Source organism: Epargyreus clarus, unplaced genomic scaffold (assembly GCF_041222505.1).
Source record: "Epargyreus clarus isolate Ecla_fem2 unplaced genomic scaffold, WU_Ecla_fem_2.2 ptg000007l, whole genome shotgun sequence".
Lineage (NCBI taxonomy): Eukaryota > Metazoa > Arthropoda > Insecta > Lepidoptera > Hesperiidae > Epargyreus > Epargyreus clarus.
Window position 1 is genome coordinate 21,681,546 of NW_027332215.1, and position 72,089 is coordinate 21,753,634.

Here is a 72,089-nt window from a genome sequence, read left to right on the forward strand (position 1 = left end):
GAGGTTCTTACTCGACCACTATGTATGTAAGTAATAGGTATGTACGAGTATATTTGTATGTCTGCGATTTTCACAAAAACAACTCATCCAATTTGGATGGGTTTTTAAATAATTAATTTAATAGTATTTGCATATTATTAAATAAGTGTGCACGTTTCTTTGTGACTTTATTATATATAAGAGTAATCCCACGTTTTAATAAATTCGGTTTGTCTTAGATCTGTACAATGTACAAGCAAAGTTGCTAAAACAATTTGGTGAAGTAATGCACAGCGGTAAAGTATTTTACAAGGAAAAAATAAAGGCAAAATTTTACCCAAAACAAAATTGTTCTATCGTGAAATTCGAAATGAAAACGAGTCAATTCGAATTGAAAATTTGAAGAACAGTGAGTGAGGCCCACATTCCTACGGTTAAGCTCGTAATTATTGTATCGTAGTTTCATTATCACGTTATCATTATACCCTTTGGAAGTGCCGAGTATTCGATCATAGTATTAAAAAATATTTTTTTGCAAGTTAATTCACGACAGGCAGGTGTAATCTGATACATATAATAAAACTGTATTTGTTTGCTGTCTGTACGTGGCAAATATATTTATAAATTCACAATGGGGTTCATTTATATACGTAAGAGAATCCAAAATGTTTTTTTTTTATTTTGTTTCTGTTTGTCTGAATGTTCGTGCTCGCTAATCTCAGAAACGGCTAATTCGATTTGAATGTAGTTTTTAAGTATATATTGTGATGGGCTTCACTTAACATTTTTTATTTAAATCGATTAACAAATAAAGAAGTTATGTCAATTTATCAAGAGGGTTATAAAATTTATGCGGTATTCAAAAAACAATTCCTACTAGAGTGTATTATAAATAATTAATCAAAAAATCAAAAACCCGACTGCACTAAAAAGGCTCGAGTAGAACTTCCAAAATCAGTAAAATAGGCGTTTCATTATTTTTATCCACGAAGCCCGATACAAAATTTCATAGTGTTTGCTTCAAAATTGACAGTTATTCAAATTAACTTTTAACCCTTATTTTACCCTCTACGGAGTTGATTTTTCGGAAGGGGATAAACAGGTGTGTCCTTGTTTCTATCCAGAAAGTCAAATACAAAATTTTATAGTAGTTGCTTCAAAATTAAAGGATTTCAAAAAAACTGTCATCCCCTATTTTGCCATCTTAGGGATAGAATTTCCAAAAAGCCTTTATTAGTACTTATTAACGCTATATAGCGAACCCATGTGCAAAATTTCAGAACTCTAAGTTGAGCGGTTTTGGCTGTACGTTGATTTCTGAAAAATGAAAAAGTAATTTAGTTAGTCAGTCAGTCAGTCACCTTGCTGTTTTATATATGTAAAAATATGTTTTTATAATCTCCGTTTAATTTCCTTTCATTTGATACCCTACTCGATAGGTTCGGTTAACTTTTTTTTTAAATATGTTAGTATTTTGCGCCAAAATTCCGCTATTTTGATTGTTTTTCTAATACCTATCTAAGGACATTCGGGTCATTGAGACGAATGAGACAATGAGACACCTTAATTGTCGACATTCATCCAGCCGTTTGTAGATGCGACCAAATAAAGAAAGAACGAACGAAAGCGGTCGTCATTTGCCGCGGCGTGACTTCGCCGCATGGCGCAGGGTCTACGGGCCTCGAGGGATCCCTCCTTACCCGGGAAATCTCCTCAGTGGGTTCACTGCCCACCGGTGTTGGGAGCTGCCGTGAGGCAGCGGTGCAGCTATCGGTCCTCTACGTGACCTCTGCTAGGCTGCGTGTGCAGATTTTCAGTCCTCCAGGTCGGAGGACACCTGTCCCTCGAGTTCACGAGGGAGCGGGCGACCGTCGGGTGGTCGAGCGTGGAGGGGCGCGAAACCTCTCAGATGGGCATGTGGCCCATTGTCGGCGCATGCGTACATACGATGCGCCAACATGGCCACAAACCTGTCCAAGGCCGGAACCTTGAGGTCGCGCTCCAGCACGTCGTTCCTAACATAGCGGCCCGCCCCCACGATCGTTTGTAGGGCCTGGCTCTGCACAGCACGGAGACGCTTGCGGTTGGACTCTGACACCAGGGCATACCATGCTGGTGCCTCGTAAGTTAGGCGTGATCGGACGTACAACTTGTACACCCTTAGTTTAGTACGGGTCTGAAGATGAGATGCCAGCACTGGTCGGAGCATCGCTCGTGCAGCACGGGCCTGTCAGATCGCGTGGTCCACCTGAGGCCTCATGTGCAGCGAGCGATCAATGTGACATCCCAAGTACCTAATTGTGGGCTGCCAAGCTACTTCCCGATCACGGAAACTTAGCGGCGGCGGCATAGTACGCCTGCGGCTGAAAAGTATCGCGACCGTGTTACCGACGTTGACGGCCAGACGCCACTTGTCCAGCCACTCTGGGAGCAGGTCCAGCAAGCGCTGCATCCTGCGTGTTGCTAGCACAGGATCACGAGAGGACGCGAAGTACGCGCTGTCGTCCGCGAACAACGCGAGTTCCACGTCCCGTTCCCATTCCTCGAGGTGACCTTCGAGTGTGGGAATGTCGTTCGTGTAGAGTGCGTAGAGCAGTGGCGAGAGGCAGCTGCCTTGCGGCACGCCCGCACGTATTGGGCGGGGGTCTGAGGTGACGTTCTCGACCGATACAAAGAACTGCCGCCCATCTAAGAACGACGCTATTAACCGCACCAGCAAAGCCGGCACGGGCGACTCCAACAGCTTAAAAACGAGACCAGGATGCCATACGCGGTCGAACGCCTTCTCGACATCGAGAAAGACGCCGACCGTGTGTCGTCCGTAGTGGGCCTCGCTTGTAAGATAGTGGATCACCCGTGTGAGCTGAAGCGTTTTCGGGTGACCGGCGCGGAAGCTGATCTGCTCGTCCCTTAAAGTAAGTGACGGCTGCAGTCGCTTCAGCGCCAGCCTCTCGAACAGTTTGAAGGTGGTAGAACCCTTTGTGGTTCGACTCCGGCGGCACCACCGCCACACCTATTTCTACCTAATAACAGCAGTGTTAGGCGCTGCTGTGTTCCGGTTTGAAGGGTGTGGTAAGGGAGACAGACTTTTGCGAGGCGTTCCAGCTTAGTCCTCAGGGGTAGCGGCGCATCTGTGGCCGACCTCAGGTAGGAATATCTTAATCCTATCTGCGGTTGATTACAGATGTCCATGGGCGGCAGTAGCCACTTACCATCAGGTGGACTGCATGCTCGTCTGCTACTCTTATATTATAAAAAAAAAAAAAAAAAAGTTTCGCTATGGTGGGTAATAGCGTGATGGGACGGTAGCTAGCCGGGAGACGGCGGTCTTTCCCCGGCTTCGGGAGAACTACCTTCCAGACTCCTACTTCCCTTCGACGCTACTTCCCTTCCAACTTCCAGATGGAAGGGAAGTAGCCCGTGCGGAGTATGCCGTTGAAGAGCCTACTCATAGTGACTATGGCTCCTCTTGGCAGCATTGCCAACGCCATATTCGGCACACCGTCGGGGCCTGGCGCCTTGCGCTTCGGCAGGCGCAAGGCGACCTTCCGCGTCTCCGAGAGGGAGATGAACTCCAGACCCTGGGGTGGCGGTATCAATGGGACTCGTCTGAGGGAATGTGCGTAGGCGATTCTGGCCCAATCACCTCGTAGCCCATCTCCTCAGAGTCTTCGTACAGCTTGCGTCCCACCTGGTTGGCGATTCTGGATCCCCAAGCCTTATGTTTGGCATTGAGGTCGCCGGTCAGTAAGGTCGCAGCACCATCGTCCAGGATGGTATGGATGTCCTGCGGGTCAAAGATGGGTCCAGGCGGTCTATAGGCTGCAAACAGCCGCAGCTCCTGGCCCGCCGCACTCACCACCGCCCCTATGGAACGTGTGTGAGTGAACGGCGGGAGCGGTAGTACATCGCGTACCACGTCGCGACGAACCGCTATGGCGGTGCCTCGGTAGGCGTAACCCGCCGGCGATACTTCGTCGCGACGGTACACGAAGTAGTTGGGCAACCGGAAGTCTTGGGCCGGGCGCAGCTTCATCTCGCCCAGGAGCACCACGTGAACGTCCTGCTCCTGAACGAGACGCCTGAGCCCGTGTTGTTGGGTTACGATGCCTCCCGGGTTCCAATACAGCAGTCTAAGTTGTACTGCCATATTGGAACCCGAGAGCGTTCTAGATGACATTTTTAATCGCTCCTACAAGCTCTGGGTACCGCGCAATAGCCTCACTGATGGTGGTGATTGCCTCTACCAGCTCATCGGCCGGCGTGTTGATCCCCAGAGCCTGTAGGGGGCGAGGAGCAGGGGTCGGCAAATATACCGACCGTGGGCGAGGAGTGGACCTCCGCTGGTGCCTTTTGGCCTTCCTCCTGCTGCCCTGCGCCCTCGTGCCGCGCGGAGCAGGGAGGTTGGCCGGCGCCATGAGCGATGCGCCCTCGGTGGGTGCGAACTCCTCGACGACTCGCTGGGGTACTGGCTTCCTGATGGCGGCCGCGGATGATTTGCGTGCAGATTTTGTTTTGCGGAGGGACGTTCATTCCTCTCACGCGCGCCATCTTCTTCAGGTACACGACCTGTTATTGGCCGTTTGCGTCCCGAGACAGTTGGCGCACTTTGGGGTCGCGTCTCCGGGCAGTCCCCGACTAGGTGGGACCCTGCGCAGCGGACGCATCTGGCCGGCCGGTGGCAATTCACCGAGGAGTACCTCACTGCCTGGCAGCGGTGGCACTGGGGGGGGGGGGGCGAAACGATCCCTCCACGCCTCGATAATGACCCCCGGCATAAACAAGAGCTCGCTTATCCCATAAAGGCGCGCGAGCTCTGTTTCGGCCATCCGGTCCAGCTGCACGTAGTACACGCAGCCGGGCTTACCCCTCCTCGGTGGTATGTGGCGGGCGAATCGTGCCGGGAATCCAAGCCTTTTGAGAGCTTCGCTGACTCATTTTAGACACGCTGTTTACATCGTTATCCAACGTAATATATAGAGCGCCGACTTCAGAAATATGTACTAAACCAACATTTATTTGAATTATTTTTTACTTTGTAGTGACATAAGTAGTAGTCGGTTGTATTTTTTTGTTAATTTTTTTTTTAACATTAAAGTGATAATAATCTGTATTCAACTCCTTACAGAACCAGGTCCTAAATGAAGCTAATCACTGATTCGTTGCCACTCCTTAAGACTAGATGGTCCCAATCAAATACAAGACGGTTTCACGGTAGAAATAGGTATCACCATACTGCCCCCATACGTTTAAAAACCTACCCACAAGTTCAAGTATTACCATCCATACTAAACCATGTATAGGAGAACGTGTGATACACATATTTTCCAGGGTGTATTTATTTGCCTAGTTGTGATTACTCGTATTATAAGGCACAAATTGTGAGTCAGGAGTAGGCACTGGCTAGTCATTCTTAAGTTGTGAAGGTTGAAAACCCCAGTAGGTAGCTAGTTAGGCATAAAAAATAATATATTAAGAACTTTTTATGTCTTTATGTCAGAATTTTAGTTCCGATACGGTCCACGGGGGCGCTGCATGTGCGAAATCGTAAACGTTGAACGTTTTCGAGCAAGCGTAAAAACTCATACTAAGGGTACTGATAGTAACTGACTCGTTTGCTATATATCTTTATATATGTATTTCTTATGTGCGTGTGTATGTCACTGAACTCCTCCTAAACGACTGGACTGATTTTGATGAAATTTCTTGTGTGTGTTCAAGGGGACTTGAGAATTGATCAAGTGATGATCTTACAAAAATTATAAAAATCATTTTGGGACTTTTCATCAATGAAAGAGGGAAAATATTTTATAATAAATATTAAACTGTAATTAATTCTCTATTCAAAGGACTTTGTCGATAAAAGGAAAATGTTACAGGCGTAAATACCTTTATTAGATAGAAAGGTCTTAGAGGACTTATGCTGAAATTGGTTTAAATAGGTATTTATTGAATATAATTTGAGCTCTGAAAGCTTGATTAAATAGTATGACTAAGAAATATTTCTTTGACAAGAGAATTAAGGTATTTCGGTTTTCTTTACATTGTTTTTTCTTGTATATTTGAGCTGAAATTTTGCGTACACGTTTGGTTTCATCATCAACCCATTATTGTCCCACTGCTGGGCACGGGTCTCCTCTCAGAATAAGAAGGTTTAGGCCATAGTCCACCGCGCTGGCCAAGTGCGTATTGGTAGACTTCACATACCTTTGAGATTTTTTTTAATAAATCTCAGGTATGCGGCCAAGGACATCTGTAACAGACTTTACATAGAACAGGGGTTCTAACTGGAGCTGCTTTGAAGGTGGTAGAACCCTTTGTGGTTCGACTTCGGCGGCACCACACCTATTTCTACCTAATAACAGCAGTGTTAGGCGCTGCTGTGTTCCGGTTTGAAGGGTGTGGTAAGGGAGACAGACTTTTCCGAGGCATTCCAGCTTAGTCTTCAGGGGTAGCGGCGCATCTGTGGCCGACCTCAGGTAGGAATATCTAATCCTATCTGGGGTTGATTACAGATGTCCATGGGCGGCAGTAGCCACTTACCCTCAGATGGACTGCATGCTCGTCTGCTACTCATATATTATAAAAAAAGCTGACCACTACGTTGCCATTCCTGAGGTCCAATATGGTAGCCTCATAACTATACTCGTATAATAAAGCGGACATCCACAGTCTCACACCGAAACGTAGAGAGCGGTCTCTATGTTTCTATGTCTCTATGTTTCATGGTATAAATGAGTGTGGCGAGTGCACCTTGACGATCAAACTATATTAATTCTACCGAATTTCAGGTTTTTGTAATCTCTTCTGTGAGTGTCAATGATGTCCGTATCCAGGATTAGCAGCTAATGTAGACTGACGGTTTACAAATGTCCGGCAGTAGGACAATTACTATAATTGATTGACAAATAATCTTCCTTTAAATATGAAATACTTACGTAGCCAATAAAGTAGTAGTTCATCTAATAGAACTAGTTCTAATAAAGTTGATTAAAAAGCTATGCTTCTCCCATGGTCTCCTGTGGTCTGAATTGGAACGACTTTTGTAAGTATGCCATATCGTCATGGCTATCGTTATTATATAGAGATGCGCCGAATATTCGTTTGATATTCGGTATTCGGCGTATTCGGCAATTTTTTTTGCTATTTGTATTCGGCCGAATTATTCGGTTTTTATGCCGAATATCTTCGGTTCGAGTATTTCTATTTTATTGTATACATGGTACAGAACAAAAACACAACACTTCATATGTAAGACTTATGTTATATTATAAGTCAAAGTCAAATCCTATGAAGAATGTGTTGAATAAAGCTAATAAATTAAAGCAATTAAACTTCAAATAAACATTTATTTGAAACCTCAAGTCAACAAATTTTTACTTAATCTATGGTTAGTATAGTCAACATTTATTTTAAACCTTAAATCAATATTTAGGTATTTTTAAAACCTCAAATAATAGTTTAAAGTTTTATTGAACACACATACCTGGAAAATTGACAATAATGAAATGGTGAACCGAATAATTCGGCCGAATATCCGGTTCGGTAAAGGCTAAACCGAATCCTCCGAACCGTGAAACTGTTATTCGGCGCAAATCTAGTTATTAACCTATTACTGTCCCACTGCTGGGAATGGGTCACCTTTCAGAGAAGTCTTTAGTGGCGTGGATTGGTTGACTTCACACACTTTTGAGAACCCCTTTTTAAGAAATTTCAGGCGAGCAGGTTTCCGCGTTATAGTTTTCTTTTACCCTATAAGCAAGTAATAATTAATTACTAATACACACAACTTTAAAACATGGCTGGGATTTGAAGCTCGAACCCCCGGATCAAAAAACTGAGTTTCTAATCACTACGCAATCTAAGTTTTTTAGTCCTTTTTAAATTAATTTCCAGTTGAAATAATGTAGACCATAATACCTTCAGACTGCTGTTAATAACAGAAATAGATGTCTTCCCAATAGAGCCACAAAGAGTTTTACCATATTTCAATTTTAGGCAAACCGAACAAAGAGAACAAAGGAATTGAAAAATGGTGATAATTTCGAATTTAATAGATTATATACAGAACAAATCTTTGTTATACTAAATATGTACCTTCTTTAGTGGTTTTTAATGTATTTTTAACAAGTACATGTTCCCCCAAAAACAAAGGTGGAGTTGTCATCGCACATCCGCATAGCGTGGAGACGAGTTGTGGATCGATACGGTCTCCATGGCAACGCCTCGGTGACCTAGTTTCGCGGTATAACTCGCCCTCATAGAGGATAGATTTTCTTATTTTTGTTAGTGACCGATCGAAAGACGTTACAGTCGAAACTGTTGTATATGTATACTAGTGGTGCCCGCGGCTTCGCCCGCATTTTAAAGTAATAATATGACATACATAAAACGGAAAATTTGTACCTGCATTGGAATGGCAATGGTGCCATCTGTCGAAAATTGGTCTTACCAACTCTTAACAACTTTGCTAAAGATCATCACTTGATCAAATACATAGTTTCCGATTCTATAACTACTTACGAATTAAAAATTAATTAAAAAAAAACCTTTTCCCACAGACTAAATTGTGAATCTAAACCATTATCGAGTCCCCTTGAACACACACAACTAATTTCATCAAAATCAGTCCAGTCGTTTAGGAGGAGTTCAGTGACATACACACGCGCACATAAGAAATATATATATATAAAGAATTGATATAAGAAAATATAAACAAAATGCGGACTTAGCAGAAGCGCTTCCTCGATATACTGCAGGTGCAATTGTTTCGGTCGAGTCGAACGGTCGGGCGTTTTCTGGTCGAAAACGAAACTTCGACCGAAACCTCTCTCTTTTATTGAAATTAACTCTTGGGTATGGGATGATATTTTTACGCATTTAAAAAATATAGAGTGTATCTTTAACGATTTTTTCAGCCAATGTTACGCGTAATATTTTATAAGTAACACTTTCCATCCTTTACTCCTTGCCCCATAAGAAATAAAATCGTAAAAGTATTGTTTACTTTACAAAAAGAAAATAATATAGATATTAATATTATGTCAATAGGAATTGACAGTGTTAAATACACTGTATTATGTGTATGTATATGTAAATACACTGGACAATATGTATGCTATTAATACATTTTGAACAGGCCCTAAATTTATCGATTTTATAAAAATTTGGAAACTGTACCGTTAAATTTATAAAATTCAATTTATCCAGCTGGGAATTGAACTGTTTAAAAAATCATTCTGTATTATTCCACCATAAAATAGTATCTTATGATAATATATAACAAACTCAAGGAAAAGGCACATACCACGTTGAGCAATTGGCATTTTTTTTATAATATAGGAGTAGCAGACGAGCATGCAGTCCACTTGATGGTAAGTGGCTACTGCCGCCCATGGACATCTGTAATCAACCCCAGATAGGATTAGTTATTCCTACCTGAGGTCGGCCACAGATGCGCCGCTTCTCCTGAGGACTAAGCTGGAACGCCTCCGAAAAGTATGTCTCTTTTACCACACCCTTTACACCGGAACACAGCAGCGCCTAACACTGCTGTTATTAGGTAGAAATAGGTGTGGCGGTGGTGCCGCCGGAGTCGAACCACAAAGGGTTCTACCACCTTCAAATGTCATTTAGGTAAATTTGAGGAATACATAAAGACAACATAGTGGAGAACTTATTCACAAGACGATGTCTTTTGAATAAGTTCGCCATTTAGATAAAGCATTATTATTTTCATAAATATTTTTAGAATTTGTATACAGTTAAGTTACTTTTATTTAAATTTATTAGTAAAAGCTTTACATTTAATCTAACGCCACAAATTTTAATTTAACAGCCTAGTTTAGTTTATAAAAAAAAAACGATACCGGCCGAATTGATAACCCCCTCCTTTTTGAAGTCGGTTAAAAAGGACAAATCGAGATTCAAGAAATAGATAAGGTACCCATATATATATGCTTATCGAAACGACTAGGAAAATCGAATTGCGAATTACATTAATTATTCTGCTTCAAATATACTACGCCTGTTATTCAGATACAACACAATAGTTTAGTTAAAGATTAAAAAAAACGATAGCAATTAAAATGTGTAAGTTTTTAGGAATGCGCTTGCATATTGCGTATACTAAAGTTCACACGTTAGTGGTGTGGTTCATACAATGCCATCCCCACTAACCAGCCGAATTCCTTATCTGCTGCCATTCCGTATTAGATAAAGTGAAAAAGGAATCGTGATTATCTGCGACTAAAATTAACTATTATTTAGGACGTACTACTTTACCTATGTACGTTTTGTAGGTAGAACCCTTTTGTTCCTGTAGTCCCGGGACTAGAATAGGGCTACGGTATCCCCTGCCTGTCGTAAAGGACGATTAAAAAAGGGCTTCCGGGGTCGGACGGCAAGAGGGGGAGCTCGGACCGTCCAGCAATGTGGTAACGTAACAGCAACGAAGGTGGTAGAACTCTTTATGTTTCGACTCCGGCGACATTACCGCCACACCCACTTCTACTACATAACAGTAGTAAAGCGCTGCTGTGTCATGGTTTGAAAGATGTGGTAACGGAGACATTTCCGAGGCGTTTCAATTCAGTCCTCAGGGATAGCAACATATCTATGATCGACTTCGGTTGGGATCTAGTCTTGCCCGGGGTTGATTACATTGTTCGTGGGTGGCAGATGTCACGATTGAAGACTTGATTTATTGTAATTACTATCTACCTAAATATCTGAGTATAACTGATAATTCAGACATTCTCTTCACCTAATTTCATTGCAATCACGCCCCATGGAACGGCCCATGTCGTCTAAATGCTACCGCAATCAAACTACGACAAGTTCTCCCAGATGTCTTATCAAATGTATATTTTTTAAATTAACACTCTTTCATTATCTAAAAATTTGCAACATACAGGCCAGAATCATACTTACTTTTTAATTTTTTTAACTCGCTTTTATTATTTATAAGATTGTACTGGCAATCGAACATTGAGTCCACGTGACGTTAAGTGGTTATAATCCTCGTATAGCTGCTAGTCTGCTCTGAATATAGAAATTAATAGCATGGCCATAGCAAATTTTATGACTAAATCTGCTCGCAACAACTTCAGAACGGACTAGCAGTTTGGCGCGGACTATACTACCACAGTATAAGGATATATCCTTATACTGTGATACTACTATCCATGAACATCTATAACCAACTCCATAAAGAGCCTCGGCAGTATCTAAAATCAATCACGGATGCGCGGCCACACCTGAGGACTAAAATTCTGATGATCGCAAAAACATTGTATAATTTTAACGTGACTCTACCGTAATTTTAAGGTTTTTAGCCACAACGAAACGGAGACAGTATATGCGTTTGAGTTGAGAGAATGTATGTGCAAACCAATGTTATAATTTCTCTCCAAAACCACTGGTACGATTTTAATTGATTGCGCGGTTATTCATGCAAAGCTTATTCAGCTACCCACACCCTTCTACAAACAAGTTGGATTTTCTCCACGCCATAGGTCCAAATGTCAAATATATTTTCGACATTTCACGCCAATATTACTCATAATTAAATGCCAATTATCATCGCTAATTGGCATTCAATTAGTGTTTTCATTCCGAGCCCGTGATCAAGAGGGCTTATGGTCCATTTCGCCATTTCACGTTACATTTGAAACATTTGTGACTGCCACAGACTTTAATTTATAGATACGCCATATTACAGAAACTATTATAACCTGGCTTTGAAGTAGGTGTGTAGATTGAAAAAATAGAAAGCCTAGTCGTTTGAATCCAAATGTCCCAAATTACCATCAATTTATTTACACGCTGTTTTCCCGAAGATAGATTTACGGTTAGGTATTTGTTTAAAGATATGAATTTCTAAAAGGTATTATTTTAGTGTGGTAGAACTCCGGCAGCACCACCGCCACTCCTATTTCTGCCTCATAACAGCAGCGGTAACCGCTGCTGTGTTCTGGTTTGAAGGGTGTGGTAAGGGAGACATACTTTTCCGAGGCGTTCCAGCTTAGTACCTACTCAGGGGTGGCGGCGCATCTGTGACCGACCTTAGGTAGGAATATTTAATACTATGTGAGGTTGATTACAGGTGTCAGAGGCTGTAGCCACTTACCATCGAGTGGACTGCATGCTCGTCTCCTACACCTATAAATAAAAAAAATACGTGTGGCACTCGGAGACTGCCGCGGTAAAGCTATTGCATAGCATTTTTTATGCTATGAAAACGCTCAGAAGGAATTCCAGAAATACAATATATTCTTCCATAATCATCAACATTTACATTAATACATCTTTATCCACTATTTTATCATATCTCCATTATATAAGACATTGCAAATATCAGCTGACATTTCATAACTCCAAGCAAGACTGAACATTCTAAAATATAAAATAGAAAAGTATTTAATAAGTGACGTAAAGTATTAACAACCAGCAATATAAATGGATCAATGCGATGTGCCTGTGACATTTGGCCGAATGTTACAGGTACATCGCATTTTTCATTAATAAATGCACTTTGTTTATTCATATTTAAAACACTTTGTACACAAATTATTTGTACCATAAATCATAATGGCGTTTTGATTTTGTGCTGTCAAGTCTGTCAGTTGTAATTGTACGTTTAAAAATAACAAACACTCTTTTACGTTATTTTATCAATCCAGAATTCAACATAGCTTATGTTGATAAAACATATTATTTTGATAATATGGTAATATAATTTTGAATTTTATAATGGGAATATAAAATATACTTCACGCAGTTTTAAGATTTCTGCACGGATTATAAAAAAATGTGTATTACTGCCATCTGTGTTCAAGTTGACGAATTAAGGTTATCAAATAAAATAATAAGGAATGTAAAATAATACTTTATTCAATTACATATATCCATATTTTTCTATTGACAGTCAACAACTCGGTTGCCTGGAGACTTGATATCCAACAGTCCTCCACCGCTATTTTCACTTACACCACCAGGGGCGCCGGCAGCATTTGGTCAAGGTGACGGCGCACCAGTATGCCATTTTCAGTTCTGACTTCATAATGGAGTCTACCTAATCTTCGGATGACGACTCCGAACTCCCATTTAACTCTTGGGTTGGTGTAACTGCGGACTTGTACCTTATCACCTTGTCCGAACTCCTGCGTTGGCGGTGCATTGTAATGTTATCTGGATAGTGGGGCGGATTTCTTAAATAAGGCATGCATATAGGTTCTTACCTCTCTGCCGAACATTAACTGATAAGGTGATAACTCTTTTGTATTAGGTGTACGTCTCAAGCGTGCCTTGACAGTTAACAGTTTATCAAATAAACTTCCGCTCTTGCTGATATAAAAGAACATTCAGGTATTAGCCGATTATTTTCTTTTTGTACATTCAAAAATTTAAATTTTAGCTTTGTATATATTTCTTCAAATTCGTACCTGTATTTTATTTCCTCTTCTCAATTTTCTTCTTCTGTAAGCCATTCAATTTTTTCTTGAATCGCGTAGAATTTGTTCAAATTTTCTTGTAAAGAATTCAGTCGTGTATTTTTTTCTTCAATATCAATTTTTTCTATTCCCGAAATGTAATTTTCGGTTCGTTTCATTAACCCACGTAATGTGGCTCGTATTTCCTTATTGTTTTTTAGTTCATTCGACATCTCGTCGCCAATATCAAATAAAATAATAAGGAATGTAAAATAATACTTTATTCAATTATATCCATATTTTTCTATTGACAGTCAACAACTCGGTTGCCTGGAGACTTGATAGTTGGATATCAAGTCTCCAGGCAACCGAGTTGTTGAAAGGTGTTACTTATTTTCGTTACGGAATTTCTCGATTCGGTCGCCGCGCTCAAAGCCCGCGATAAAAGCTATGCAATAGCTTAAAAATAACAAGCCGTCTAACGCGATTAAACCAACTCCAGACTAGGTTAAAGTCTTATCTGAGATCGGTCACAGATGGTGTGAATTCCGACTGAGGACCGAGAAGAGTTGTGTCTATCTCTTGCCACAAACAGCCACTCCCTTTAAACCAAAGCACCGCAGCACATCTAAAAAGTGTTTTCGTCCGGCGATGCTTCTTCAATCGAATTGCAAAGATTGTACCGTCATAATATACTATTATCATAGATTAGTAAAGATTACTGACTCCTAACAAGAAAATGTAACCAGTTTTGACAATTGAAATTATCACTGTCATCTATTTTCGTGATTGATAAGTATTAAAAAAATGTATCTTTTACATCATTTACGAATGAAACTATATTTCTTCACACTTTTTCTTCGATTTCGTGTTTTTGCACCACTTAACTGCGTATGTCGGCATTGTTCTGCGTAAATTACACCATGACAGCCATTAAATGGCAGATAGAATTGTCAGCCGTTTAAGCCATTTAATGGCTTCCTTCAATTGAAGGAATTGTAATTACAAGTCGGTGAGATCTATACTTATCTATGACTATTATTTTAGAAAGTATAAACGGTCAAAAAGTTAAAAGTGTGCGGCATATCTATTCGTTTCAAGGGTCAGTTTTATCCGTATAGGTAGTGTGAGCACGATCAACCGCAATCAATGTCGATATGCATATATATATAATATGCATATACCAAGGTATGTGGTACGGTGAATGTTAATTAAATGTTTGTTCAATCACTGCGGGGAACCAACACCATTTGAAATGATGAGAATTTACTAATGAATTCACGATTAGTTAGTTCAAAGTTTACATTTTCGTTTTCAGCTGCCATTAGCGAATTAAGATCGAATTCAGGCAATGTCATGATGGATTTTAGAAATGTAAGAGGGCCATATAACGTCTGAAATTATTATCGACGATCTGCATAAGCATTTCTTAGAAATGAAATTCTCGCTGAATTAAATGATAAATAACAAGCTTAAATTCTCTATCAGTAAAACATCTTATTTTATTATAGTTAATAGCAAACATTTTTTAAAAACAAAATAAACAGGATAAAAAATGTCGTGTACAAGGAGTAATGGAAATAAATCCCCGTAAATCCCCGAATTTCCCCAGGCACCGGACAATGTCAATAAAGAAAGTAATCATGAAATACCAATAGGTAGTAAGAATCCTACACTATTAGAAATATTATTATCTAGCTTTACTTTAGGGTTCGGTAAACAAATGGCATAATATTACAATTTCGTTCTATTGGTGGGTTCATTTCGTCGTCGGTCGTCGGCCCTTCATTGTCCCACTGTTGGGCACTGGTCTTCTCTCAGAGGAAGAGACGAATCGCGTTGTCCAAGTGCGTATTAGCCCTCACCCAAATTTGAAAATTCATGTTATTTTTAAAGACATCTTAGGCGCGTCGGTAGGTTAAGACGTTTTCTTTCCGCCTTATGGCAAGTGATAATAATTATTTAATGGATCTTTATCCAATATATATGGATGGATATTATATGGAATGGATATTATATAAAGTTGTATTTAGAAGTTGCCCCATATACTAATCTATTGAATATAAAGCAATCTTATAACAATATTCAAACATTCGCAATTTCTGGTCCAATTCAATTTCCAGATATTTTTATTACAGTCATAATAAAAATGTCTGTCGTAATCAATAGATCTTGAGATATTAATCTTTTCAATCTCCTCTTGGCGAATGAGGCGATTTTCGCTTCAAGATTTTTCTATTATTTTCCAGACTTCTCAAGCGCTAAAGTAAGTATAAAAGTTATAAGGGTTCTGATTTTTGGTTGACACAAGGAAACTTAAGACTATAATTATTAATTAATAATGAATATTCAATAAGGCACTGTAAAACGGTTTTTTATCCGATTGCGGAGGGATTTTTTTTTTCGAGCGTATGTTGTAGGTATGTTTCTTTTTTTTCTTAATATTTATAAGATGTTGGATTTGTCTAAATTGCGGTAGTGACATAGGTTATATTACTTAACTTTTCAGTGAATTGTGTTCAAGCAGGAATTTTTTTGTTTTTATAATATTTTTTCAGCTTATTAATCCCTCTATATGTGCGAGCGAGACATGCGAAGCTCATTTTAGTATCATTATCTATAAAACGCGCCATCCTTAATTATCTCTTTGGTAGACAAAAGGCTCTTAGGTAAAATAAAGTCCACAAGTCTGTACTTACGTGATACCCACTGTAAGCGGCTTTTGGCTTAGAGTCCAATCTCGACTTAACATTCAGACTTAAGATATTCTCTTTAGAATGGTAACGGACAGAATGATATTAAATTCCTAAGCCAGTTGAATTAAATTCTGAAATTACTTTTAAATTAGAAATAAAACTTATTATCATATCTTAAAGGTTGAAGTCAAGTGCTCAAGAACAAAGCAGCAGCCCGCATATTTTCTGTGTAGCTATTAAACTATTAATATTTAATGGATTTAATCTTCAAAATATTTTTTGACGTATTAAAATATTCATATTCTGTAAACAACTTAATTTATCCTTAAAATTAATAATTCTTTATAAGGTATCTTCAATATTCTTATGAGAATCAAATTGTTATTAAATACCTATACACAGTTTTACATTAATAAAAATTATTTTTTACCCGGTTGAGTTTTAGAATATTGTACCCAATGGTTACCTAACCATAATAATAATCCGAATCTGTCTGTCAGTCTCAGGGCTCTATCTTTTGAACTATAATAGATAGACACTTAAAATTTTTACAGAGTAGATATGTATACCTAACTGTTAATCGCTATAAAAACGAATACTATTGTAAAATAATTGGCGAAGTGGAAGTTGAACTCGCACATGGAAGTTTCCGTATCACCAATGTTTTCGTTTATTTTTAATTTATAGTAAGTATTTAACTGATATGAAAGCAGCCATAAAAGCCAACTTTTGGTTCTTTGTATGGCCATCTCCATTTCAACATATAAATTCAATATTATAAATTCAAAACTCGAGCATACAAGCAAGCGAAACTAGAGGAAGCCTTATTACGTTAGGATTTGTTTCCACTAGTTCTGACTACAAATGAGTTTCCAGTGCAATAAATGCATTGTTTGGTATTCCACAATATCGTACTGGCAAACTGCGTGTTCCAACAAAACTTGTCCCCGAGTAGTCCAGACTCCGGATGTCACCGCACGACGAAATTAATTTTGCAGACAGCGCCTTTAGGGATGCACGTTTTAGAAAATATCGATATTTATATCGAGGAAGGAATCAAAAATACCAACGATAACGAAAATTTCACACATTATCGATATATCAATAATACATAAAATATTGCAGTACAAGGATCAAGACTAATTATTATTTCTAAACTTTTTTGTCGACCAAGTCCTGTTACTAAATAAAAATATTTAATTATTTCAATATCAGTGTATATAGTGTGTGTAAAGCAGTGTCAAGCGCTGCTGTGTTCTGGTTTGAAGGGTAAGGGAGATATACCTTTACGAAGCGTTCCAGCTTAGTCTTCAGGGGTAGCGGCGCGTCTGTAGTCGACCTCAGGTAGGAATATCTAATCCGATCTGGGTTTGATTGAAGTCCATGGGTGGCAGTAGCCACTTACCATCAGGTTGACTGCATGCTCGTCTACTACTCATATATTATTAAAAATAAAAACATTTTTTTCGATATGATAATAATCGTATTGTCAATAGTTCTTATGTCGATATAGATATCGATATTTAAGATTATACCGATACGATCGAAACGATATATGGTTGCATCCCTAAGTACGATATTAGGTACGTAGTCGCAGATTCACGTTTGCTCAAATTGAAGTAATTTTATAACTAAGCTGGAATGGATGCTAGTGCTGCTAATTAGCTGCCTACATTTCTCGGTACATTTTCAATGTTTTAATACAAATTGAATTTTAGATTCCTACATTATGTGTAAGTTTATGTTACAATCTGCTACTTATCATCAACAACCCATTACTGTCCCACTGCTGGGCACGGGTCTCCTCTCAGAATGAGAAGGATTAGGCCAAGTCCACCGCGCTGGCCAAGTGCGTATTGGTAGACTTCACATTCCTCAGATATCCAGGTTTCAGATAATTCATTTCTAATACGCACATAACTTTGAAAAATCAGAGGTGCGTGCCTGAGATTTGAACCTCGGACCCCTCGATTGAGAGGCCGGGTTTATTAACCACTAGGCTATCACTGCCTAAGCAAATTGAAAGACACTAATATCATTGTTTAAGAACAGATAATCTTATTAGAGTTTGATTTTGATTCTTTATCTTTTGCAATCTATATGTATATTGTATACTACGTATTCGGATATTTTTAATATTTATTTACTGTAACAAATGTATCTATAAATGAATATACGAACCTATCAAGAAATATTTACTTTAGGTCATACTTTAGGTATTATAAATATCAAAGCATTAGTTATGTTAGGTAGGTAGACATGTAGATATAACGTTTGATGAAGAAACTGAATATTATTAACTATTATAGGTATTTGTAGATAAAGGTATACCTTCGCTCGTGAATTATTCTACGTCCAATCTACCTCACTTTGGACTCTTTATCTCTTTGACTTCGCTATATTCTAATTAAATGAAGCATTTGTCATGAAATTGAAAATCGTTGTTATTCCAAATTGATTGTCATCTGTTTGTTTTTTTATTTGTTGCATCCATATTGGAGTAGGTAGTTTTAATGCGATAGATAATTGAAATTTAAACCTGATTAAAATAACGATTATAAATTTGATTAGAAATTATGAAGATGTAAAATTTACTTGAAATTTTTATATACATTATACATATTAAGTAAAAATGTTAGAGTAATGAATAGTGTGAGTAGAGTAAAAAGTAATGACCGTCATAATAAGAGATAAGACTCTTACTGCCATCTATTGGAATATTCTTAAACTACAAAGTACTACAACGCCATCTAGTATATGCTGGAGTTTCATTACGACTTTCATTATGATTGTAGTTCTAAAAAGTTTCACAGATGTCGCTTATTACAATATTATTTACCACAACTATCTTATTAGTTTCTTACATACTATATTTTATTGATAAAAATGGGATTTTAATAATATACACGCAATTATCATAAATATATATCCTACAAAATGACGACTATGTAATCAAATTGGTTAAAAATGTGAGATCATGTCAATGTCTATGCATCTTTAATTGATTTAATTTAAGTACCTACTATGGTTTGACTTTAATATCCATTTGGAATATTCGATAATTATATTTGACTCCCCGCTAAACAGCGGGGTTGGTATTATTTTAATGTTGTCTCATTATATTATCATATTATTAATGATATTATATTATTATAAAAGAATATTAAAAAATTCGGGGGGTATTCACCCCCTTGAGCATTTGCCCGGGCAAAGAGGGTACCCTCGAGACCCGAATAATCCCTACCGGGGTGGGTGATATTGCAAACGCAGACGCGGCATATGAGAGACCGGTGGGTATGAAGTCCCATCTTGCAATCTTGCAATTATATTTACAGGAGGCATTCCAACTCAGTTTTCAAAGACAACAATACATTGTGAATCCGTTTCTTATCTGCTATTATAATTAACTACTGGTGTTTTGTCAAAAGTAGTATTTTAATGGTAAACTGCACTGCAATTGCTTGCTCATTTGCATATACAAAAGCATTCCAAAGGGAAGCTCGGCTCTGTATAGGTAACCATACTGTTTGGCTTGGCTAATTCGTGCTGTGATACTGCTGTGCTACTCTTATTTACCTATAATACGTCTAAATAGGTTATAGTCCTCGCCCAGCTGCTAGTTCGCTCTGAAGTTGTTGAGAGCAGGTGTAGAGGCTATGGCTATTGCAATTTGCTATGGCGACGCGATTCATTTCTATATTCAGATCGGATTAGCAGTTTTACGCGGACTATATGAATCTTATTACTTATGAATATTAAGAGCACAAAGAGAAACAATTGGTACTATCCATCAATAAATATTTATTATGTACCTATCTATACAGGTAAGTCTTCGAATGACCTGCTACAATCATAAATTTAAGTCAAATGCGCCGAAAACATAATTATGGTTACAGACTAGATATTAAATTTTAATTTATGGAAATAATGTCTAGTACAGGTAAGCATATCTATAATTTAATTCATGGAAATAATACTGAAATTAAATATAACTACACCAGGAACAATAACCAATTATTACTAGGAACAAGGATATTATATGCACCTATTTGACAAAAATTACGTTTGAGAAATGTGTAAAATACTGTAAGCAATTTCAATATGGTTCTCATATAGATTAGTAAAGATACTTCGCCGCCTTGAAATTGAATGAAGCCACAAACGGCTTATTAGTAAGTTCTTTTTTTGAATTCTTGACAAATAGAAACATTTTTAGAGAAAGTTTACGAATAAATATCTAATACTGCGTAATTTGCAAAATAAATAAATAATTATTTCAAATATTTTAGGGACATTTTAGCACGGAGACGTGGCAAAACTTTTTACGCAACTATTTCAATTCTCAAAACTGGGTACATTTTCTTTTTAGGAGTGAGTAATCTTTACTTATCTATGGTTCTCATAACAAATTGAAATTGCAGTGGGCCAGCCAGCGTCGAGTAGGCAAACAGGAGTGCAGGTCCCTGAGAAGATAAGATGACCTAAAGAGTTTTACACAAAGCTTATAGGTTCAAAGAGCAGTTAAAGTTATTGGTGGCGTATTTGCATTAAAATACCCCGAAAGATTGATATATAAGAGGACGCCGCTTTAATGAGAATATTTTGTTGTTACGTCACATTTGGTGCTATATCAAATAGACATATAATATCTTTACAATAATAGACAAAACATAAATGAGACTAGTAAACAACACACTTAAAAAAGGAAGTCTTCTACCGATTTAAGGGACAATGTATCTATTTTTATACTCATTCATCAGAACAATTACAAGCCATTACAAATTGGTTACAATTTACTTTACTTTTTAGATATAAAGAATTAATTATTCATTTTAATAACTTCACCAAATTGAGCAACAATCGTATTTTTCATTATTTCGTAAAACTACTGTGTTTATTTTCACATAAAGTACATGGAATTATATCATGTAGCTCACATTCACTACAAAAAATCTCCTGAACGTCTATTGTAATTTTTTTTTTTAAAATAATACGAATACAAATTTTTCAACGTAAATATTTCTACAATCTACAATGATTGTAGCTAAAATTATAGAAAAAAAATTTAGAGATTTTTTTTAGAGAATTTAGAGAATTTTAGAGATAGAAATTTTAGAGAAGAAAATTATGTACATGCACAAAAACTTTAACAATTTACATTACAAATTCACAATAATTCAAAATAATACTAAATAACAAAAAGAGTACCATAATACGAAGATTCATACAAAGTTTACAAGAATAAAGTCTCTAATATAGATTGAGTTCTATTAAAAACAACATACAAAGGCTACTATTAAAGAGTAGTACAAAAATTGGTATAATGAGAATTCATACAATACCACAAGTGTGACACCGATTTTAAGAATGCCTTATATTATAACCATAACATTATAGAGGAGGCTTTCTTAAACTGGCTCAGAATGATAAAATATGACATTCTAACTATCAAGAAGACATATCTAAAAAATGAATTTAGATATCTGTTTTGGGGCCGGGTGTTCGTGTATACATCTAGGTTCATGACACCCACGACATGAAGAATGCATCTCCATTTTCATAATTTTCTTCTTTATATTATTAACCAGCCTGTTGCTTCCTTCAGGTTGCTACACTCTCTCGTTTTCGTAGTTTCCAGCACCATGTCAATAAAAACCTGAAATCACAATAAAACAATACTTAAAATACACATAAAAAATATTATGCATACATATGCAATGACAATTAATTGTAAATTTAATTCAATTTATAGTTAAGCTTTAAGTACATATTAAGATTAGTGATATTATGAATTATTAAATTCATAATATCATATTACACATAATGTATTATATTAATATTAATAATAATTCACATTATATTATTAATTCAGATCATAAATTTAAAAACAGATTATTATTTGTTTTTATGTGTTAAGACATTACTGCGTAATTATGTTAAGACTTACTAATATTTGACATTGAATTATTAAGATTTCTTTCCATTTTATTATTTTGATTAAGTATAAATATTTTTGTTGATAAATAATTTATAGTCCGCGCCAAACTCCTAGTCCGCTCTTAATATAGAAACGAGTCGCGTCGAATAGCAAATTGTAGATATGAGAGGGACGAAGACAACACGGGACCCCTCCCGGTACCCGTACACTGCCCGCTCTCGCCCACGGGTACATAGCTGTGTTAGTATGATGTTGCTATGGAATATATGCTTGTAGTTGGCCGCAACGACTTCAGAGGGGACTAGCAGTGTGGCGCGGACTATACAGTTTGGCAAAACTAATAAAATACATAATACATACCTCACATTGTATTTATTAATCAGTAAATCCATCTGTAAAAGTTTCCAATAAGATTTTCTCAAACCAGCGTAGTCGATCGCTACTATGTGATTCATCCAGACTTTTTAATACTTCCTTTGCTTTTATTTTTAAAGGCCACCATAAATTTCCGATCCAGTGTTGCAAATAAGTGCCAGAGTATCGATACTCAATGTCTTTAGGTGACGCCCTTTGTATAACGTCTAATACTGCTGTGTACAAAATTGATTGCCTAGTTGCCGGCTTACATATAGATAAGTGATCAAGTGGCAACCTATAGAAAACACCTCGACCAAGGTCAGCTGAATATGACTCCACAAAATGTATAGGAACTTTGAACGCCGTCACCAATGTGGGCATTGTTTCAGCGAAACTGATTGTTTCCCAACTGTATTTATCTGCAATCTTTATGAAACTTTTATGCATTTCTAACAATTCAGGCGAATTTTCTCTTAACTGCTTAACATCATGCGATGGCCACAGCACAGCTGCTGCTGCACGCGGCATTGTTGCCAGAGAGCTGCCCTTGTGAGGAGTGCTGTAAAACAACACAGCTTTTGTCTTTTCACACAGCTTTTTTATTTGGGAATTTTCACTTTGATCTGCATTTACAAGTAGTTGCTTAACAATGAGCCCACCCATGGAATGTGTTATCCACACCATATTTTTTGTCCCCACCCCCGCGTCAACCAATGTAGGTGCTAATTCGGAAGCCTTGGAAGCAATATCTGCATTTTGCAGGGGGCATCGTTCCAGCCACTCGGACAGAGAGCTCCAATAATTAACACCTAACACTCTTAAATTGGCGCAATCCTTTGGAAGCCAATCTTTTGGCCAACAGTATGTGTAGTTGCACTGATCCTCCTCCTCTTGAATAAGAGCCAATCGTTTTTTATTCGCTGTAAATGTGTATGTGTCACTTGGCTCCCTTTTTGCTTCCATAGGAATATCGTGTAAAACCACTTCTATGTTAGAGAGCAAGGCTTCATCCTCCATTTCCATTATGTCCTCCATGACTTGTTGTAATTCTGGGTCAAGATATTTCGTAGAGTTTTCCACATTTGTATTTGACTCACATGTATCACAATCCACACTCGACACAGTGGCATCCACTATACCAACAGGCTCTGCACATTTACGGTCCCTTTGTCGCCAAGTTACAAACACTCCACCTCGGAGACCATGTACTAGAAGGGTATCACAGGCATGCGGAGTACAAGTTCTGTACAATGGGTGTAACAGATACAGACCAGGCCTGTAGCAGCATTCTCCGGAAAGATTAGCAAGGCATACAGCTGCAGAGCTCGCTAAGCGCACATCGTTTGATCTTATGAGACGTGACAAATCTCCAATAAGACCGTTTTGGAAGAAGTGTTTCAATAAATTACTGTGAACACTTAAAACAGTTAAAATTTTCAGTACTGCCATATCTATATCTACGTCATTCTTATATCTAAACATTGCTTCAGCCAGACGAGGTAGGAGACCCATCTTAATCAATAAATCTGTTGAGCCATCATCATTATAATCCTGCTGGTGGAATAGTGAAACATGGTGGTACAGAGCATCTAGGCACAGTATACACAGATCTCTCTCACTGAGATTGTCTGGTTTCTTGGGCACGGAGTCAGCTTCCATGGCATGGTCCTGAACATTGAAAAAATACTTTGATAGAAAATTCTGAATACAACTATGTGGGTTCATACTGTGTACTGCTGTGATCATGTCTCTGAATTTGAATGACAGCAGCTCCGGGGAGAGCGCGGCTCTTCGGACGTGGATCGGCGGCGGGAGGAAGTACCGCAGGTCGGCGCCCCGCGTGCGCGCCAACAACACTGCCGTGTTCTGATCCAAAGCTTGAGCCAGCTTAAGGCAATCCCAATTCTTATTATTTTTAAAAGCTGCCAACTGTTCTAATGCTATGTTACGTTGCTCCTTATTCCCATGCCGACACAACCACAACAACCTCCATGCTAGAGAATGCTTCAAACTCTTCCAAATACGCGAAAATCCGACCGCCTGCTTTGTTGCTCGGTCATGTTCGATTTTCAAAGTTGCGCTGTAAGACGGATCGTCGATGTAAATATACTCCGGGCTGTATTTCTTTTCTGCTTCAAGCACACTCGGGTTCACAATTTTGCCTATAGTTTTGTAAGTCTGACTTATATGGTATGCTACGATCGCTGCGCCTGTTCCCCATATTGCAGTAACTTTTAATACTTTTAAAATTGGTTTTAATCTATCCTGTAGGCTCATTTTTGAACAAACACCAATGTAACCGTAAGTTCTTAGCCTTTAACATCTTGGATTGAAATTGACAATATTGACATTTGACAATGACAACTGGTCAAAGAGGTCAATGACAAGATGACACTTGATTGGTTTTTTCTTTGTTTCATGTTGTGGCATCATACATTTTGCACATAATCATAGAAATAATATTTAACGACGATGTTATTTTTTTTATTTGAATATGTAAAACCCTGTTGCGTGCATGTTCGTCATGATGAAAGTCGTATCGAATTTTTTTACTGAGCGAAAAATTAATAAATATATTGTGAACATTTTCAATTTGTTTGTGCCAATAATTCAAACGAATTGTCTACAAAGTGGGTCATGATTCATGACTCATGAATAAATTTTTCCGATAGTATTCATGTGTCTATTGTACGCAATAAAATGTAATACTGAAAATGTACTGAAATAAAAATATTACATATTTCAATACCGGAATAAAGTAAACGGATCTTGTATTTAAGGCCGTTTATGAAAGTATACGAGAATAATATTTAGCATAGGTATAGTCCGCGCCAAACTACTAGTCCGCTCTAAAGTTGTTGCGAGCAGATGTAGTCGTACAATTTTCTATGGCGACGTGAGTCTTTCTACATTCCGAGCGGACTAGCAGTTTTATGCGTACTATAAATGCATAGTTTTACCTATGAATTAACTATAAGAATCAAATATTATTACACTTTAAGGAGTACACGTGAAAATAACTTACCAATGCGAAATAATAACTTACCAATATTCAATAAATAAGAAGAAGGATTTTTTTTTAATCTACGCCTAGAATAATTTAAACTATAAAAAGTCCAAAGTAAATATTTGTATTTGGAATTTAGGCGCTAGGCTATCTTAGTCCTGAGGAATGACATCGCATCTGTGGTCGACTTCAGGGAAACATCAACAATATCAGTGGACACCCAATCAGACTGTAAACTCGTTTGCTAATTGATTAAAAAAAAACTGAGAAATATAATTTAAAAGTAGATGAACCGTGTGGTTCGACTCCGGCGGCAGTATCGCCTATATTTGCCTAATAGGCAGTGTTAAACGCTGCTGTGTTTTGATATGAAGGGTGTAATAAGGGAGACATACTTTTCCGAGGAATTTCAGCTTGGTCCTCAGGGGTAGCAGCGCATCTGTGCCCTACATAAGATAGGAATATTTTCTTATCTGGGGTTGATTACGGATGTTCATGGATTACAGAAGCTATTTACCATCAGATGGACTGCATGCTCGTTTTCTTATAAATAAAACCTAATAATGAAGTCCTTCGAAGGTAGTAGATAGATTGGTAGATAACGCTAAAATGAAATAAATGCTTTTCTTCGTTATCAGCTTTTTATTGTCTTTAAATTATATTTAAACATATATCATTCAGCTTAAACCATTTTTTCTTTACGTTCTAGGCAATATTAGTAGATAAAATCATTGTTTCTAGGTGTACACTGTAGAATGTTTGACATAAATTCTATGTTATTATATAATAACATAACATTTAACCTCATTCAAAATCTTTCAGCCTAAAGATTGATAGCAACTAGTTTTTATTCTTCCGTGATTAACCATTTGACACTTACAATAATACTAATCTTCGTCTTATTTGATGCAGAAATATTTCCTTTATTACCTAGTAATAAATTATTGGTAGGTAATTAATATAAACCCTGTCACTTATTTCAGAATATACGAAAGTATTTTTCATATTTGCTGTTTCATTGAGGTGTTTAGGAATTTATTTCAAACATTACAACAGTAATTATGTTTAATTGTACACCTACTACGTAGAGGACAAAAATAAAATGTAATGATTACTAAGTATATTTTAGAAGACGGGTTTTGAATTGTTTACTTACATAAAATTATGATACTTTAAAAAAAATATATTTATTTTTAAAAGCATCGTATATATTACCTGTAGTAGACTTAAAAATATCGAAGTCAATTTTTACATTAATACAGTATCGCTGCATAATTATGATATCATAAAAATAACTTTATAATAATACTTATACATAATAATATAACTACTTCAATGTTTTGGCGTAATTTTCTCATGACAGCTTCTTTCGAAAACTATATTCGAATACAAATAATAAGAACCTACTTATTAACAATACAGAGAAAGACGTACCTACGATAATTTTACTACATAATAATGTAGGGATTGATAATCTTAAATTATAACAACATTCTTATGTACGTTAACCCTACTTCTAGTTACAGCATTTGGTGCACCATTGTACTCGTATGTTCGTTGATTAAATAATTATTTGTTTTCCATTTCGAATTAATCTTAACGACTGTAGAATGGATCCGAGAAGGCAATAACTTCATTGTTATGACGCTAGATTTATCAGAATCAGCCTCTTCCATAATCTGAAAATTGAGAAAATCATTATTTATATTTTTTATATTAATAAAAACAGGTACTACAACGAAGTTAAAGGGAAGTCGAAAAATGCACAATTGCTTCGAGAAAAGAATGACACAGCCGTCCGCCTTTTTTAACACGCTTTTATTAGCTTGGGTTGTATGTATGTATGTACGTAACAGTAACGGAATCTTTGAACCCGATTTCTATCCACTTTGAACGTTCAGTTTAATTCAAAATTTTGAAGAATTATCAAAAACCGATGATTCCGTATTCAAGGTTAAAAACGAAACCCTCCGCGGTCTGTTCGTTTGTCACTGGGCTTTATCTCTTAGATCGTAATAGATAGACACTTGATATTTTTACAAAAGGATGCATAATGGTGATCTCTATAACAACAAATACTAAAAATTAATATATAATTATCTATAGATCAAAAAACTAAAAAAACACGCTTTTATGATAAAATCAACTAAAAAGTAGAAAATAATTTTCAATCTAATTACTGTTCCTTAATTGATTCTTAGATTGAAAATTATTTTCTACTTTTTAGTTGATATTATCATAAACGCGTGTTTTTAAGTTTTTTGAACTATAATTATTTGCTCGACTCGGAGGGCACAGCCGTACCCCCAGATATTTTTAAAAAGATACAAATAATTTTAAGAAATATACCTAATCATGCATAGTATAAGTATTCTACCTAGGTACCTAGGTACTAATTAAAATAAGTACAGCTAAAACTATAACAGCTTATAGTAAAAAACTAAATCTCAATTGAGCATTAGGTATGAAGCGCATAGGTACATTAATTTCTGCACGTACAATATTTCGATCGATGGAGATTCGTACAAAGGAAAAAGGTAGCATTTAAAGAGGGTACAAAATTTGAATACTTTACATCCTTACCAATCTTTATGAGGCACGAACGTAGCGGGTTCACATGATATTGTTATGGTCGTAGTACGTCGACGTTGCCGGAGTGGTCGGCGTGCTGGTGATGGAGGCTGGTGGCGGCAACGCGGGGAGCGGCGTCGGGGGCTTGCGATCCGGGGGTAGTGCTGGCAGGGGAGAGGACAGGTGGTGACCGAAACCCCCCAAGCCTCCGATGGACGAACCCCCCAGCGACCCACCAGACAACATCTGTCCGTGCACGCCCCGCATCCCTGCAAACATCGACGCCGTACCTAGAAACAAAAAGATAACATTAATATTTATTTAATTTTATTATACCAAACTTCGCTTTGCTATAATTTTGTACAAGCTGACGCTGTAGCGGTTAGTACGTACGTATAGTCCGCGTAAAACTTCTAGTCCCCTCTGAATATAGAAATGAATCGCGCCGGCGTAGCAAATTGTATGACTACACCTGCTCGCAACACCTTCAGAGCGGACTAGCAGTTTGGCGGTGACTATACGGTCGCGAATCATTACTGTCTCATTGCTAAGTAAGAGTCTCGTCTCTCAGAGTGAGAGGGGTTTTAGCCATAGTCTTTCGCGCAACGCACCGTTGAGAAATTGTTTTAATTGACTCTCAGGCGTGTAAGTTTCCTGAAGAAGTCCTCAGTTCATTGTTTAAAAAGTGTTAAATGACAATGATATAAACACGTAACTTCTAAAAATTAGCGGTGCTTGGGAGGCCGATCTTCAAACTACTACTCGTAAGTGATTACTGCCGCCTAGGATGACCCTGTATCCAAATCTATGGAATAGTAGCTCTACCTGAAGCCCATCATAGATAATATAGCGTTGTCACTCCTGAGGACTACGATGTTCGCCCCATAGTTACACTTCGACAATGCGAGAATTTCTTCACGCTAGATTAACTCTCCGGTTGACCACAGATCGTGCCACCTTTTTTTAATCAATATTTAATATAATCCATATTTAAATTTTCTAACACAATCAGTATGGTAGGTGTTAATTTATTTTTAGTAGTTGCTATCATAGCAGTAAATGCATTGAGACAAATTTAATTGTTTGCCTATTACGGTTCAATAGATAGTTAAAGTGTAAACGCCAAAAAATTGCAACCCCCATTTATTTTACAGCGTTGCATCGTTATAGATAATTTAAAAAAATCTATTGCGGTTCAAGAGATAGAGTACTGACCTACGAAGCGGAGGCTTAATAATAGTCCTCTGTTTTTATCTTTTCGGTACGAGACCCTAAGAATGAAAAGAAGATATTAGATATCATTATAAATACATATCTTCTTTTCATTCTTAATAATAATATTATAACGTTATGTTTCTGCAAGAACGTTTCAGAAATCGTTTCACATCACGTATTTAATCATTACCTATTTCTTGCTTTTCTTTTTTATGACCTATTTGCTATAAATATAAAACAAACTGTTGCAAATTTCTTGAAGCTATATTACCTAAATTCGAAAATTAAATATATACATACTATAGTAAAATATAGTTTAGGAATAAAAATGTGTTACTGGCATTAACTAAAATAACTTGTCCTGTGACTTATTTAAACGTAGTAATTTCAATTTATTTCTAAAAAATAAATTGGAATTATTACCGCATAGATAGATGCACATAATATGCAATCCTTGAATAATACCGCATAATTCGACACTTGAAAGGAAATCCTTACCAAGATACATTGAGTAAAATTTTACAGGTCCCCATTACAATAATTTCAAGTCCCTCTTGAAATTGAAATATTTGCAAAAAATAAAACCAATTCACTTAAATAATTGTTGGATAGAATTATTTCTACATACGCGTAACCTTAAATAATTTTAATCCAACAATTAGGAGAGCTTGTTTTTTTTTCTCAATATTTGCAACTTTAAGTGAATTTGTGAAATTTGAATTTTGAACTATGTAGTTTTAAAGTTTTGCCTTTCAAGCGTCGAATTATTATAATAATTTATTATAATTCGTAAACTATCACGTACACGTGATAAAGCGTGACTCGAAACAGATAGTTTCCTACATTATTCTCAGTAAAAGGATTTCAGTTGGAATATGACTGACAACGCGTTGATTCATGTAACGGCGGCGTTAAATCTCAGATATAGCTACACGTTCTGTTTAGCATATCTTGCTGTAAAGCTATAATTGCAACTAGGGCTGCCAACACGGTTACAGTTACTGCACTTCATAATACCACACGACCCGCTGTATACGGGACTGACTTTATTCGCTTTTGGAAAATATCCACTAGCTACTCAATTTAGTATATTTTGAATTTGTATTTACATTATAAATTATTAATTCATACATTATTATCTGTGTTTGTGTGAATTATTATTATATATACTATAGATTAACATACTTTTAAGATTATAAACTTAAAACTAAGATTAAAATTAAGATTTTAAACTTAAAACATAGTGGTATTTTGCATGAAGGATGACACATAAAGTATTTACTTAGTCTGGATTTTGTTTCAAGTCTATAATGATTTTTCCATATCTATGGCTTCAAAACATCGGGGTGTGAGACATAAAATAATAAGACTCTTGAATTCTAGGAGTGTTTCGTTGTTTTATTAAAATAATCAACCTATTATTATGATCCATTGAGAGATTATGTACCTATCAAAAAATTGGGAAACGAATGACGTATTTTATTTTATGTTTAAAGAAAAGACGCTATTTTATTTTATTCGCCTATAGATAGAGCTTTGAAGCTCGCGACATATCTACCACACGTTTATTTTCCAGCGGCATTGATAGTTTAAGTTACGGTTTTTTTTTTTTTTTTTTTTTATAATATTGGAGTAGCAGACGAGCTTGCGGACTGCCTGATGGTAAGTGGCTACTGCCGCCCATGGACATCTGTAATCAACCCCAGATAAGATTAGATATTCCTACCTAAGGTCAGCCACAGATGCGCTGCTACCCCTGAGGACTAAGCTGGAACGCCTCGGAAAAGTCTGTCTCCCTTACCACACCCTTCAAACCGGAACACAGCAGCGCCTAACACTGCTGTTATTAGGTAGAAATAGGTGTGGCGGTGGTGCCGCCGGAGTCGAACCACAAAGGGTTCTACCACCTTCAAACGGTGACTTAGTTATAGAACGTCACTATTATAATCAACTAATATCGACATCTAGTGATATACAGCTACATATAATTGAATATACAAAAAATCTTTAAACGGTTAAGTACTTCTTTAATATACAGGTACAATGTATGTCAATCATTTTTGTATTAGATAAATGTTTGAGTTATTAGTTCACTTCATAAAATTAACTCTCACTAATAGCGATATCAATTTATTTGATGAAATCTACGGTTGAATACCATCGGCATGCCTCAGGAGGTATGTAGCATGCCTCTACCACTTATGTTTTAGATGCAAAGCTCCATCCATTCCAATCCATTTAGATAACTAAACATGAATTAAACACCATACTCTGAAGACGTTTGAGCGCTAGTCGCAGTATAGTCCGCGCCAAACTGCTAGTCCGCTCCGAATATAGAAACGAGTCGGGTACACGGGTACATAGCTGCGTTAGTGTGCCCTTACGTTACGTAGTATATGCTAATTAAACCTGCGCGCAAAAACTTCAGAGCGGACTAGTAGATCGGCGCGAACTATACTTTTGTATGCTCGATGCATTAACCGAAAGCTATGACAGCATTCGCACTCGCTAAAACGTGCGTTTTCGATACAGCGGCCAAACGCGGAAATTTGTTAAAAAGTGACGCAGTATCGATGCAATAGTCAAAATGCGAATTGTCGATGCTAAAAAAGTTACTTGTTAGATGCTCGCCATATACGAGTACGAGTAGGCTCGTAAGACTATGAAATTAATTTAAGTGACGGTTAGATTGTCACCGATCGTATCGTTACTTACGATTCAATAGTAACAATACATATATACATATGTATACTTGTGCAATGCTCGGAGAAATATTATGAACTATTACCACAATTACTAATATTGAGAGTATTATGACTAAGTCGTTTACTATTTAATATAATAATAAAGTAGTTGAACGTTGAACGTTGAACGATGCAGCCCTACTGGCGCAACGCAAGTTCCCATCGACGGCAGCCCGCCTGCCGCTCGTCTGTTGTCGGCCACGTGCACGCCTGGTACCTAATCGCCGTAATTTAAACAAACCTCCCAATTGGGTGATTTTAGGAATAAAATCTTACTGGGAGCTTCTATTTTCTAAGAAACATTGGACACGTGTTACATACTCCCATTTGATACGAATAATAATTTCGTTCGTCAGCATTCGGGCTGGCCATCCGCTCTTTTTCAAACTACATCGAATCCAACAAACTGGTCTACTTAGAGCGTATTTATAATTTCGATATTACATCATTTGGTAATCAGAAATAAAAATGCACTCAGTGTACGCGGAGCGCTCTACTCTCGTACTTGTCATCACTTTTCAGCTCATAGATCAAGCCGAGGGCTGTGCCGATGGGATAAATTGCTCTCAAGTTGGCAGGCGATGAGAGATACGCGCCGGGCGGCAGATACTGCGCACCATATTACTTGTACCGTTTTACTAGAGATTTATTGAGTTTTAAGTGGCGCGCTCAGGTACGAGGGACGGAGAACTCACGCGGCGTAAGGTGGTTCCTAATTTAGAATTCTTTTAAAAACACATTACTGTAAAATAAAGGATTATTTTTTAACATTCATACTTGTATTAAAGAGAATTCGCATAAGTCGCAATGCATTTCGTTGTAACATTTTAATTTATGATCGCCAGCGAATTATGTGAATCCTGAATGCCGGATATAAACGTGGTGGTAGACAAAATATTTTTATGTGGATGCGGCAATAAAAGTAAATTATTCATTTTTATTGCTGTAATGTCCTCCTCGTAAAACAGTTAACGGGGCGATTTGTGTTACGTCCAGTGATATATTAAATCGGATCGAATGAATGTATGTATTATCGTATCATTGTACGCTATAATTGGTGTTTTAAAAAAAATGGCATTAAGGATTCACGAGGACGCAATATTCCAGACGCTACGTCGAGTAAAATACAAAAAGGTCTTACAATAAAAGGGGCTACGAATTTTTTCACCAAAATTTTGACGTGTGAAATATAGTGTATATTTTTCAGAAACCTTTGTATATTTTACAGAAATTATTTTAATACAAATTCGCGTTGTTCGTTATCAATTGAATTTGGTACCTGATTAAAATACCTTCAGAAGAACATTTGTTCAGGTCTTTAACGGGATAAAGATTCGGAGATTATCTGGTATTGCGCCTTCGATCCACCCTAAATAAAGCAGAAATAATTAAAAACAAATCTACTTTTTATTTCCTCAATCAATGGTATGAGTAAAATTATGTTTTCATAGAGGTATGTGATGTTAAAAATACAGCATAACAATACATTATACTATTCCTTTAGACACCAAATAATATGTCTAACTGCCTTGTTTAGCATTTATACATAATTGTAGATATATAGAGACCTCGAATAAAAGTTATATAACTGCTATTGTGTGCGGGTTAGATATGAAATTAGGTAAGATCCCAATTTAGGGAGAATGTCTTGTAATTTTAAGATCAGTAGATTTTAAGCAACAAAACAAAATTATTTTATGAACATTAATTATAACTTGTAGGAGTTATAGGTATATATTATTATGTTAATATAATATTGTTTATATATTCAGGCACTTAAGGATACATATAGTTATACATAGATATATATGGGCACTTATAGGAGTCCACGTCTTCATAACAATGCTTTGGTAATAGGATTTATAAATAAGAAGTGGATATATTGTAATGTTTCACAATTTCACTATCTGGTGGTTCACACGGGAAGCGACCGAGCGATCAGTTCTGATACAATCCGCTAGGGGCGCCGATTGGGAATGTATGGGCAAATACGTAAACAAATACCAAAACAGTATTTTTTTTAAAACTCATACTAAGGGCACTACATTGTTTTCACCTAAACGTGGACGCCACTCGAAGATCTTTCTTTCACATTGCTTGTACTTCCTTCAAAAGATGTGGTGATTTTTTTAATGTTCATAAACGATAACATCAACAACACTAATTAAATTATTCCGGCAATTCATCATAAAAATAGCTAAAACATAAAAAAAATAAGGTACAACCAGAACCATATGTTTCAAAAAAATTGGCCCATTTTTACGATTTGGCTTAGAGTTACCATGTCAAAAAACATTGTAAAAAACGTAACGTAAACACAGGGTCAAGTCAAGGGTTGCGTGGAAGGGTGAATATTTTTTATCTGTTCCGGCGGTGCGGCCGTTGTTTTCTTTTTTGTCGTTTGTTTAAATGTTTACAGTAGTCGGGGCACGATTTCAGTCATGTTAAATGTATTACAATGCAAGAACATGCTGTGGCCCGTTTGTGGGGATACCGAGACCGCACACGGCGCCTCAAATGCATCGATAGCAGTGTCAATTACAAAATCTATTTTTAAGAAGCGAAGAATGGTGCTGACTAAATCGGTACCGATTTGTATTGGAGGAATATATTTTTACTGCGGTTTGATGGTAGCTAAACGAAATATTAGCTCCACGGAATATTTCTAACGTTTAATGATAGTGGCATCGTATTAGTAAACTTATGGTACAAAAAAGCGGCTAATAACTAAAAGTAAAATAAAGTGGCGTGAATGTGACTGGAATTTATAAAGTACGGTGAAGTACCTATGTATTATACCTATATAAAAAGAAATGTTAAATTCGTTTTTTTTAAATATACTCGTACTAGCAGACGGTCATGAAGTTCACCTAACGGTAAGTGTATAATGCCATGTAATCCAGATAATCCAGATAAGATTAGATTTCTACCAGAGGTCGGCTACAAATGAATCGGTATCTCTGAAAACTGAGCTAGAATGCCTCGACAAATAATGTTTCCCTTACGATTTGACGCAATAGTGCTCTTAAAAGTATGAAACAAGAAAATATTCTTATAGTGATGTTCAGAGGATACACTGTGATCGTATTGTCCTGAGTAAAAGTATAAAGTAGAAGATACCTTGAGCAATAACCATTTACTATCAGGTGGACTGCATGCTCGTTTGCCATTTCTACATAAATAATTAGCAAAGTACGAGTTGAATTCACTCACGAAGGGTTCCGTACCTACACCTACCAGGAAATTTTCATTATTTTTTAAATTCTAGTACAGATCTTTTATTATATCAGCTACTACCTGACCCGGCAAACTTTGTACTGCCTCAAATATATTTCATATAAAATATAGCCTAAGTTACTCGTGGATAATGTAGCTTTCGAATGGTGAAAGAATTTTTAAAATCGGTCCAGTAGTTTTTGAGCCTATTCATTACAATCAAACAAACAAACAAAGTTTTCCTCTTTATAATATTAGTATAGATAAAAGTTAATGCATATGAAATATCTATCTCTTAGGGTTCAAAAGTTAAAGTAGAAAACAGTGAAAGATTAAGAGCGGTTTCTTGTACGGCGACCCCGATTTATATCCAAGATTTTTTTATTTTTAGTATATATTGTTTGGGTAAGGAGCTCTAAAAAGGTAACTATATTGATGACAGATGAAAACAGAAAACTGAACGAGTGAATGGTATGCGTAGCTCTATATAATAGACAGTGTAGTATTGAAATAGCGGTCTGCGGACACCTAGACTAAACAGTGGCAGAGGAAACAATTGCATATGCGTCTATCTATTAACTTTAGTTGTTTAGCTGGTGACTGAGGTAGTGTGGATTTGTGTATATTTCCTTCCGTGTGTCTTAATATTATGAATGTTAGATAAATTAGATTTTTGCCAACCTATGTGGGTTCATTTACATCCATAGACTGTGTCAGGCACATGCCGTGGCATACAAGGATTCACATAAGAAATGTGTATTTAGATGTTTATGTCTATAGTAATTCAGATGCGAAGAAACTAGTCGTACTCTTCAAAATATTGCTGAAAAATATTATTTTGTCTGTCATTCCACGGCCCGCGTCTGAGACGTTTAATGTCTGTAGATGTAGGTGATCTATGATAGATTTGTATCTAGCACTACAAAGTGCTTTTGCACTAGCATTACAGATACTAGGTACAGTCCGCGTAAAATTGCTAGTCCGCTCTAAATATAGAATCGCGTCGCCAAATTGTATGAATATACCTGCTCGCAACAACTTCAGAGCGGGCTAGTAGTTTGGCGTCATATGGTCAGTTAACACTATACGTTACTTTTGAAGGTGGTAGAACCCTTTGTGGTTCGACTCCGGCGGCACCACCGCCACACCTATTTCTGCCTAATAACAGCAGTGTTAAGCGCTGCTGTGTTCCGTTTTGAAGGGTGTGGTAAGGGAGACATACTTTTCCGAGGCGTTCCAGCTTAGTCCTCAGAGGTAGCGGCGCATCTGTCACCGACCTCAGGTAGGAATATCTAACCCTATCTGGGGTTGATCACAGATGTCCATGGGCGGCAGTAGCCACTTACCATCAGGTGGACTGCATGCTCGTCTGTTACTTCTATATTATAAAAAGAAAAAAAACTAGTTAGTTCTTTTGACAAAATCCACATTTTTATTACAAAACAGTTAATTTTCAGTGAGCGTATTATAACAGTATCCGTGATAATCAAGGATCAAATCTCAGGTCCAAGCTCCAAATCCATTGCCATTGATATACCTATCGAGCTATTAAACTTTTGTGTAGATATGAATTACCTTAGTAGAGCTTTGTAGAGTTTAGAAAAGTAGAGAGAGTTTGTAGAGCTGTAAATACTAAATTAGCTTTGAATGGGTCATAGTTATCTACATACAGTTATCGTATACTTACTTGCTAAGGATTTGAACAAATATGTATGATGATTAAAGTAATTTTCTTTCAGTAGCTTTTCAGAAGCCGTGGTTTGCGAATCATAAACGACTAGTTATCATTGAGTGTTTCATACAGTCGAATTTCTACCTTCAGAATTTACTTATTGTAGAAAAAATTAAGACGTTTTAATTGGTAAATATAAATAAATTCAATAGCTACTTTATAAAGATGAATATTAACATCTATTTATGGTGAAGTTTGCCCAGTAGACACTATATAGCTAACAAAACAAAAACAAATATAGTCTATTAATGAAGAAAAAAATAGGTTTTAACTGTTGTTCTAGCTTGTTACAATATATAAGCTAGGTAAAACAAAACCATACCTTGAAGTTGAGGCTATTGTATAAAATGTTTTAAACATAATTTGCAACACTATTTACAAGTAAAGCCGCGTGCAAAAAGCTAGCGATAATGTAACCCTGGAAACTCCGTCCAAAAATGTGTCCGTCTAATTAAAGACATACACAGCCTCGCACCCTTTTAGTTCCCATTACACGAAACGGACAGAAAAGCGTCGTAAAAATATAAAACTTTAGTCGGAGCGGTGATGTGTTTCAGTTTACGCAGAGATAATGGCATTAGTTGCGTTGTGCAGGGTTACCAACTACTAAAAATGTTTACCCCTACAACTAGAGTAACTAGGACTATATTAAAAAAACATAACTTCGCAACCATAACTTCAAATTTAACTTATTAAATTTAAAAGGAAAAAAGTCTAAGTTAGAGGAAGAACCGCATCTAGAAGAGGCAAAACTATTCAATCAGCTCTATCCTTTTCTATAATTTCAGTTAATTGATTGGGAAAGTAATGTATAAATTTTGAAAAACCCCTAAAGGTTCGCAAGAATTTAAGCCACAATTTTTTTGTGTCTTAAATTCTTGCGAACCTTTATTTTTTCCTGAATTTAAGGAGAAATCTCGTAGCTGGTATCACCGACGTGCGTTCGGCGAGCACTCGCTCTACACGTATGAGTATGTACGAGTATGATCTGTTTACACCGACGCCCGTTTGTTCCAGCGTTTGATCTTTATAAATGCAATAGGTATTTCGAGAATAACGTCGTCGGAGCACGCCGACGCGCGTTTGCTTTAATGAAAAAATCGAGAACCATTTTTAAGAAAGACAACCTTGATATTTTGTTTATGCTCGCCTATAGGTGCTCCGTTTATGAGCATTTTTTGATTTAGCGTAACTGACGTTTGTTTGAAAGTTTTAATTCAGTGCTGAATGTAGCCGTGTGCCTTGCGTTTTATATTCAAAGTAAAATACTTATGTATAGTTAACACTAAATACTTTAGTTGCAAAATGTTAAAGATATTTCAACCATAAAATATTATTATTTGTGAGCGCTAGAAAATTCAAACGAGTCCCTGTTCTTATTTGAAAGGGGTGGTGAGGCTGAAATACTTGTACATAGGCTTCACACTTAGCTTTCTTGACTAGTAAAACGAATGTGGTTGACCTTAGACATGACTCTACCCTGTTTAAAATTTTTCACAGACTTTAATAGGCGGCGGCAATAAGTATACCTATGTGAACTGCAAATTAATAGAACAGTTCTAGGTACTTAAAATGTCTCTAAGCGTCGTCTCCTTCAACCCATCACTGACCTACTGTTAATTGAAGTTTTAGGCTATAGCCACTGCGCGCAACAAGAGCGGATTGGTAGATTTCACACACCCTTAAGTTAACCTTACTTATTATGATAAGAGTTTTATTTTTTTAAAGTAGATTAAAGTTAGGAGTTTAACCTACTTTAAAAAAATAAAACTCATGCGTATAGAGTTATTTTTCTTCACTTTTTAAGCAAGCGATAAAATTTTTTTTGTACGCAAATAACTTTCAAAACTGAGGCCGAACCTCAAAACTCGGACACCTGGACTGAGAGTGTGAGTTTCAAACCAATAGGCCATCACTACTTTATTCTTTCATTCCTTAGCTCAATGTCTCAAGTAAGTCTAACATTCTTCAAACATTACAAGTACCGGCGCTACAGACTCTACGAGCCAGAAATAGGTGTAGCGGTGTTACAATCGAACTACAGAATGGTTCCACCACCTGTACCGTTCATAATATCGTCTCATTCAATATTAACAACTACAAAGATAAATCGTGAATTTATGAGAGCGGTGTTATTGATATAAGAACACCAATGTGAACGCGTGTGGCCGTTACCAATCTTGTATTTAATTTATGAGCCATTATGTTCTGTGTCTTAAAACTGACCGCTCGAAGGAATTGTAGGAATACTAAGCGTGAATATAACCAGTGCATGGAATGAAACAAGATTGTCGTGCCAGATTCGCGATCTTTCATCCTGTATTACACCTAAACCTATAAGAATCTTTTCTTTATAAAACTCATATGGAATTCGTATTATTAAAGAGGTATCTTTGAAGTTTGATAGTGACTCAAGTACGGCTTTACCCTAATCAATTTTTTTTTATTCAAAATAGGTTCTTTACAGAGCACTTTTTGAATGTCAATACAACTATCACCATTTCACAAGGTGTTTCGTTATGGAGAAGAAGCGGCGAAAGAAACTCCATAACACACATCTTTTAAAAAAATGTTTTTTACAATGTTAAACTTAACCTAATGGTATGTATATATAGCTGAAACTACTTCAGACCACACCGTTTTGTAAGTCAAATAATCACATAGTTTATAGTACGCTTTTTTACATAGCGTTTGTTTCACGACATGTTTGAACTTTTTTTTTTGTCAGATTCAAAATGTGATCGGGTAGGTACTTTATTGTAGTAGCGAATACAGTGACCCATGAAAGATCTAGCCACCGTACATAATCTATGTTTAGGAATTGCTAATTTATTTCTATTTCTAGTATTAAAGTTAGAGTGGTTTTCAAATATATCAGTTTGTTTTCTTATATACATAATATTTTCATAGATGTATGTACCGTCAATATATTAATAGTGGAATTTAAACACCCTCATTTCTACAGCAACCTGAATCCCGTAGATTTATAAAGTTTTTATGTTATTACTTATAATGCTAATTTGTTAAGTGTATGTTTTATCAGTGTGTGTGTGACAGTGGTTAGAGTGAAAAGGTGATATTCCCGTATATAATGTTTGTCAGATTTTTGAAACGGTTGAAACTCGACAGCCGATAATTGGACGTAGTTATGCAAAATGGGTCCAACCCACAAAAAACCGTTTTCTTTTAGTAGATGCGTGCTGGTGCGGCGGCCGAATCTGCGGAGGCTGTGGAGCTATTTCACAGAATTGTATATTTATGCCCATTGCAGTTGAGACGATGGGATCGTGGGGACCAGAAGCGAAGCAATTTTATAAAGAATTGTCTTCGCGCTTGATTGAGACCTCTGGTGACCCAAGAGCTGGAGCTTACCTCAGTCAACAAATAAGTTTGGCAATACAACGATATGAGGTAACGCTGCTAGTGTCTTGGGTACACTACCGCGGGGCAGCGATCTGGCTCATTTATTTTATTTTTTATAATTTTAGTTATTTTTTGATTACTGTAGATATTTATATTTGTTTTGTTTTTATTTAGTTTAAGTTATTATAATATTGTAAATAATTATATCCTTATTTAGTTATTATGTAAATAAACATTATTTTGGAAACTTCCGTATATGCAAAAAATATTCAAGCTGCATTCTTTCTTTTGAAATATACAGATATCAGTGATATGTACCAACGATAAATTAAGCAATTTAACTTTTACTAAAGACCTATTTTCTCAAAAGCTAGTTTTTGTGGTTGGATCTATTTTGCATAACTACGTCCAATTGTAGACGTAAATTATAAATCATACCATACTGTGATGAAAGTTTTGTGAGAATCAAGAATACAATACGAATACTTACTGGATAGGCTAACTGAGTACAGCTTTTTACCATGATTTGGTTAACTTGTCCTGTACGTATGCAGCTATGTAGGTATGTATATGTGGTTGGGTATGTAATTTAATCTATAAACTCGATTTTTATCCACTGTGAATTATTATTTTAAATTCAAAATTTTGAACAATTACTTATCAGTTATAAAGTATCGGATTTTAATTATTTTGTCCCTGACCTGGCCTGAGAAACGTGATCTTATTTACCGACGATTTAGAAAAGTATGGTTTTTAGTTTTTAAACTGTAATTTATTTTAATAGGAATATACGCTTTCACTTCTTATTTTATGATCTTTCTGTGAATGTGGAGTTGATTTCGACATCAGGATGATTTGTGCGTCGTAGGACCAAAATTGGTCATTAAGACGCACGCCTTCTAGATAATTGTAATTTGCGATTTTGTGTATCACGAGATTATAAAAAGAGTGAAACCAAAGTTTGATCCACTTGTAAACAATGAAGACAGTCAGTATGAAGTGAGTCTTACACAGTTTTTGAGGGAAGTAGAACCTTTTGTAGTTCGACTCCGGAGGCATCATAACTACATTTATTGGTGTGTAACAAGAGCAGTGCTAAGTATTCAGGAGAAGCAACGCATCTGTGGCTGACCTTAGGTAGTAATCTAATCTTATCTAGGGTTGATTACTGATATCCACGAGCCACAGCACCAATTCACCAAGTAAACCGCATGCTCGTTTGGTACTGCAATATATAAAAAAAACATAACTGTGCAGAGTTAGAAAGATTATGTGGATGAAATGTTAGGTGCGCCAGAATCACCTGTGCAAAGTCGGGCTGCGGTGTTAGTTCCTAATTTGCTCGAATGCTTCGATCTTTGAATGCAGGCGCTGCACATGTTACCACAACTTTTACGATCGAGGAGTGCAGCTTCTGAGAAACGGACCGATGCACATGGGAGGTCATAAACCGTTTATCCGGCCCGTTCCGACGATTTATTGGGCCGCTATGTACTCGACTTCGCTGTTACATCGCCAAACGTTTTAACGTAGCTATACTATATACTACGCCCGCTGATTCACAATATTACTTGAATATAGCGGTTTCGTATTTGAAATGCTATAAAGGTTTACAAAGAGCAATGAAAATCTGAAGAGCTTAAGTAAGAACACAACTCAGGGGATTAAGTAGTTGCTTTGAAGTAACGTTAAAAATAAAATATTTATAGTTAATTGACGTAGTGTTTCTAAAAAGTATAGCGTGCTCTGCGAGAGGTCCGAGGAGTATTTAATCATGTATTTAACCGATACCTAAATATAGAAATAAATTTTATAAATGTTGTATGATTGTACGGATTGGAAACATAATAAACATTAGAAATAGTGGAACGTAGGGGTTTGGGGGGTTAATAAACAATAGAAATAATGAAATGCTAAGAAATATTCAATATGACACAATCGAATTTTAAACTACGAGTAGAAGTAAATATACGTTAAGTAAATTATGTTGATAAGATTGCACAAGTTTTATTAGACGTAGGAAACGGAGCATAAATACCATAATGGTGAGTGACTGCTGCCGTCAATAGGAATGTGTAATCAATCTCAGATACAGTAAAACATCTACCTGAGGTCGGCCACAGATGCCCCAGAGATAATTTGGAACGCCTTAGTTAAGAATTACTCCTTACCACACCCTTCAAACCGAAACACGACTTAACAGTGCTGCACAAATGCGTGTGCAAAGGAACCAGTTTTTTTTTTTGTTTACGGGGGAAAACCATTCAAAACGTGTCGGTCCCACAGCATAAGGTATGCCGTGGGACCGACACGGGGTTATGTAGGATTCTTACCACACTAAAACCCCCCCGGTGGCGTCCTCGGCGCTGCGTAAAAGACTCCGGGATCTCCAAAGGAACGCAACCGGAGTCCTCTAAGCGCGTTGCCCCGTCGGGCTCCGCCCAGGTGAGCATAACGCTCGCCACTCCGTCTCGTGTGCACGACGTAATGCGACCACACATACCACTGTCCTTCCCGAGGCCGCTGGCCGGGCGGTTCGAGCTCCTAATCTTGTCACCCGCAACACGGAAGCTCTTTTTAATCGACCACAAAGGAACCACCTACAGTGAACATACACTGATCAACAGATCTGACTGACCCATTTGGATTTCCATGTAAATAAATATCTAAAGAACTAATTTAGTTTGTTCTTGTTATTGACGTGTTTGCTACCTACTCATTTTTATGTGTGTCCAAGGAGAAAATCACCAGGTGAGTTCACCTAAATTATTTTAACTGTAATTAACTGTAAATTATTATTATATATTTATATAAAAAATTATGTAATCGTATTTATGTAGTAATTACTTTTTTAATTCCTGAGTTTGAAATTTGAGTTTTAAGTTGAAAATGTCACGAACTAATCAGACAGAAATTATAGGTGGAATGTAAACAAACTTAAAAAATGACATTACATCCGATAAAGTTGTTTTTGTCCGCTTATAGTATTAACGATAAGGAATATTATTTAAGGTCTCTAACAGACGAGCTGTTTTTAGTATCCACGAATGAGGACTTAGTTTTTCGGACGCTAGATGCAGCGATCAAGCGCTCCACACCGTGCACCGCTGACAACATTGTCACCTCGACCGCGACCGCGTGACATTGACACCGCGACAACGCAGCGGGCCGTCGAAATGTGCTGCATCACGTTGTCATCGCTGTTTTTTTTATAATACAGGAGTAACAGACGAGCTTGCAGTCCGTCTGATGGTAAATGGCTACTGCCGCCCATGGATATCAGATCAACCCCAGATAGGATGTGTTTGTAAAAGTTTAACAAACTTTTACAATTGTGTTATAGACATTTTTATCTGACAAATACATATTTCAGTGTTTAAATAGACATTTCAGAGATTTCTTCGTCTTTATGAACATTTCAACCATTGCTTTTTAGTTCGGAAGGGTTAGCTACTGTGTTTGGCGCCCCCAGGACCAGAGGCGAGAGGCGGACCGTCACTTCCGTTTCACTCCCCCTTCTTAGACCGCTCGTGTGCGAATCACCACAGCTAAAGTAGCTAAAATAGCAGTGATAGCCTAGTGGTTAAGAAACTCGGGCTCTGGATTGAGGGGACCGAGGTTCAAATCCCAACCTCTGATTTTTCAAAATTATCACTTGTTTAAACGGTAAAGGGAAACACTGAGAGACTTATGTAAAAAAACAATCAAAGGTATGTGAAGTCTACATGCTTGGCCAGCGTGGTGGACTATGACCTAATCCTTCTAATTCTGAGACGAGACCCGTGCCCAGCAGTGGGCCAATAATGGATTGATGATTATGAAAAGTAGCTATTCTGCTGGCACCGTAGTAGGCTAAGGCTTATCTAAGCAACGATGCATAACATTATCAAAGGTAATATGAGATACTGACACGCCGGCGACGATCAGAGAGAAGGTTTGTATAACAAAGTATGAGACATACATTTCATGACACAATTACGTGCTATTAAGATTGATAAGAGTTAATTAATGGTTTCTACCTTTGTACTATCAATGATTTCACAGAAGAGCTTTTGCAACATGCTTGCTTATTGTTTAAAATAAAATTGCCTACCAAACGATCTTAGAATCCACCTGATGGTTAGTTCTGTGCATGAACATTTGTGACCAACTCCGTATAGAAAAAGATCTATCTAAAGCTGATCAAAGATGCCTTACTAGTCCTGAGGACTAAGATAGTATCTTCGTGTGTAAGTCAGTCGGTATCCACACAAACCGAAGATCGTTATAATATGACTCATATTAGACGTTTATTATGTCTGATAATATCATTAGTCATATTTATGAAAATCCACGCGAATTATTCAATTGCTTCAAACTTTACGGTTAGAGTTCAAAATCGGCGAAGCCTCGAGTCTATAAAGATTTAATCTTATATTATATAAAATTCTCGTGTCACAATGTTAGTTACCGTACTCCTCCGAAACGGCGTTACCGATTTTCACCAAATTTTATATGCATATTCAGTAGGTCTGAGAATCGGCTACTATCTATTTTTCATACCCCTAAGTAATAAGGGTTGTTCACTTTTAATATTTTTTTATTTATATGGCAACACAACTTTCGCCGGGTCAGCTAGTGATATTTAAAAATTACGTCTCAAATACTACACTGTATTGGGACTACGGTTCGGTGGGGGACCCTCTTTTGTCTGATAAACACTTTTTTATTTGTTAAGCTATCCGCCACAATAAAATTTAGAAAATTATCTGTTACCTACTTATCAATATTTCATGGATGGATATATTTCTTGGCGTAGAGTTAATAGAAGGCCTCCAAACAGAAAATTTAAAGACATTTCTCTATTGTGCAAACTGGTAACATTTTGAAGTATATGGACATAATTATTTACACACATATATGTGAATACATAACAAACCTATTTCATTGCACTATTGTGTTATGTGATTGTTTAAGAGAGTATAATACTACAAGTATTTAAGTAGATTTTGAGTACAAACGTAGATATTATTTATCGGTAAAAATGTAAAAAGAAGAGTTTTAAACAGAAAACATTTTTTACAGAAATATATATTGATTTTATTTTTATATTTCATAACATAAATTATAACAATATTTGTATATCAATTACCTACATATTATATTAAATCGGTAAATGCAGTTGTCCTGTGCAAGTTTCCAACCTTGAAATCTAAAGAACAATATTTTCCCGGGTAACCCACCCTCATGGATACACGCTATATTTTGCTCTATTTTTGCGGGGGCGTCGGCGATGTGTTGTGTTTTTATTAATACGGCACGTGTGGGGGGTTGCCTTCCCCTAGTACTAAACTGTAGTGTGGGCAGTGGCATGTGTGCACCTCCTTGTCGTTCTACGCGCCTGGTATCATATCTTTGCCGAAAGAAGTTTGGATATCTTAAGACTAAAAGTTTCTCATGGTTTTTTTAGAATACGATTAACATAAAATATATTTTCATTTAGATATACATTATGCATTATTTTACGCGGCTTAAAGATAACTAAACAGGAGAGTATATTTTACTTTGATACAATTTTAACTAAAAAATAAAATATAATTCTAAATATATTAATAAAATGATTGACTAGAAATCTAGAATTAATCTGTTCTAAAAGTGCGAGGTGCTTGCTAAAGTAATTTTGCATTTTTAAATAAAATTTATAAAAAAATCATAATAATTGATATCAAGTACAAGTACCTACAACCAACGTGTGCTTCTTTCCGCATAAAATTTAAATAATTATTTAAGAAGTCACAAGAATATACATAATTTATTCACCTGGAAAAACCTGAAACAATATTTTGTAAGCAGTACATAAAAAATAACCACTACGTTTTAATAATAGTAATAATAAACATAGCATATCATTGCACTAATTCCAATAAATAAGCATTATATCAACTTTTTTATATTTGGTACAAGTTAAACAAAAGCGGGTAAGAACTGACGGTTCCCTAGTTTTATTACTAAATATTTTGATTGTAATGGATTTCTTTTAGTTTGTACTATAATTTGGGACAAAATATATTTTTGTAAATTTCAGGCATTTTTTGTATGACCAAATGGGCATTCTCCTTTGCAACATTACGTAACATCAATGACAGTGCAGGCAACCATAGCCTAGTGGTTGAAACTTAACCTCTCAATCGTGGGGTCCGAGGATCAAATCCTCCTCCCTCCGTTTTCAGTTATGAGCGTGTTAAAATTATCACTTGTTGCAACAGCAAACGAAATCATCGTCAGGCAACCTACAGTACACGTCTGAGAGTTCTAAAAATGTTCATAAAGTCGTGTGAAGTCAATATAAAATTTTCGTTAAAATATTAATTCTACACATTGGCATTGATGGTAAAATATTGTATGGTTATACACAATACAGATATAAAGACCGAAATATAAGTATAATGAAAAAAAAATACAAAAATAAGGTTAGAACATATTAAAAACGGAAAGTATCAAAAATTTATGAAGAACAAATTCAGAAAAGAAATATTTGAAAATATGTAAAAAGTAAAAAGGTCGACTTCCAGTATACGCTCCCGGGTGGGTTCGAACCACCGCCTCTCAGACTAACAGTCGAGCGCGCTACCACTGCGCCACGAGAGCTTGCTTGTTAAGGGCGAAAAAATCCTACAGTTCCTATAGTTAACACTCTTCTAATTGTCTGTTAAATATCGATTGTCTATTTACCTATTTAGTTCTATATTCTTGTTCGACGGTGCCGGTACCATCAGTGTTTTGTGTATAAGGTTTATTAATCTTAGACCCTAAACAATACTTCATAGTACAAAAACATACTCGTATCATCACTACCGGAAAAATACAATGTTTTACGCTAAATTGTAAAATTTAAAGCTGGCTTACTTATTGTCACAAAATGAAGTATTTAAATTTGACTTTGCAAATGAAATTTGTGGATAGATTCCTTGGAATATTTGTAATAAGTATTTCAAAATACATGTCTATACGAAAAATTAGTTTTATTAACTGAAAAATATTTACAATTATAATTAAATTTACAGAAAATTAAAAATAATAATAAAAATTATAGTCTGATTCATAATTAGGTGTCTAAATGTAAACAAAGAAATGTCACTGTCAAAATTAACAAGAAACAAAAACTTTAACAAACTCAACAAAAAACGAAAGTTTAACAAATATACACGATTTAACAAACGCGTTATGTAAACGAGAAAACATTAGAGTTCGATCACAATCACGAAAATGAATAATATCAGTTACGAAACTTAAAAATGACAGCACAAGAAATGTCTTGGATTCCGATTGTGTTACCATTATCACATTTTAATTTTCTACCATAAACTTTTTTTTTAATTATTATTACTGTATGGAACGAAATTGAGGTGATATAAATATTAGAAAATGTGAATTAATCTAAATTTATTTAGATTATTTTTTTATTATAGTTGTATTACTTTAATATCGACAAAAATAAGGAACTACCATTTCTAACGTATTTTCTTGATAGGTCAACACCTTTGTTTACATTTTGGACACCTAATTATGAATCAGACTATAGTTTAATCGGAGGTATAGATTTTATGAAACCACTTCGCCTCAGCCAACATGCTACGTGATACTAATTCAACTCTATTCTAAATACTATAAAGGCAAAAGTTTGTGTGAATGGATGGATGTATGTACAGTATCCAATATCCGTGGTCTCATTTTCGGCATATGAGATAGAACGTGCTATTGTGAGCGACTACTTACGAGTAGTTCTGTTCAAGATTTTAAATGATGACTGAAGATATGTTTTGCTGTTCATATGTGCAGTATAGTAGAATTTCGTTACATGTAGGTACGTCATGTAACATTTTTTAAACACGGAAGAAATCGCGGGAACTGCTAGTACTATAATAAATATGTGTGAGAATATAATGATCGTTCTGTAATGATGATGATCATAATGATTGTCTTGCTAAAGCTTATCACCCTTTGCCACCCGTGAGTAGCAAATTAGAACGCCTTGACTTTTATACGTTAGTTGTCATACAATACTGTTCGTACCGGAACTTAGCAATTCTGCACTGCTGCAGCGTGATATGAAACGGATACAGTTGATTGTAGAGGTGCTACGCCACCCGTACAGCGAACTTGATATTGTAATTGAAAGGTGTGCGGTGCTTTCGATACAGTATAGTGTACGCTGATTATTCCTGAAAGTCTGATTATAATAAAAGATTCAATAACAGATTATTTCTTTATTTATTCTGTAAACAATATAATATCCTTCTTTCTGTTTATATAGTTTCCCGCTAGATTGCTACTTACTATGAAATAGACTTTTATTAACATAAAATAATTTAAAAGGTATTGTGATGAAAATATTTATTTATTTATTTATTTATTTTATTGTGTAAAGCATTTAGTACAATAGGTCAATAACAATACATACTCGTACAGTTCAATTAAATGCTACCTTTACAGGTGTTACACATGTCAAAACTTAAATATCATGTTAGGATTAATAATAAAGTATTAAAGGTAACCGATATTTAGATTAAGACGAATGCAATTATGTCGAAATTAACAATCAATAATATAATAACAATCAATAATATACCCTTAGAATTTCAACAGTCAACATCAACGTCAACAACAACATTTATTTATTAGTCAACCATTTTAATTATCAGGACTGTAATTATCAACGGGGAAATGAAGATGGTAGAACCCTTTGTGGTTCGATTCTGGCGGCACCACCGCCACACCTATTTCTACCTAATAACAGCAGTGTTAGGCGCTGCTGTGTTCCGGTTTGAAGGGTGTGGTAAGGGAGACAGACTTTTCCGAGGCATTCCAGCTTAGTCCTCAGGGGTAGCAGCGCATCTGTGGCTGACCTCAGGTAGGAATATCTAATCCTATCTGGGGTTGTATACAGATGTCCATGGGCGGCAGTAGCCACTTACCATCAGGTGGACTAAATGCTCGTCTGCTACTCCTATATTATATAAAAAATAGATATTTCTATTATAATTTAATTATGATGGAGAATGAAAATGTGACTAATTAAAATTAATATACTGGCCTGACACGTTGCCTAATGCTGCCTAATCCTTGTTTAAGAAGATTAGATTTTATTTTAATTGAAAAAATTCTAAAAGTTTTGCTTTTTGCTATTATAGAAGTATGGTTAAAGATCATTTATTCTCAAAAGAATTGGTTACAATTCACTTAAATGAGAACTTAAGATAAATTACATTCATAAATAATGAGCATGAGGGTAGACTGCAAAAAATATGTAGATTTTACCTATCTATTAGAAGTTATATACACTGCCGTTATAAGGCAGAAATAGTTGTGGCGGTGGTGCCGCCGGAGTCGAACCACAAAGGGTTCTACCACCATCAAGATGTAATGAACAATGCAAGGATTTACTCTTTATAGGCAGCGTTTAAAATCTGCGCAAAGGTGGAAGGGGTCAGAGTGGACTTTTCTCGCTGGATTGTGTAATTGGATATATTTTTCGGACGTTTTACTACAGTGCTTCGAAAATCTGCATTCCTGGTGGCATTGCTTCTACGGAGTTCTACGTTACCTGTTGTTTGTTTAACTCAGAAGATAAGCCCAAATTCGAAAAGCTTATAATTATTTTTAAATTAATGGTATTAATGCCAACATCCTCATACATACATCAATATTCGGTTCAAGATAACAATATGAGCATTATTTTGTGTGATACTGTGATAGGGCTAAGCTTTTTGGAAAGGTTGCTTGAGCATCCGTTATTAAGAATCAATTTATCCAATATTTAATTTAATAAAACGATCGAAATTTGACATTTTCTGCCTATTATAGATTGATTATTAATGGGCCTAAGTGTATATGGGCGGCGAGACCTTTTATAATATGTAATATTAATTATTATCATGTTAATTTTGATTGTCAATGTGGAATTAATATTTAGATTAAAATATGGACGACTTCTGGTAGTACTTCAAAACACTTTGTTAGTCATACCAAATAAATTATATGAATTATAATAATATTAAAATATTTATTCTCGTATTTTTAAAACAATATTTTAAATATAATGTTATTTTATTAATAGTTAAATTTATTGTGAATCACGTCGCTTGTTATAACAAAACAAGTGATGTGAGAGGGTAGTTCTTACGCTGTTTGTCACTCGAGTAGTATTTAAGTCCACGCGCTGGTAGAGCGTGATTCATTCGCATTTAATCAGTCGTGTAAGCCGTTACTCTGCCCGAATTGTAAATAAAAGTGAATAAAAGTGATTCTCATATTAAAGTAGTTTCGTTCAGTTTATTAATAAAGTGCGGTAGTGGGATATCGCCGACAGCAGCGGTGGGATGGACCTACGTGTCCACATGGTCATGATGGAGATCAATGGTGACGTTTATTGGTTTGGGGCAATGGCGCGCACATTTGGCGCGCGTGTTTGGTGATTTTCCTGGGATTGCTTTAAACGAAGCCTTAGGAAGCCACGCCGTTGGTAAAGCGTATGACAGCCGTTGGATGCTTTGATTATAGCGGGACTGAGCGTATGGAGCAGTGCAATTTTGGGGTGGACTCTGGTCTAGTATGACCGTTTATTTCATACGGGCGACACGTTGCCATTTTGATACTTATAATCACTTGGATGGTTTATTGTTTCAATTTATTTCTATCTCGTAATTTTATAATGTTCACCTAATGTTTGAGTGTTCACAGGATAAGAATCTACTATAGCTGCTTATTGGGTGTATTGCAACGACACTGGGCTTGTGTTGACCGCAAACGTACCGGAAGGTGGTCAATATTACGGGTCGCTATAAGGCAGGATACTTTTGACTTTGGTAAAACCAAGGCGGTGAGTTAGTAAGAGCCTTTTCGGTAAGTGACTTTATGCTTTAAAAATTGAGATACTTGACGGTTTGTTAAGAATTTGGCTACAAGAATATGACCACTGTTGGGAAAGAATTTACTTACAAATTACGAATTTTTAAGATTTTTGCGGGTACACTCATTATTTCTTGTGAAAATTTTCTGAAGTTTGTCGTATTAATGCAATTTTAATAGTCTACACGTTGCTCAATGGACTCTCTCTCTCTCTCTCTCTCTCTATAGTCGGTCCCCCAATGCTGAGGATCGTGACTTCTTTGCTTTATAGCGTCTTTCCAGAGATTGCGATTAGTGGCCTGGTGTATCGCCTCGCTGACCGGTATCTTTAGATGGTCCGATACCTGGTCTGACCATCGTTTTGGGCTGCGCCCTCTGGGTCTTTTGCGCTCCACCTTGCCTGTCACCAGTAGCTTTTCTAGGTTGTCATTATTTCTTTGGGCTATATGACCGAAGTATTTAAGTATGCGGTGCAGGCAAATGCTGGAGAGACGTTGGGAATGCTCTAGGTGTAATTCTTTTAAGATGGATGCGTTGGTCCGGAAGGCTGTCCACGGGATTCTTAGCATTCGCCGCCAGCACCACATCTCAAATGCGTCCACTCTTTGTCTGTCTACTACTTTCAGCGTCCAAGATTCCGATGCGTAGAGGAATATGGAAAAGACGAGCGTACGAACTAAGTGAACTTTTGTACGCTTAGTAATATTCCCGTCCTTCCAGACTCTGGTAAGTTGGTTCATTGCCGTTTTAGCCATACCGATGCGGCGTCGTATCTCAGTTTCGCAGTTTCCTTTAACATTAATGACTGACCCCAGGTATTGAAATTCCTTGACGATTTCGAAGTCGCTGAGCAGATTTGTTCGTTGTAGTGACTCAGAACGGTCGATCATCATAATTTTAGTTTTGCTCCTGTTTATCAAAAGGCCAAAGTCCAAGCTTGTACTCTCAAGCCGATTCATAAGGTCCCTCATTTCTTTTTCTGATGAAGCGAATAGAGTTGTCTTCGGTAAAGGCTCAATAGATGTGTTTGTGATATGGGTTCAGCGAAGATATGATACCGTAGCGTTCAGTGGCGCTCGTGTTTGAATTTAACGGTGTGTTGTATTGAGCAAGGTGAAGGTGATTTAGGTTAGAACATTTAAAATTTGGGTTTTAATGTCCTTGATGAACTTCCAGACTTCTGTCATTTTGTTTTTCTATATACAAATAGGGTATATTACGGGGTAATTGGTGCTAAGCTGACTAAATGTATTTAAAGTAGTTACAATAATGACTTAAGAACTTGAGTAAGCACTTTGATCGGACTGTACCAGAGGTTGTCGTGTAGCCGTATTATGCGGTGGGCAGGCAGCTATGGCGGAGGTCTAGTTTCAGTAGAAACTATGTGTATTCATGTAAGTGGATTTGCGTTAATAAAAAGTAACGAGACGTTACTGGGTTATCCATCAATCACATGTAGTGGTTAAATGTCTCTAATTATTTGATGTATTTGGTCTAAGTAATTTTAGTAATTAGAAGGAATTGGTCAGCTAAGCTCTTAGTTTATAAAAAAAAAAAAAAATATATATATATATATTAATAATAGTTCGTTGGAATTTATTTTACGCGTTTGAGTTTAATGTTAAGGGACTAATTCTTTTGTTTAAATGGTGTTGTAGAAAATTTGGAATCTTATACAGACAATGCGACCGATCGATTTTGTGTAAAATTTTGTTTAATTAGAAAAGTGATAGTAATGTAAAAGAGGTCGAAATTGAGTACGGTTGTATTGTGCGTTGAGAGATTCATGTGATTTGAAATAAACTATTCATCATTAGTCTTTTAGTTTTAGCGTGACGAATAACCTTAACACGAGTTAGTCAGGATTGGCCGAGCGGAAATTCTAATATTCGCCGTTTGTTTTTCTGTCTTACAGGAACAACACACGAGGACGTTTGACTTATCACGATGGCCATGCCGCGGATGGCCAGTGGAGGGTTGGTTTGAGTGCGCTAAGTATGAGATGGCACTAGCTGGACAGACATAGGGGCGGTTTGTCGATACCTGCTACAAGTGAGTGGTCGGGGTGCGCGTGGTCCTTGGGTGCCACAACGCCACAATTTGGACCGCTGAACCTTCATTTCAATTTTTGTAACAAATTATTTTCTTTAAAAAAAAAAAGATGCAAATTTGCACACGTGGAGCCGTATGGGCACTGGGTAAATGAGAACTTTGAAACAATTTGTAACTACGCTTTATTTATTTCCTTTCCGCATTTCCTTTCCCATAACGCTGGCCGATCACCATGCGTTTCCTTTTCCCGGTCTTGGGGGCTAGATCCCAGGATGGGTGATGCCTATGTTTCCACATTTCCTTTCCCATAACGCTGGCTGATCACCATGCGTTTCCTTTTCCCGGTCTTGGAGGCTAGATCCCAGGATGGGTGATGCCAGATTTGTGTGTTGGCTAGATCCCAGGATGGGTGATGCCGGTTATTATCAGCTTGATCCCAATATGGGTGATGGTTGTTATGGTTGGTTTGATTTGGATACTGGGGCTTACTGGTACCATATTGCAATACTGTTTATCTTATCTCTAATTTAAGTTTACAAATATTTATGTTGAAAGAAATGTTTTATTGTTATTTTTAGTTTAAAATGTTTTTATTATTTTGTTTTCTCTCTGTATATGTTCAAAGAAATGTTTTATTTTTGTTTTTAGTTTAAAATGTTTTTTATTTTTTTATGTTCAAGGAAATGTTATATTTTTGTTTTACATGTAAAATGTTTTATTGTTATTGATTCTCTTTATTTTAAGTTCACAAAAGAAATTTATTATTTTTATTTCATTTGTAATAAGCGCCGAGAGCGCGCTTGAATCAGTATGACCGTATGGGCGGCGAGGCATTTGATAACTATGTTTATGGGCGGTGAGGCATTTGATAACTATGTTATATTTATTGTGGGTTTATTTTTGTAACACCAGAATTGCGCAGAGAGCGCGCTGAGTCAGTATGGCCGTATGGGCGGCGAGACCTTTTATAATATGTAATATTAATTATTATCATGTTAATTTTGATTGTCAATGTGGAATTAATATTTAGATTAAAATATGGACGACTTCTGGTAGTACTTCAAAACACTTTGTTAGTCATACCAAATAAATTATATGAATTATAATAATATTAAAATATTTATTCTCGTATTTTTAAAACAATATTTTAAATATAATGTTATTTTATTAATAGTTAAATTTATTGTGAATCACGTCGCTTGTTATAACAAAACAAGTGATGTGAGAGGGTAGTTCTTACGCTGTTTGTCACTCGAGTAGTATTTAAGTCCACGCGCTGGTAGAGCGTGATTCATTCGCATTTAATCAGTCGTGTAAGCCGTTACTCTGCCCGAATTGTAAATAAAAGTGAATAAAAGTGATTCTCATATTAAAGTAGTTTCGTTCAGTTTATTAATAAAGTGCGGTAGTGGGATATCGCCGACATGTACAACAATTTAGACAGAAGATAGGCCTATTGATATGAATACATACGTTTTTTTCAATACTGGACATCTCAAATATACGTAGAACGTCCTTAACATCTTATCGCTAGCAAGTGCATTTTAAAAAATGTTAAGAATATTTTAGTCAAATATAACTTCTGTTTTTACGTTTCAGTATCGCATAAGAAAACAATATCATCATCATCATCATCATCATCATCAACCCATTAATATCTCACTACTGGGCACGGGTTTCTTCTCAGAGTGAGAAGGATTAGGCCATAGTCCACCGCGCTGGCCAAGTGCGTATTGGTAGACTACACATACCTTTGAAAACATTTTTTTTAAGATTTCTCAGGTATGCAGGTTTCCTCACGATTTTTTCCTTCGCCGTTTAAGCAAGTGATAATTAATTTCTAATACGCACATAACTTTGAAAAATCAGAGGTGAGTGCCTGGGATTGGAACCTTGGAACCCTCGATTGTATCGGCTATAATTGCGCGTGCATAATATTCTTTAAGTTTAAATTATTGTTCTAATAAGTAACGGAAAATTATTAAAATTATGCAAGCACAATTCTTATTTAACATTTTGTTATCGCAGTCTTATTGAACACTATGTTATCGCAACATTTTATAAAAACAAAGAATTACTTTTTGTCAACCTGTCGTGTAATGCTGAGGTACCTATGGAAGTGTATTTTTATTCTGTGATTCTTTTGACTGTTTTCCCAATTTTTGGGTGACACCGTGCTAAAAAATGGCTTCTGTTTGTTGTTAGTTCTCCTTCGCCACTTCACGTACTTGTGGCTTATTTATCAGTAATATTTCGGCAGGCGCACTGCTCCAGGCACTTGAGTGGTGACGCAAACCAGATTCTCGTTATGAGGGCGATGATGACAGTCGACACATTCCACGTCAAGTGGCTATCCAGAGAGAGTTATTGGCTCTTTTTTACCACTCAAGATTACTTGATAATGACACATGGAAACCAGTAGCTAAGGTTCATTGATAGTTCACTCATTTCAAAAAATGTGAAAGATATAATGACTGAAATTATTTTGTATATACAAGTTATGTCACATGATGCTTTAATCAATAATCACGTGTACCTCTTAATCAATATTATCTGCTATATAAAATATTTGTTTTAATAAACAATGTCATTATTGCTATTTTGGTAGATATTGTAAACTAAATTTAAGTTTTCTGCTTATCTACTGTATGGAATTTTTTACTTCGACGTGAATAAATTGTAACACGGCCTTGTATTTTTTTAGTTACAAGAACATATTTAACAAGTTTTTTTTTTTTAAATATAGGAGTAGCAGACGAGTTTGAGGTCCACCTGATGGTAAGTGGCTACTGCCGCCCATGGACATCTGTAATCAACCCCAGATCGAATTAGATATTCCTACCTGAGGTTGGTCACAGATGCGCCGCTACCCCTGAGGACTAAGCTGGAACGCCTCGGAAAAGTCTTACCACACCCTTCAAGCCGGAACACAGCAGCGCCTGACACTGCTGTTATTAGGCAGAAATAGGTGTGGCGGTGGTGCCGCCGGAGTCGAACCACAAAGGGTTCTACCACCTTCAAACAACCACCTTCCTTAACAATTACACCATTTCAAGTTAATTAACGTCTAACATATCTATAATTATGTCAGAACGACATATTAACCATCGGTAATATCTCATGGATGACATTTTTTGTCTCCGTATCCGGTTTATTGCTACTATCTTATATATAAAAATCTCGTGTCACAATGTTAGTTACCGTATTCCTCCGAAATGGCTGTATAGATTTTCACCAAATTTTATATGCACATTCAGTAGGTCTGAGAATCGGCTACTATCTATTTTTCATACCCCTAAGTGATAAGGGTTGTTCACCCTTAACATTTTTTTATTTATATGGCAACACAACGTTTGGCGGGTCAGCTAGTAATAATATAATTCTAATTTCGTTCAATAGTGGAATTTGGTGGAAATCACTTTTTGAAACCGAGTGATTCTGTTAAAGAGATACTGAACTATATTGAATCATAGACAGAGATTTTAATCATAAGAAAATGCATGATTAAGTTATAATTTTTATTGAAAATAAAACCTGCAATAAACGACGGGGGCTTAATTGCCAACCTATTATATGATAAGTTGATGAGATTTAGATACTTCGTAGATTAAGTAATCTATAAAATATGGGTCCATCGCCATTGAAATACTTCAATAACTCTTCAAAAATACATACGATGCGTAGCTGTGGACTTTAAAGTAGATAAAAGGCAATCTATCAATTCTCTGGGGACCCGAGAGCTGGCATACATTTCGCTCAAAGGATTGCTATAGCAATTCAGAGAGGAAATGCTGCCAGCGTCTTGGGAACCTTGCCCAAAGACAGTGATGGTGACAATTTTTTATGGTAGTGTTTTTGTTTTTATATTTTTGTTTTTCATTTTTGTATATATGTAAATTTTGTAAATAAGTTATTTTATATTTATAGTTTAATTTATTTCTTTTAATTTTCTGTAAGTTTGATTATAATTGTAAATATTTTTCAGTTAATATAATAAATAACCCCCTACATCTATTATCTACAATTATTTAGTTTAATTTCAGGATGTCATTGCTCAGTCGCTTGTTCTTACTGGTGGTAATGCACTTCACTTTAAATTACCTTTAAGGGCTAATATAAAAAATATTACTTTTTTATAAAAATTACAATGTTTAAAAAACACATTATATACCACTTGGACTGCATTTTCAGTTGTTACTTCAATAAACCTTCAATTAGTCAAGTAAAAAATCAAATTGTGTGAAGCTTCAAGGGTTTCAGGTAGTTTGTATTTAAATGAAAATGCTTTATTAAAGTAATCACTTAAAGTAAATCATTTTGTATTCACATATCTAATTTTTAATTAAAATATTTCCTATTTTTCTCTATTTAATATTTTTATTACCAACTAACTCGAACTTTTATCGAAAATAGTTTTTCTGTACTAGAAAACATTTCATACTCTTCATTTTATGTCATCCTAGTGCACGATGTTGCTCATACCTCCCACGGATTCATGCTTCAATGCACGCGACATCTATGAGAGAGTTCTGTTTGTGAACTAGTAGTTAAGTTAATATTTCACAAGTAAAATGAGTATATCTTATTGATATTTAGGATGGTTTTACTTACATAGAGTCACTACATCACTACTCACACATTTGTTGGTTCGATTCTTAGATAGGCAAAAATTTAATTCGTAAAGTCAAAAAATCAAATTCACTTTCAAAGTTGTATAGATACCACCTACCACCACTTTATAATACAAAAATAACCGTATATGTAGGACTATATGTACCTATTATGTATCATCGCAATATGTGCGGAGAACACTAACGTACGAAACGGCGACCTACTGCGTATTCGTATAATTAATTAATTGTAACAAAATCAAAAATAATGTTGGCTCAAAATTTAATAAAACAATTACCCTAGGTAACCAAACCTAACTATGTGGTTAAAATAATGTTCTTTATGACTGTAATAAATTTGTAAGAGAATTTATTGATAAATTTTCCAAAATTTTAAATGACTTATTTTTTTTATTTTATACGTATATATCTGCTTATCTATATATGTGAGTATTGTGAACCCTGTTAAGTTTAATAGAAATAAGATTTTTATTATATTAGGTAGAGTTATTATCCTTGTGATAATAACTCTACCTAATATAATAAAAATTGGATTATTGGCCTACGTCAGCTTTTAATCAGCCAATTCCTATCTAAGGTCGGCCACAGATGCGCCGCTACCCCGAGGACTAAGTATGAACGCCTTGGAAAAGTATGTCTCCCTTACCACACTCTTCAAACGAGACCACAGCGGAGGAACTGCTGTTATGAGTCAAAAGTAGTCAAAATGAGTCAAAGGTAACATGCGATCTCGAAATAAATCAATGTTTATTAGGTAAATATCAAACATTGATGCGCAGGAGTGCGTGAACAGAATAGTGCGGAGATGATCCGAGTATTATAAGTAGATAATTCAATGCCATTCGTAACGCATTGACGGATGGACCTTATTATGCAATTCATTTAACTCGCGCATCACACGCGGCACCTATTTGAACCTACCAGATAAGAGTTCGTAGAAGTCTATTTGATTTTAGAGCCTAGATTGTTTAAAGCTACGATTTGTTTACGTATCTTATTATTGAATAATATGTGCTCGGAAATTTTAGACAAGTAGGTACATTCTACGGTAGGTCGGCATACGGTAGATTGACCTACGTTCTTCGTGATGGGCCTACATGTGAGTCCAAATTTGTATAGATATTTACATTAATCAGAGTAAATCTATAGGTAACGTCTTTAACTAAATTACCTACCAATTTGAAAAGAGTAACCAATCACACCTCCTACTTATAAGTTTAATTTATCGTGAAAAATCATCGAGTAATAATTTTTGGATTTGATACTTTAAGAGTGTTCAGGATAAAATTGAAAAACTTACCATGATCATTGGTGACAGCATACTGGTAATTGGGGATGAGGTCTGAGAGCTCGTGGCGCGGCGGCGAAGCGGAGGGTGGCGGGCGATACGCAGCGTCCACCGCGCTGTACGCCAGCGGCCACTCGCGTTCGCCCATGCCGCCGTAGCCGCAATACTCTCCGCCGTAGGCCAGCTGCTGACTGGAGCCGGAGTGCGAGTAGGCACACGCGCCGTAGTCTATGGACGGCCCGCCACTGGAGCCTGCGCCACCGCCGCCGGCCAACTCGTAGCCCGTCGCCTGCGACGGCGGCAGCGGCCCTACGCCGCCGGCGCACAGATACCCTCCGCTTCCAAACTGGGACTTGAGAGCCTGACACTTGCGTCGGAAACCTCGCGGTCTTCGTCGGTGCGAGCCCTCCTCGAACATGAATTCGGACGACGGGTCGATCGTCCAGTAGTGGCCCTTCCCCGGCCTGCCCAGACCCTTTGGAAGCTTAATAAAGCACTCGTTCAGGCTAAGGTTGTGTCGCACTGAATTCTTCCAGCCCTGGTACGAACTGCGGAAGAAGGGGAACTGCTGCTGGAGGAACGCGTATATTTCGCTGAGCGTGAGCCTCTTGTTCGGGGAGTGTCTGATGGCCATGACGATGAGGGTGATGTAGGAGTAGGGTGGTTTTTCCTGTCGGCGCGTGGCGGGCGCCCGGCGCGCCGCCTCCTCCGTGGTTTGATCCTCGGTCTTCATGGGTGCGCGTGCGCGTCGTGCCGCGTGCCGGAGAACAGTGCGCGCCGCCCACCGCCGCGCGCTGCGCCCGCGCCGCCCCAGGCCGCGCCCCGCCGCCGCCCCCCCGCCGCGTCACTCCCACGCAAGACTTAACGTAAAACATGCTTATTGGCAAGCCGACACTCGGAAAATGTTTCAGAGCTTTTCTACTGTTACTTTCCTTTAAACAAGGTTCAAATTTTACTTTTAAATATTTTTTAGTTTCAGAAATTAACTATTAACAAGTATCTTTTTGTGAATATTGATTGTAAGACCGATTTATGATTTCTTATTATTTTTTTATAAATTAATATCTGTAATCTTAAATTACGGTTTAACTTTAATTACAGTTTAGATAGAGATTTTCTACCCATAGCGGAAATGGCTACAAATGTACCCCGTGTAACAAATGTGGTAAGGTAGAAAAGGCGAGTGCGGTCGTTGCACTCGCGGAGTCCGCAGCCTGTATCATCCACAAACTCGTACAAACACTAAACAGCGGAAAACCCGCTTAGACAATAATATTTACCCGTCGCAAGGACGCCTGTCGAACGCCCGCTCTTGACCTAGCACAATTAAACCAAACATTTTACTAGATCTATAAAACAGTTATACGACGTACACCAAATATTTACCATAAAGCGTAAACCAAAAGTTTTGCATTAAACTTGCCGGATTTATTTACTCGAGCGCGTGTAAACGAGCCAAAACACGGGATTCTAATCCTTAAACCGTTCGTGTACGGTTCTGTTTAAATGTTTGAAAAAAATTGAATTAGTGATTCACAGTAGTAAAGCAAACTCATCGAGGAAGTCATTGTAACAACAGCCGTATTTAATATTAAACTTTATTTGTAAGAAGCATGCTTTAGAATAAGTCGTTGCATTATTATTTTTCTACCATTGAAATAACTTGGCATTCGCTGAAAACGTCAGCTGATCTTGCATAACATGCAATGTTTTCTCTTAAAACAGTTACTTATCTACTATCATCATAATTTCAATTAAACAAATAAGTTCTCATAATTACAATCGATGTTGAGTGCCAACAAATATTTACAATAGCCAACGCCTATTTCTCTTACAGCTAATTGTCTTTTTTTGCAAATAACAATGGTGGTAACATTTGTCGTTTGATTCCGGAGCCACCGTCACACACATTTCTACCTAATAACATCGGCAGTAAGCGCTGCTGTCTTCTGGTTTAAAAGTTAACAACGCATCTACGGCACGCATGAAGTTTCTTGCACCACTTCTTTCCCATACATATAGTTCATATTCAAAAAGAGTTCCTTATGAACCGTGAATGAATGATTTTGATTTTACACATGTTATTAAAATAATCGTTAAGAATTGAGTGAACACACTTGTTTTATAATTACTCATCAAATCTAAAATTTTAGAATCTTGAACCTACTACTGTCATTAGTGCATAACTTTGGACCAAATATCTTAATTTTACACGTCTTCGTTTATTTATTTTCGTCAAATAGAGCTATAAATACGATTAATGTTTAATATACGAAGCCGGCGACGGATCGGATCCCGACGGGTAGCCGATCTTTACTGTAAACAACCGCCGTAGTAAACACCGCCACTATAACTATTGTAAATTTTATCCCACTTATTCATCGTTTTATTGTTCAAATGCACGTTTACTTTACGACATTACGTCACGACGACAACGGACGTACCCGACGTCTGTTACGAGCGCTACGCAAGCATATCTTGGATAAACAAACGTTACAAATTGAATTAGATCAAAGGGATCGCCTAAAACGTCTAATAATATCCTGTTCGCTTCTTTGTATTTGGGTTTAAGAAATGGATTTTCGAATCATAATCACAAATTAGCTATTCTTCGTCGATTAGAGTCACGCAGCTAGAATATTTTCAGGAAACTGAGATATTCAAATCTGACTCATCTGGCACAACATGGACTAAATCTGGGAGTACCTAATACGAAAGTACAAGTATCTTGTCGGTGTTAGTTGTTACTCACAAATCTGTAAATAGTAAGATAATTTCTCAAAGTCTAAAATCTACTTTTCTCACTCTAACACACATTTTTCGTTCGAATCTGGCCAGAGAGGGATCGGTCGGCGTCGTAAACCGGGACGAATGGCTCCGCCCACAAGATGGCGCGGCTCAGTTGCGCGGGCGCAGAGCATTGCCTGATCTTGAACCCTCCATTCATCACCATTTACGATCCGTAATGTTTGCTTTGAGGTTTTTATGGTTTCGCCTTAATTTTTGGTGTGCAATTAGACATTTATAGTTTCTCGTGAATTGATTCTCGTGCGCTTCGTCGATTGAGAGCAGGCGTGCGTGATGCTCGTCATAAAATTTCAAGTTCAGAGTGTAACGTAAGAATTATGGTGCTTTTAGTTAAATTTTTTATCTTGGCACAATAAATTACTTATATATTAAAATACTGTATTAGCTTTTGATAGGTTTTGAAGATGCTTTATGCACAAACATAAGTGTAACATAATGTTACACAAAATGTATGTGAAACGCATTAAATATTTTTAAAGCTTTACTTATTTTACTATTTGGGTTTAATACTATGGGTAAATTTATCCCAAAAATATCTAAGAAAATATATTTAGCATTTAAACCTGTTTAAACTAAATAAACATTAATTTATGAGACTCAATATGGTATGGTATACGAAATATTGATGTTATTCTCTTTTTAAAGGAACAGTAATTAATTCTAAATTCACGGCTGAAAACGGTTTGGTGACAAAAGATTATACTCCGAGATAAATTTAAAAAGAACTTATAAATGAGAAAACATGGTTAAATAACATCATATCAAATAACAATCTGGTAAAATGACAAAGACAAACCAAAGATGAAAAAAGAAAAATTGCGACCACGGCCATGTAAGTACTTTCTATAATTTTAAATGTATGACATATTCAAAAAATATTCATAAAAATATTTGCATAACGCAAATTATATTTAAAAAATATTTACCTAAAAAAATAAGTGTAAAAAATATTCTTATTTCGTTATTGTTTCTCAATGCTAGCTGGAAATACTTTATGGTGCACTTAAACAAAAAAAAAGTTAAATAAAACAGTGTCAGTTTTAAGTGTCACTTATCTTGCATATTTTTTCCTAAGTTTGTTTTGCTTTTGCAATAAAACCACCTATTATCTACCCTTTAAAACGTTGAGGAATACAGTTTCGCTGGGTGGTACACGAAAATAATCAATGTCAAGGTAAGGTTTGAACTAATCAAATATAACCCTCTGTGATACAACTCCTCCCCCGCTACACCTATTTCTGCCTAATAACAGCAGTGCTAAGCGCTACTGTGTTTTGGTTTGAAGAATGTGGTAAGGGATACCTACATACTTTTTCGAGACTTTCCAACTTAGTCCTCTCAGTTAGACTAGTAGGGATAAGGCGCATCTGTGGCCGACCTCATGTAGGAATCTAATCTTATCTGAGGAAGATTACAGATGTTCATGGGCGGTAGTAATAACTTACACAATATGGCCACTTAGCATGGAGAGCTGCAAAGAGATTAAATTCTTTGAAAAATTTATAAAAAATATATACGAACATTGTCAAGACTTTCATACAAAATCTTTCACCCTGCTTCACACTGTTACTATTTCGTATTGATTGACATTTGACGCAATTTTTTTGACAGCAACTTATTACCAATTAGTAATAAGTCTTGAATGCCATTTTCCCTCCGTACTCGGGCTACTACTTTCTACTAGTTGAATGTCTTTTGAAAACCAGGTTTTCTCGGAATTATAATAATATCATAGAATCTATGAATAATATAGATAGAATTAATTATTTATCTTTGTCACAATTTAATAGGCCCATTTTGACACACGCCATCGCTACGGCATGTGCCACATAAATCCATAACCAAAGAAACCGATTTTTACTACTACAGTACTATACTTATTATAGTAGATATATTTTAATACAAAACCTCTCTCTCTTTTGTCTTAAATCTCTCTTTTACCTCGTTGAACACTAGCATCAGTTAAGATTAATAGATACATTTTTTACATAATCAAATCCCAATACCGCCCAACTGTTTAGCATGGATCTTTTTACAAGCTTTTTTTTTCAGAATGAGAAGGCTGAGGTGACAGTCCACCCCGGTAAATGCGGATTGGGTGACTTCATATATCACTGAGAACTTTGGTTTTTAAATTTTTCGTTCACCGTAAAGGTATGTGATAATTAATATCTAAAATATATATTATTTGGGTCCGTGGTCGGCTGATATGAAACAAATTGTGAAAGACATGTCCCACAGACTTATCCTCGCATCGGGTGACCAGAGGGCTGACAGCTATTTCTCACAAAGCCTCGCTGTACAGGAAGGTAACGCTGCCAGCGTTCTGGGCACTATGCGACAATAAAGAGTTTTGGACGACGTTTTTATTTTATATGTTTAATCGCGCATCGCATCGCGCATCTTGAAACACTTCTTACAGTCTTGTGACAACAATTCGACTAATTCTTCTAATTTGAAATCGGCCTTATATTTAATGTTTTGTTTCTAGATTAGTTTTGATTAATCCGTCTGCCGGTATTCGCTGCGATGACTGAAAAGACTTTGTTGCTCATTGCATTTGAGACTCAGCGTCTAGACAAGATTAGTCATTTGGTTCATATAAATTATGGTTTTTATAATGTGATCAAAATGTTTGTATCAACAAAGCCATGAGTAACCTGAACGGTAACCATAGCACTGACATAAATAATATGAGGTTACAAGGAACATTTAGCGCGATTTTCATAAGTGGACTTATTTCACATGAACCTCTGTGCGGAATTTCCATTTTTGAGTGGAAATATGATTCATTTATAAGTCAAAATGGCTATACAAATGGTTAATAATTCGTATTCGTAAATCAAATTTTATTTTAAATTATTTGACTTATAACCTTTTGCCAATGGAATTGTCTCTAGCTTTACTTTCACTTTGTTAAAATTAAATACTCATAGAGCGGCAATGAGAATAAAGTTCGAAATATGGCAGTATTCCTTGGCAATAATTGACACATTTCGAACTTTGTTTCGCAAACATTTGTTAAGACTTGTTGTTACTAACGCGCGCTAATCGATCAAACAACCCTTTGAGGTCAGTATAACCCCTGCCACTGGTCAATACAATCTCCTCTATCGTATGATCGCCTAGTACATCGTTTCTAGTGTGCTATAGTTTTATACGGTATACATTGCTTGGACTATAAATAGAAGGGGACGATGACTATTGAAACGTTTTTTAATATCTATATCTGAAAATAGTATTTAAATCAATCGAAATAATATCAATTGTAATACGGAATTGACATATTTATTTATCATTTATGTAATAATATATCCTTGGATACGAATTGATTTTTTGTGTACCTAAGTACGTTAGACGTGCAAATCTAAATCCATTGCAACATTTTAACATGTCGATTCAATTTTATGAACGTGCTGGAAATCGTTATTAGATATGTCTCTTGTTTTATTGTACACAATTTCATTCTTTAGACTTTTTCAAGGGGGTAGAGGCCCCTGTGGTTCGACTCTGGCGGCACCATCGCTGCATTTGTATGTGTCTTATGTCTGATACAAGACAGTAGTAAACATATTTTTCAAAGGCATGCCATCTTAGTTTTCAGGGGTAGCGGCGCATCAGCGGCGAATCTAATCTTATCTAGCAGTAGCCACTTACTATCAGACGGCTGCATGTTCGTCTGCTGCTAGTACTACATTATTTTTTTATAAAAAGATATATTGTTGGACATAGGGCTCCGTTTGTGACGTATGATGATAAGTTTACCCCCTATAACACTGAACACTGCTATTATTAGGCAAAATGGTTTATTTTTAAACCTTTTAGAATTACGGTTTACGCTAACTACAATTTCACCTGTTGAATACGTTGCTCTCTGGGTATATTAGCGCCAAACTGGGATGCTACAATGAATGGAATGGAAAGAAGGGGACAAAGTGGAGATAGCGTATACAAGAAAGAAGGAGTAGCCACGTTGACCGTGTGAAATGAAATGATTCAATGAATGAGAGGAGGTGCTGACGATGGCGCATGCGTGAAACTTAGAACGAGATGGCATATATGGAAACCAAGTTATTTGCATTCTGCCAATTAGGCATAAGTACGGTGCATGAATTGCAACCGAATTTGAACCCTGTTTGTGGTTTTAGTATTGTTGTTATTTTTATTGCATTAGTGCGCCCTTGCCTCCTAGACACTGCTCCGTCTATGATCTGTTTCCCTGGTAGTTATTCAAAAAATCTATATGTATTACGAGCTTCGTACTGCGAGCTTCGGCCAGCAATGGATTTCAATACGTCTTTCGGTAACGAAATTTTACCGCCTAACAAGTTGATAATAGGGAACGCTTTGGTTGGTCAAGTAATTCTCGAAATTGGATACCTATTGATTGTTCTTTTTTATCGTATTATCGTTTTTTGAAAGTTTATGTAGGTGCTTAGGTACCTATGTGGTTTCCTTTATTTTCTTTTAATTTTTCCTTATACACAGGTTATAAAAATATTATTACTAAATATGGCCAAGAGTCCTACAACTTAAACAGTATTGATACAATATTCTACCTAAATTACGAATATTGGTCAAGATTGAATATTAGTGATCACTATTTATGTGCGGTAATCGCGACAAAGGCGGGCATTCGGGCCAGAAGAATCATATTCATGTCGTCTTATGAGATATTATTTCTTCCACAAAAATACACAAGGGTTAAGTAGTTAATGACTAGGCAGGAGCTTGCTCTATAATATAGGAAGCATGTAGTCCACCTGGCTAAGTGCCAACTGCCGCCCATGGACATCTTTTTAACCTGTTATCAACCTCAGATAAGATTAGATTACTACCTGAGTTCGGCCACAGATGCGCCGCTACTCTTAAGGATTAAGCTTGAAAGGAAGAGGAACACAAGGAGGGCTCCCCCTCCTCTCAATAAATTCACAATTTGTTATTAAAGTTTTTATAACTCATATTTAGATTTATCCCATTAAGGTCTCGAGTCTCGAGTAAAAAGCCATTGATATAAGTAAAAATAATATACTATAATGTTTATTTTTTTAGTTGATTATTCATTTATGTTTACTTTTTTATTTATTCGATTCATTAAATAAATTTCGACATTATTCATACCACTTATGAATTAATGTAAATGTTTGTTTTTATTGGTTTGTCGTTTTCCATTATCGTATTTCGTATCATATCGTCCTGAAATCTAGCTAGACGTTTTCTATGAATTGCCAAAAAAAATTAAAATCTTGATTTATTGTCGTATTGGTGTTTTGACTTTTGTTTTTGTGTTGTTTTGGAATTGGTACTGAATTTATATTGTTCCTCTCATACATAGACCCTACGTATAATGAAACAATGACCAATAACCTTATACACAGTAATTTATAACTTATAATTTTATTGAAGCAAGCGTGTTAGGAAGCAGTGATAGCCTAGTGGTCAAGAAACTCGGCCTCTCGCTCGAGAGGTCCGAGGTTCAAATCCCAGGCACGCACCTCTGATTTTGCAAAGTTATGTGCCTATTAAAACTTAATTATCACTTGCTAAACGGTGAAGGAAAACATCTTGAGGAAACCTGCTTACCTGAGATTTATAAAAGGGAAGTTATTGTGAATATACCAATACGCACTTCGTATTGGTATACGCACTTGGTCAGCGCGGTGGACTATGGCCTAATCCTTCTCATTATGTGAGGAGACCCGTGCCCAGCAGTGGGACAGTAATGGGTTGTTGATTGATTGATTGATTGGTTGTTGTTTCTTGTTTCTGAAATGGGCTTACTCTGCGTTTGTGAGATTACAAAGGAATGTTTCGAATAAAATACATATTCCTGCTTACTAACAAAATGTTGAAATGCTGCTATGTTTAAATATGGCAAAGACAGATACTCATACCAAAAAAAGCAGTGATAGCCTAGTGGTTAAGAAGCGCGGCCTCTCGATCGAGGGGTCTGAGGTTCAAATCCCAGGCACGCACCTCTGATTTTCAAATTTATGTGCGTATTACAAATTAATTATCGCTCGCTTAAACGGTTAAGGATAACATCGTGATGAAACCTGCATACCTGAGAGATATATAAAAAAAAATCTCAAAGGTATGTGAAGTCTGATTAATTGGTTGTTGTTTCATAGGTAATATAAGTTTGTCTGATTCATCGGCTTACAGACAAGTTTAAAATAAGTATTAAGTAATACTGTTACTTTCATGTCATAGAAAATTCGTATTAAATCCTAATTTGTAGGCTCGCAACTTTCGGCCCTCGGTCGCAAATTTTGAAAAGGAGTTTTATTTTAACGCTCCAGGCAAATTACTCTTGGCACAAAAACATGTTAAAATAATTAACTATTGAGCCTCGAAATTTAATCATATACCACTATTGTTCTAAAAAAAAATGTTTTAAAACTGAATATAAAAAAGTTAACGAGAACAGATCAAAATTTGGGAATAAACATTCTTTTATAACTTTTTTAGTAATAACAGAAAAATGACAATGGAACATTTTATAGGAGGGTTTTAAGGAATAAATATGTTGTGCTGATGTGAAATTTAGTTTTTACGGCATGATAAAGTTCGCCAGATTTTAGTGGTATAATAATGATAGTAAACAACTAACCGCCCAGAGCAATACTGTCAACCCTTGTTACCGCCCCCTAACCCTTTCACTCCCTCGTTCAACTGTTTCAGTTCCTTCCGATCCCTGCGATCCTGGTATTCCGTTTGGCAGGAGTGCCAACAAGTTAAATCCCAGGTGAAATGCAAGTTAATAAATGAAATGCTAACTTAGATTGGGAAAAGGGTTTCTTATTGACTTATTTCTTGTTGTACTTTGTTATTTTAATACATAATTAGTCAGATTTTTTTAATTAGTTCTACCAGTGGCGCCTCGATACTGGAGTCGTAATGTTGAAGACTAAGGTTTAGTGTAACAGAAAAATTCAGTGACAATGTCATTAAGAAAAAGTCTTCGGTGTAAGGCCAAGCACTTACGAAGTTGTTATTATCTGCACCGCCGCGGTAGCGGGATAGTAATACGCGCAGAATACGAAAATGCTGGTTAAAGATAATTGCCAACTAGTAGCTGTTTGTAGATACGCACCCGCCACAAGCACCTGTGGTAGCCGCACGCGACATTTGAAAATCATTAACGTTTTGCTGTTTCGTTAACTTGAAGAAAACTACTATTATTTATAGTAAACAGCAGTCCGCATCGATCTCATTCCTGGATGTACCTAAAGTCTTTTGTTAATATTCCGTGGAGTATGTAATTCGCAATAGTCTCTTTTGTGTGTCCATGACAGGCTGGGCCCCATACCTGATAATCTTATACATCTCATTTTACTTAAGCCTGTGTTTACAAGGCACTGCACGTGTTTTGTTGTATTCGATTTAAAACTTGCAGTCAACGAAACGTCATTGGGTGTGGTTTTTATACGTTTACCCATGCTTTTACATTTGCATCGAAGTCACCGGCCCAACATACGAAACGGTATTGGGTTCCTGCTAAAAATTTAAGTGCGTATGCACTAACATATTGTAGGGGAAAGTTGGTTATATCGTATCACTTTTCACTTTAACGTCGATAATTACTTAACTATGAGGTTTACAATTATAAAATAACAATTGAAATATAGCTTCATATCTCGACTACCTAGTACAAGAAAATCAAGTCTTTACTTTGTTTCAACATCCTTAAAAATCAATTTTCGCGGAGGTCTTCGATCGGTACGATTTAGCCGACAAGGCGGTTTAATCGTACCACTAGCAGTTTAAATTATACCACAGGCGTTTAATCGTACTGCTGAATAAAAAAAACTTAAATCATTAAAGTAATCATTTATTTCACACAAGATCTACCAATAGAATCAAGAAAAGGAAGTAATTGACCAAGAGCGTGCCGTTATAGTAATTGATATCATAGCAGCCATAGAAGTAGGTAAATGCATTGTGAAAGTTTTTTTTTATAATATAAGATTAGCAGACGAGCATGCAATCCATCCACCTCATGGTAAGTAGCTAGTGGCGCCCATGGACATCTGTAATCAACCCCAGATAGGATTAGATATTCCTACCTGAGGTCGGCCACAGATGCGCCGCTACCCCTGAGTACTAAGGTGGAACGCCTCGGAAAAGTCTGTCTCCCTTACCACACCCTTCAAACCGGAACACAGCAGCGCCTAACACTGCTGTTATTAGGTAGAAATAGGTGTGGCGGTGGTGCCGCCGGAGTCGAACCACAAAGGGTTCTACCACCTTCAAAAAAAGTTTGATTTGTTTAACCATTACCCTAATAGAAAAAGCGAAAATTGCCAGGAAATAGTGAATTCTTGTAAGCTCCATTTACTTTCAAGCTAATATAGTGGCCACCGTTCATCATACTCTTTAAAAAAATTACGTATCTACCTATTACGATTCCAAAAATAAAGCACTGTGACAGACGGACATATGCACAGACATCGGAGGCTTAGTAATACGGTTCCATTGGTTTTCCTTGAGTACAGAACACTAAAAACCATAGATAAGTAAAGATATCTCACCGCCTTGTAATTGACGAAGTCAAAAAAAAATCAAACAGCTTACGGGTTTCATGCATCTACACGAAATCACGCACACACTCACGTAAAACAGTTTACGGTTTTTCCCATAACGTTTCCGACCGTCGTGGTGTAATTTACGCGGAAAAATGCCGACATGTGCAGTTAAATGGTGCAAACACAGCACGGAATCTAAGAAAAAGCGCGAAAAAGTATCATTTCATTCGTAAGTGGTCTAAAAACTACATATTTTTAATATTTCCCAAACACGAAAATAGATACCATTGACAGTACTAAGTGTTGCCAGTACCTTATTGTGAATTACTTTATATGTGGGAAATAACTTGCAAGTAAAATTAGATATTGATTATGTATTTTATTTAAATTTAACAGAAATAATAGCTACGTACGAGTAACATTAAATTGAAATATTATAATATGATTAAATTATAATTAAATTTTTGAAAAATATTTTTTTCAATTGCATCGTTTGATTATGTACTCATATTGCGTAGATAGTGCATACTATTATTATTTATCTTTCTGTCCAATGTGGTTATTTTAGGTTTCCAAAAAATATATTGCTACATGATAAATGGGAGGCTGCCATACAACTAAGTCATAATGATCCTCACTGGCAAGCAACTTCTTGGAGTGTAGTTTGTTCAGATCATTTTGATGAGACTGATTTATACGTAACAAAATGTGGAGTGCGTCGACTAACTAGAAGCGCATATCCAAGAAAGGTATACACTTTAAACCAGAATGCAGCAGCGCTCAACACTGCTGTAATGAGGCAGAAATATTTGTGGCGGTGGTGCCGCCAGATTCGAATCATAAGGGGTAAATAATAATAATAATCACCTTCAAAATATTCATACGTAAATATCGACGTAACTTTTGCGTCACTTTACTTTTGGAAGGAATACATTGTCTCTTTCTTGTCAGTAACTTAATCATGGCGGACCAAACTTTACTTACTCCTCATTTACTTGTGATTTGTGATTCCATGAAGCTTGTTTATTTATTATTTTTTTTGTTTAATTTGTACATTTACGGATTTAGTTAATCGTTGTTATAGCAATTGTATATTTTATGTTCGTTGTTGTCACTGTCATATATTTTCTTCTGTATATTTTTTGTTAATTTTTAATATATTTTACTTTTTATTGCTTATTAGTTATGGTGTGCGTTGAGTATATTTCATAAATAAACATTACTTTCGTAATACACATTTAATTTAATCCCTTTTCCCTTGCTACTCCAAGCGCCTACTAAATTATACTACAAAGAAAACAATTCGTAATGTGGTGTAGATACAGACGACGGGATTGGTCATTTTATTGTTTGAATTCTTGACAAATAGAACCTTTTTAGATAAAGTTTACGTATAAATAACGAATACTACGTAATTTACATAATAAATAAATACGTATGTATTTCAAACATTTTAGGGAGACTAGAACGGAGACGTGGCAACACTTTATTATTACGCACACAATGCCAACTGTCAAAACTGGCTTCATTTACTTGTATGGAGTGAGTTATCTTTACTAATCTATGCTAAAAACGAACAAAATTCATTAACTCACATTACCTACTATTTACTTTCTTAACATCAAAATATGAGATCTTTTAAAA

At 36.5% G+C, this 72,089-nt stretch overlaps 2 protein-coding genes and 1 non-coding gene across 3 annotated transcripts; all 3 read right to left on the bottom strand.

The window, feature by feature from the left end:
* Window positions 1–21,306: 21,306 nt before the first annotated feature.
* On the bottom strand, window positions 21,307–24,751 carry LOC140743659 (protein SERAC1). The gene is made up of 2 exons (XM_073075100.1): window positions 22,407–24,751; window positions 21,307–21,764 (listed from the first exon to the last, which is right to left on the bottom strand). The coding sequence occupies exon 1, from the start codon at window positions 24,678–24,680 to the stop codon at window positions 22,422–22,424; it is 2,259 nt and encodes a 752-aa protein (XP_072931201.1). The 5' UTR covers window positions 24,681–24,751; the 3' UTR covers window positions 21,307–21,764; window positions 22,407–22,421.
* Window positions 24,752–26,092: 1,341 nt separating this feature from the next.
* On the bottom strand, window positions 26,093–59,878 carry LOC140743144 (uncharacterized). Its single transcript, XM_073074202.1, has 3 exons — window positions 59,122–59,878; window positions 27,994–28,271; window positions 26,093–27,089 (listed from the first exon to the last, which is right to left on the bottom strand). Exons 1-2 carry the CDS (start codon window positions 59,840–59,842, stop codon window positions 28,024–28,026), a joined length of 969 nt encoding a protein of 322 aa, XP_072930303.1. The 5' UTR covers window positions 59,843–59,878; the 3' UTR covers window positions 26,093–27,089; window positions 27,994–28,023.
* TRNAN-GUU (transfer RNA asparagine (anticodon GUU)) lies at window positions 46,807–46,878 on the bottom strand. The gene has a single exon. It is a non-coding gene; the product is annotated as a tRNA-Asn (tRNA).
* Window positions 59,879–72,089: the final 12,211 nt, after the last annotated feature.

Bases quoted from the DNA above. Each gene is read 5' to 3' on its own strand.
- LOC140743659 (XM_073075100.1), bottom strand. From the start codon at position 24,680: ATGAGCCTACAGGATAGATTAAAACCAATTTTAAAAGTATTAAAAGTT.
- LOC140743144 (XM_073074202.1), bottom strand. From the start codon at position 59,842: ATGAAGACCGAGGATCAAACCACGGAGGAGGCGGCGCGCCGGGCGCCC. The intron at 28,272-59,121 runs GTAAGTTTTTCA...TTTTGTTTCTAG, and splicing joins TGCTGTCACCAATGATCATG to GTACGGCGTCGATGTTTGCA.